At 45.8% G+C, this 57,669-nt stretch overlaps 2 protein-coding genes and 1 long non-coding RNA gene across 4 annotated transcripts; all 3 read left to right on the top strand.

The window, feature by feature from the left end:
- Nucleotides 1–21,312: 21,312 nt before the first annotated feature.
- SLC25A43 (solute carrier family 25 member 43) lies at nt 21,313–38,416 on the top strand. 2 transcript variants are annotated; one of them, XM_083486574.1, is made up of 5 exons: nt 21,348–21,661; nt 22,839–23,080; nt 24,557–24,729; nt 35,477–35,611; nt 36,067–38,416. In XM_083486574.1, exons 1-5 carry the CDS (start codon nt 21,390–21,392, stop codon nt 36,241–36,243), a joined length of 999 nt encoding a protein of 332 aa, XP_083342700.1. In that variant the 5' UTR covers nt 21,348–21,389; the 3' UTR covers nt 36,244–38,416. The 2 variants fall into 2 exon arrangements, 1 of the variants encoding a protein (XP_083342700.1); XR_014521749.1 differs by lacking the exons at nt 35,477–35,611; nt 36,067–38,416 and adding an exon at nt 28,075–30,851 and having other exon boundaries at nt 21,313–21,661; nt 24,557–28,039.
- Nucleotides 27,937–30,851, top strand: LOC310698882. Its single transcript, XR_014521771.1, has 2 exons — nt 27,937–28,079; nt 28,120–30,851. It is a non-coding gene; the product is annotated as an uncharacterized lncRNA (long non-coding RNA).
- A 50-nt stretch (nt 38,417–38,466) lies between the features above and the next one.
- On the top strand, nt 38,467–49,501 carry SLC25A5 (solute carrier family 25 member 5). The gene is made up of 4 exons (XM_083486591.1): nt 38,467–41,152; nt 45,182–45,668; nt 45,792–45,932; nt 49,110–49,501. The coding sequence occupies exons 1-4, from the start codon at nt 41,042–41,044 to the stop codon at nt 49,265–49,267; spliced, it is 897 nt and encodes a 298-aa protein (XP_083342717.1). The 5' UTR covers nt 38,467–41,041; the 3' UTR covers nt 49,268–49,501.
- The last annotated feature ends 8,168 nt before the right edge of the window (nt 49,502–57,669 follow it).

The raw sequence follows: 57,669 nt of genomic DNA on the forward strand, positions 1-57,669 counted from the left end.
CCGCAAGGAAAGGCGCTTGCTCGCAAGTAAACGCAGCGCCATGCAGGTGGTTTGTTTTTGTCGGAGCGTGGAGCATGTTTGTTTTCTCCTGCTCCGGAGGGTAATGACTCGAACCAGCGGATTCAAAGTCACAGGAAAGGAGATTTCGCATCTGAACATCAGGAAGAGCTTTCTGGGGGAAGAGATGTGTTCGACAGTGGAAAGGACTCCCTCGGGAGGAGGTGGCCTCGCCTTCCTTGGAGGTTTTAAACAGAGGCTTGATGGCCATCGGTCAGGGATGGTCTAGTTGAGATTCCTGCAATGCCAGGGGGTTGGCTGGATGACCCTTAGGGGTCCCTTCCAACTCTACAGTTCTCTGGTGCAGGTTTGTGCAGATTCCTGGGGCACAAGGTGGATGCAAGGGGTGCATAGGATTGCAGCCAATCTTATGCACCTTCGGCTTGGGAGTAAGTCCCACGGATCATGATGTAGGCCAGTAGATTGCTGCTATGCAGGCTGATTTACCACCCTGCTTATTTAGAAGCAAGAATAAGTGTTTTCCTTTTCAAATAATACAGAGCATGGTGAAATCACAATAAGAAAAACCTCCCCTTCAGTAGTTTCAAGCACTACTACAGGTTCCACATAATACCTGTACTGTACCACATTGTTTAGTGTGGCAGCACCTGCACTTTGGAACTCCTAGCCTATTGCAATAAAAGAATACCATTTTTTGCAGACATGGGGTGCCTTGTCTTTTTGTTGGTTTCCGTATCCACATACCCTGTCAGTTAACTTGCCTGTCAAAGCTGGGCTGCAGTTTTGTGCCAACCACACATCTCAAATAAATCTATATTTAACGTTCTCCAGTCCCCAGCTATGGCCAATTGTGCTGCGGCCATTGGTTGTGCCATAAGGTCTTTAGAGCATTAACCTGCTGCACACACACACACACACACACACACACACACACACAATACAGGCAGTATTGCTATTTTAGAATCAAGATCCTTGCGTTACGAGTCCCATTTCATGAAAGATTTTATCCCAAAATAGGTATACCTGAGGGATCATCCACCACATGTGAAAAACAGAGGCTGGGTATATACCCCAGGAGGAAAATGTACAGCATAGCTGAAAGACCATCAATGGGCCATGGGCAGGGATATGGTACAGTCGTACCTTGGTTCCGGAACGCCTTGCAACTTGAACATTTCGGCTCCCGAACGCCACAAACCCGGAAGTGCAAATGTTCTTTGGAACCTGAACGTCCAACGCTGCTTACGCAGCTTCTGATTGAGTGCAGGAATCTCCTGCAGCCAACTGGAAGCCGCGTCTTGGTTTTCAGAAGTCGAACAGACTTCCAGAACAGATTCCGTTCCAGAACCAAGGTACAGCTGTATTTGAAAACTAATGTTCCATTTCAATATGCTCCCCCCCCCCCGCTTTTATCTAAGATGTTTCAAATAGATTTTCTCATTACCAGTGGCGTAGCGTGGGGGGTGCGGGGGGGGGGGCCGGCTGCACCGGGCGCAACATCTGGGGGTTAGGGTTAGGGGGCACAAATCCACGGGTTAGGGGGCGCAAATCCACGGGTTAGGGGGCGCAAATTACTTGCCTTGCCCCGGGTGCTGACAACCCACGCTGCGCCACTGCTTATTACACTGTGTGCACTGGTGTGGCAAGAGAGGATGGCATGTGTCGTGGGAAGATTCAAGGACAATCAGAGAAACATTTAAACATTTCAATGTATAAATATAGTGCATATGAGTTTTCTCTCTCTCTCTCTCTCTCTCTCTCTCTCTCTCTGTGTGTGTGTGTGTGTGTGTGTTGCAGAATATGGATAGATATCTTTTCAAAATGAGAGCAAAAGCATCAAGAGATACTGAGGACAATCCTGGTTGTGTTTTCCAATGCATTTCTTACCAATAAAACAGCAACAGTGTGGTGCCAGCATATTTTTATTCTGAAAGTATGGCCCAGAAAAAGAAGTTTGAAACTGCTGCTCTATTCCATTGACGGTGCTGGAGTGCCCTCTGCTGGGCACTTACCGAACTATTTATTGAATGTTTTATGAACTAGACCTGTTGGAGATCCAACCAATTAACAAAAACAGACTAATATACAGTACATAGGAGATATGGATTGGTCAAGAAAAGTAGTGATTATTTGCATGAATGAGTAAAGGTATAAATGCAATTGCTTTAAATGTGAAGGGGTTGGAAAACCTGATAAAATGGACTAAGACAGCAGAATTTCTTTATAAAAGGGATCCACAAATATTTTTCCTGCCAGAAACACACAAAGCCAATTGGAAAAAAATATGTTTTATTCAGTCATGGGTGGGACAAAGGTTCAGAGCAAGAGGTTCAAGCTAAGGAGGAGGTATAGGCATATTAATACGCACATTACTTAATTTCCAAACTACTAAAGCGCTGAGAGATGTAAATGGAAGACTTGTATTTGTTGAAGGGATTTTTAATGGAATGCCTAAGGTAACATTGGCATCTGTCTATGTACCAAATAGTGGTCAGTTTCCTGCAAAATAACTTTGGGTAGAGCTGCTAGGGATTTAATAATTTTGTTTTTGTTGTACTAATTATGTATATTATGCAATAAGAATTGCAGTGCTATCTAGTATACTGTCATCATGTTGCTTGTGTTGTTTGTTGTGTTAGGGATTTAATAATTGACAGTGACCTTAATTGAACATAAAAGGTTTATCATAAGCATTTGGCTGATTCTGCTTAGAAAAAGAAATGTTAAAGCGCACTGGAACTTTAAAAAGGCAGATAGCTGCTGAAGCTCTCAAGACTGCTGCAAGAGTGGGGATTAAGAGACATATGCTGAGAGGCACATGAACCCAGGGGAAACCAGTCACTCACATGTGATTCCAATTTTCTAGATTTAACTTCTGCCTCACTTCTGAATGCAGTGCAAGGGACGCAGACAGGAGACGTTAAAATAGCAGAACATGCACCAGTCTCTGCAAAATTTGACTTTGCTCCAGTGTGGTACTTCAGCCCAAATCAACTGATTAGGGTAAAGTTTACAAAAACACTAGCAAATTTCTTTAAAGAAAATAATCCTGGAGGAATAAGCTCCAGTTTGTTGTGGGGAAACTATGAAGACAGTCATGAGTGGTGCTTCTATTCAGATAAAATTAAACAAATAACACTGAATGGGGAGAGAAAATATCAATTAGAACAGGAAATCTCCTTTTTAGAACAACTACACAGAGGAAGAGGATCAAAGGGTATATTTAAAAAGCTACAAATAAAATGGAAAGAATTAGAAACTATAGAAGCAGAGAAAATGATACAGCTGTCATATTTAAAACAAAAACATACGAATTGGGGGGAAGGAATCAAAACTCTTAGCAAACAGATTATGGAGAAAAAAGAAATAAAACAATCATAACTGGTATAAAAAGCAAAAATAAGAGAAAATGCATTTTCTACCAAAATAATCCGTAAATAATTTAAGGAGCTCTAAATGATTCTTACAACGACTTTGTAAGATAGTCCAGTATTCTTATCCACAAGATGCAGTAGTGGAGCTGGCAAATAGTTGCCTACCAAAGGCTGTCCAATAAGCTCATTAGTGAAGAAAAATACAAAGCACATGCATGTCTTGCCAACAGACCACTCTGCAGCATACAAGCTTTCTCTATATAGAATCTACCTTGCTAGAAATAATAGGGCAGTTCTGAAAGACCTAGCAGCTTTAAAAAAGAATCCAATTTTTAAAAATTGCAGAAATCCAACTACATCCAGATTACTTAATAACCTAACAGCAGCAGATTATAGCTGAAATGGAGGTTCTCAGAGAGCAAACATCTGCATATATAGCAGATATAGCAAAGCATTTCAATAGTGGGGCAGTCAAGCTGTTGGGACTCTGTTCGCCTATGGAGTAAAGACCTAACCATCATCTTTCTTGCTCTCTGCATCATTCTGGCAAACACTTGTCTTTTTTTAAAAAAATAATATTTTATTGATTTCCCAAAAACAAAAGAAAAACAAAACAAACTGACTTCCCTCTAGTCCCTTCTCTGGTTCCATTACAGTGGTACCTCTGGATACGCACACCTCTGGTTGCGTATTCTTCAGGATGCAAAGTGGCAAACCCAGAAGCGCTGTACTGTGCCGCGCACATGCACAGAAGCGGCACCTCTGGTTGCGAATTCCTCAGGATCTGACCAGAGCTCCAGAACAGATCCCGTGCACAACTGGAGGTGCCACTGTATTTGTCAACATGCTGCATATCCATATTTATTTATTACATATTTATATCACCTACATGAATTTAAGGAAGAGTGGAAGATGTTTATTGCATATATACAGAAGCAATGTACGCAGGTTAATACATTAGCAGGGTTTTAAGTTTATTTGTAATTTTACATAAATGGATAATAGGTGAATAGCTGGGAAAGCCAGGAAAATTGCACCAGGCCAGCTGCAGGTGGCACTATTGTTTTAGGAATGCTGCTGAACCAAAATCCAGTTTAATTAAGTTTAAAGAACTTTCCCGGGATTTGGTCTTCCACTCAATCCATAAATAATTACTTGTTGTAATTTAACTTTACCTTTACCTGTTAGTGGGGCTCCAGAACTAGTGCAGTAGTTCATGGGTAGGCAAACTAAGGCCGGATCCGGCCCAATCGCCTTCTAAATCCGGCCCGTGGACGGTCCAGGAATCAGCATGTTTTTACATGAGTAGAATGTGTCTTTTTAATTAAAGTGCATATCTGGGTTGTTTGTGGGGCATAGGAATTGGTTCATTTTTTCCCTTCAAAATATAGTTCAGCCTCCCACAAGGTCTGAGGGACAGTGGACTGGCCCCCTGCTGGAAAAGTTTGCTGACCCCTGCAGTAGTTTGTTGGTGCAGTGCCAAAATTGTTGCCAGTTGCCAGGTCACAGTGACCTTCAAACACTGATCAGGAGATCTGCAGGTGCAAAATAAGGGTACCATGTCTCACACGTACAGCAGATTTTTCCTAACAGCAATTAAAGGAACCTCGACATCTCCTAGCTGCTGCAACAAGCTTTCCTGCCCCCTGGTCACCCAAAACCAAAAGAGGCATGAAAAGGACAAAGTAGAGTTGGTAAAAGCCCTGGAGAGGAGGAGACATAGACAGCTGTGGGGACGCAGGGCCTTTCGGTCTTGACAGCTGATCAAAGAGGCAGAGCTCCTGTGTTCATTAGGCCCAACAGTCCACCAAATCTGTGCTGATTGTGTTCTTGCTAATAAAGGGTTAACTCCAACTTGCATGGCCTGATTTACTGATATGCAGGCACACCAAATTGAGCAGGAATTGCTTAATTGCTACAGCAATGTGGACAGCACAGAAGAGCAATATTATTCTGCAATGTGCTGCTGGAGTTGGAGCAAGGAAGATTCTAACCCATTTTCTTCAACGTTGCTGATCTGTCCTGTTCTCTGGCACTTGCAGGGTCTATTCTCTTTGAGGCCAACTTGTGCCTAATCTGTACCACTTAAGAATGTAGCTGGTGCAGACATTCATCTCACTTAAGCCTCTGGTGCATGTTGAAGTATTACAGTTGTAACTGTGTGTCTTTTTTTTTTTTTTAGTAGCAGAATGTATTTGAGACAATATGGTACAGTGGTTAGAGTGTTGGACTAGGGCCTGGGAGACCAGGGTTCAAATCCCCGCTCAACCGAACAGCTCACTGTGTGACCTTGGGCTAGTCCCTGCCTCTCTGCCTAACCTACCTTGGGGTTGTGGTTGATGAAACAGGGAGGAAGAGAACCATGCACACAACCTTGAGCTCTTTGGAGAGATGGCTTGATCTAAATGTGTGTATAATATATATAATATGTGTCTCTCTCTGGGTGTGTGAGACTACACACACATATTTGTATAGTACACCTATATCAGCACAACCCGATGCCTTCATCAGCCCCAGCTGCATCAAAACATCTCTCCCCATAGGTGCCAACTCCATGGGGCCCTGGGTGCCTGATCACCCACAAAATTCCCCCATGAAGGGACCAGGCACCCACAATTTTTTGTGCTGCATGGCACCCACGGCCCTGGGCACCCATGGTCGTGGGGCCAAGTGGTGCTCCTGTCTCTCCCATATCAGTCTCTACAGCCACAGCAGGTGCTGTAACCCTACGGTTTAACTCCTTCCACAAAGGCACACTCTTCCATTGTCTCCCGAGACAGACGAATGCCAACCAGGATGTGTGTGTATATGTGTATATGTGTAGTGACATTCTTGGTGAATCAGGATCTCCCCTATTTGCTGCCAGACCCCTCTGGCATCAGTGCCACCCACGCAATCCCTTCAGCTCTGTCACGGCTGTGGGCGCTGAACAGGGACGTCTTTACCATTGGGAATAGTGGCGCAGAGAGCCAGGGCACCAAGCAGTGGAGGGCGCCAGGCGGAGAGTCCAGGGAGGGGAGAGCAGGGAGGTAAGCGAGGCGGAGCAGGGGCTTGGTGCCTGCACGCCTCCAGTGCCCTTTGGAGGCAGTAGGACCCTGTTCCGCTCTGCAGCACCCGGGTCATTCCTCATCCCAGGTGCGCCTGATTGATGCTGTGAGAACAATGGACTGAGTCTACCAAAACCTCCTCATTAACTTGTTAACTCTATCATAACCTGGATGATGTCAGAGTGAATGTCAGAGTATTTCCAAAACCTGTCGACTTTAGGAAAAAGCCTCAAAACTTTGGAAATTCATATAAAATCACTAGTTCCACCGATTTGCTTCATTCCAATGCCCTTTAATACCTTTGGCCAAGGACTTCAAACCCCATCAGTTCCCGCCATGATCCCTCAGGTGTGCAGTCACGTACTCAAGCTCTCCTGGGCAGCCCCTTTGCCACTGCAGAGCGCTCCTTCGGTTCACCGGGTCTCGCCTGGTGAATGGGGCTTGGGCTACAGGGCACATACCAAACTTTCTGTGGGTTGGCCGCCCCTGGAGCCCTTTCCAGGGACTGCCACAGGGAAGCCTGTTTATTTATTTCTTGGAGTATTTTAATCAAAGTATCACAGAACTGGATGGTTGGAAGGGATCTCCAAGGGTCCACTAGACCAACCCCTCCAGTGCAGGAATCACAGCACAAGCATCTCTCACAAAACACATTTGCTCCATCTTCCCTGTGAACTGAGGAGATTTCACCCCTCCCATATCCAAGAATCTCCTGATGAGTCTGGTGATGTTCCAGAGAGCAGAGGGGGCTGTGTTCTGCTCTCTACTTATTCCACTCCAGCCTAACATCAAAGAGTCAGTCAGTCAGTGGGGGGGGGGGGAGACTGAGTGTTAGAGATCGTGTGTATAGATAAGATTGCTGCTAAGAGCAGCTGCAGGCACTCAGTGCAGTTCAGCATTCATTTTGCTTAGACCTCATTTAGCTCTGTATATAGTTTGTGTATTATAGTTGCAGATAGAATAATGAAGATATTCTACAGAGCTGCTCTCTGAGTCATTTATGCTCTGCCATACTCTGCTGTACTCTGCTGTGCGACGACTGTCTTCTTGTGGAAGTGAATCTGGTGCTCACAACTCTAGGCTGTGAGTCCACAGCACTTTGACCTGTTCATGTGCAGAAGGTGGTCTCTGGAAGTGCTACCCAGCTCGCCTAGCCCAGTCGGGGCTGAAGTGGATGAGTCCAGTTGGTGGCACTGGCTCAAGGGCGATGCTGACATGAACAGCCCTTCAGTTACAACAGAATAACAGAACCATTCACAGAGTTGGAAGGGAACCACCAGGGTCATCTAGTCCAACCCTCCTGCAATGCAGGAATCTTTTGCCCAACATGGGGCTTGAAACCACAACCCTGAGATTAAGAGTCTCGTGCTTTACTGACAGAGGTATATATAAGTTCAGCATTTTTTCCCTCAGTTTGGTGCCAGGTTAAGCTATGCCATTTTGCACCACAAAAATCACGGATCCACGGCTTCCTGGCCACTCCATGGCCCAAAAACGTGGTTCCGAAGCACAGATCCTCATGGATCCTCATGCTTTTTGCATTGGGCCAACCCAAACTCACTGTCAAATCACACGTCATAGCCAGGAGCAGAGCCTGCACCATAAAAATTATGGATCCACGGCTTCCTGGCAACGCCATGGCCCAAAAATGTAGTTTTGAAGCACGGATCCTCAAGGATCCCCACTCTTTTTGCATTGGGGCTCCCCAAACTCACCATCAAATCACACATCATAGCCACGGGCACAGCCTGCACCACAAAAATCATGAGTTGCACTACAAAAATCACAAAAATCCCCTTACCTGCACTGTTAATGTCACCACTGCAATATTATTATTAGAGCCGATAGGAGAATATATGACTACCATATTTTTTGCTCTATAGGACACACTTTTTACCCTCCAAAAATTAAGGGGAAATGTGTGTGCATCCTATGGAGCGAATGCAGCCTCCTTGGCTTCAGCGATAGCAACACGAAGCCTCCGAAGCGCAGAGGGAGCGCTCCCTCCACGCTCCAGAGGCTACACGTTGCTTTCGCTGAAGCCTGGAGAGCGAGAGGGGTCGGTGCGCACCAACCCCTCTCGCTGTCCAGGCTTCAGGGATAGCCGCCTGAAGCCTTTGGAGCACAGCGCAAGTTCCTGCTGATCTCCGAAGGCTTGTGGTAAGCCGCCTGAAGCCTGGAGAACGAGAGGGGTCGGTGCACACCGATCCCTCTTGCTCTCCAGGCTTTGCTTCGCTGGAGAGGCACTGCACAATGTTTCCTCTCTGCGCAGCGCCCCTTCAGTGAAGCTGGAGGAGAAATGGAAGGGGCTCCGTTTCTCATCCCGCTTCGCTGAAGGGGCGCTGAGCGGAGAGGGGGAGAATTTTTTTCTCCCTGTTCTCCCCCTCCTATGGTCCGGTGCGTCCTATAGAGTGAAAAATATGGTATATATTGTACCAAGATGTGGTTCATCTTCAAGAACAGATCAAATACATGCCAAAGTATTAAAGAGGAGAAAAAATATGAAACTGCTTACATACTGTCAACTAATATCCAGATTCAAGAAAGACTGTATGGCAAACATTTAAATCAGTGAAAAGATAGAATCTGAGTCCATCATAACAGAGTTCTACCTTCTGGGTAAAATTTATAAACTATTACTCAAATATGACACCAAGCCTGAACAAGCAAAACCTTATATGACAAAATGGATGCAAAATTTTTAAGAGCAGTTCACAGTAGAACAGTGAGAACAATTATGAATAAAGGAATAAAATTTACTGCAAATTAAGCCCTAAAACAAAATTGGTACAGTGGAACCTCGGGTTGCAGACATAACCCGTGACTGAGGCACGTCCGCAACCCACAGCATTCGCATCCTGAAGCGCCACGTCTGCACAGGCACTGGTGCAATTTGGTGCTTCTGAGCATATGAAAGACCCAGTTCTCTGAGTGCATGTTCTGGAAGCTGGGCAATAGGGGCAGTACAGGATTCCTATTGGTGTACTGACCTCCCCGCTGCACCAAGGATTCCCTGCCCGAGCTGCTTCAGGTCATCGTGGATGTTCTCCTGGAGATACCTAGTTTGGTTGTCCTAGGGGATTTTAACATCCATGCCAACATGACCTTACAAGGGGCTGCTTGGGACTTCGTGGAAAGCATGGCCTCCATGGGGCTGTCCCTGAATAAGTTTGGCCCAACTCATAGTCACGGACATGCCTTAGACCTAGTGTTCACCTCTAGTGACATGGGTGATATGACACTAGGTAAAAGTGAAACAAAAGAAGTGCCATGGTCAGATCACTTCCTGGTGCAACTGGACTTCTCCGTGACCCTTCTCCTCTGCAGGGAGGTGGGACCAATGCGGATGGTCCGCCCCCGCCACTTAATGAATCCAAATGGTTTCCAGAGAGTGGTAGGGCATGCTTTATCCCATGTTGATAGCCTTTCAGCTGATTCCCTGGTGGCCCGCTGGAATGTGGAGTTGACCAGGGTTATCGACTGTCTGGCTCTGAAGTGCCCTCTCTGACTGCATGGAGCCCTGACAGCCCCGTGGTTTTCTTTGGAGCTGCGGGTAAGGAAACAATCGCTGAGACGGCTAGAGTGCCAGTGGCAGAAAACTCATTCTGAATTGGACCGGACACAGATTAGAGCTCAATGTCGAGCCTACCAAGTGGCGATAGCAACGGCGAAGAAGACTTTCTTCACCGCCTCTATTGCATCTACAGAAAATAGTAGCAGGAGACTCTTTCATGTGGTTTGCAATTTAACGGAACCACCTTTACCACCGGGGCCTTGTAAAGACCCCAAGACCTCCTGCAACGATTTTTCAAATTTTTATGCAGATAAAGTTGCTCATATTCGGAAGGAGGTAGACACCACCGTGGGAGCAGGGTTGGGGCGAGAGAGTGCTAGAGCCCTGTCTGGTCAAGTTGCATGGAATCAATTTCAATCCGTTACCCCCGAGAATGTGGACAGGCTGCTTGGATGCGTGAAACCGACCACCTGTCTCCTTGATCCTTGCCCATCCTGGCTAATAAAAGCAAGCCGGGAAGGGCTGGGCGATGGGCTCTGCGGGGTGGTGAATGCTTCCCTCTGTGAGGGGGCATTCCCAAACCAGCTGAAAGAGGCGGTCATTAAACCGCTTCTTAAAAAAACATCTTTAGACCCGGCCAGTATGGCCAACTATCGCCCAGCCTCAAATCTTCCATTCTTGGGCAAGGTGATTGAGCGGGTGGTTGCTGAACAACTCCAGGCATGCCTGGAGGCTGCAGACCATTTGGATCCCTTCCAATTGGGATTCAGGTCTCATCATGGGACTGAAACTGCCTTGGTCGCGACAATCGATCATAACATCCTTCTGGACCGTCTAGAGGAGCTGGGAGCTGAGGGCACTGTTATACAGTGGTTCTGCTCCTTCCTCCTGGACTGTGTCCAGAAAGTTGTGGTGGGGGATGAGTGTTCAGACTTACTTGTGGGGTGCCTCGGGGTTCCGTCCTCCCCTCCATGCTTTTTAACATCTACAGGAAGCTGCTGGGAGAGATCATCAGGGGGTTTGGGCTTGGTGTCCATCAATATGTGGATGATACCCAGCTCTACCTCTCTTTCAACTCAGAACCAGTGAAGGTGGTGAAGGTCCTGTGTGAGTGCTTGAAGGCGGTTGGAGGATGGATGGCAGCTAGTGGATTGAGGTTGAATCCTGACAATAATGAAGTTCTGTTCTTGGGGGACAGGGGATGGGCTGGTGTGAAGGACTCCCTGGTCCAGAATGGGGTAACTGTGCCCCTGAAGGACCAGGTGCACAGCCTGGGAGTCATTTTGGACTCACAGCTGTCCATGGACGCACAGGTCAATTCTGTATCCAGGGCAGCTGTCTACCAGCTCCATCTGGTACGCAGGCTGAGACCCTACCTGCCCGGAGACTGCCTCACTAGAGTGGTGCATGCTCTTGTTATCTCCCGCTTGGACTACTGCAATGTGCTCTACGTGGGGCTACCTTTGAAGGTGACCCAGAAACTACAACTAATCCAGAACGCAGCAGCTAGTCTGGTGACTGGGAGTGGCCACCAAGACCATATAACGCATGTCCTGAAAGACTTACATTGGCTCCCAGTACATTTCTGAGCACAATTCAAAGTGTTGGCGCTGACCTTTAAAGCCCTAAACGGCCTCGATGCAGTATACCTGAAGGAGCATCTCCACGCCCATCATTCTGCCCAGACACTGATGTCCAGCACCAAGGGCCTTCTGGTGGTTCCCTCACTGTGAGAAGCAAAGTGACAAGGAACCAGGCAGAGGGCCTTCTTGGTTGTGGCGCCGGCCCTGTGGAATGTCCTCCCATTAGATGTCAAAGAGATAAACAACTACCTGACATTTAGAAGACATCTGATGGCAGCCCTGTTTAGGGACGTTTTTAATGTGTGACTTTTTAATGTATTTTTATTTCATTTTTTGGGAAGCCACCCAGAGTGGCTGGGGAAACCCAGCCAGATGGGCAGGGTACAAATATATTAGTAGTAGTAGTAGTAGTAGTAGTAGTAGTAGTAGTAGTACTTTGTAGGATTTGATAATCTTTATAGGTCTTTTAAATTTCTAATCTATCTATCTATCTATCTATCTATCTATCTATCTATCCCCTCCCCTGTTTCCCTTTCTGTACTTCCCTATCCTTATAAAATTGAATATATATATATTTTTAAAATTTACGGCTCCACAGTTTTCTGGCTCGCCCCATATTCATTACCCAACCACCTATGTCCAGATCACTTTGGGGCACTGCCATGCTGTAAAAAGATTCTCATGAAGCACAGATCCCCATGGATCTTTAGGTTTTTTTATGTTTGGTCACCCTGAAATCACTATCAAATCACACATGATGTATATGACCACAGAACGAACCACAAAAACCACAGAGCACAGCCAAGGAACAAACACTATATTAAATACTTTAATCCTCATGGATCGGCATGATTGTTAAATGGACTCCACCAAATTATATTGTAAGATCACACCAATGTCCATGGAATGACCGAAATACAAACGCTATCTGAAATGGTTCTGCATTAGCAAGAACATTGAAATAAAATGACATTCATATTCATAGCTTCCACTGTGAAGAACTGCAACTAGAAATTTTTGACACTGCTAAACCTCAAGAATGTCCAAGGCAGAGATTGTGGTGATCTTACCTGTGAATGTAAATTATCAAACCAACTAGATGGAGACCACCAAAGTAACCATGAAAAACAATCACCTGTCTTGCGTCAATTCAGCTACAAATGGTTTTGGGACAAAAGTTGGTTGCTTTGCAGGGGTAGTAATTATAAATGGAGGTTTAACTGCAAGTTTTCTTGAGAACAGATTTTGTCAGTGCAAACTTTGAAATAGGGGGTTTCCAACGTGGTGCCCATGGGAATCATGTTGCCTGCTGACAGCTTTCCTGGAGTCCACCATGTGTTTTTAGAAAAAGAACAGGATTAGTGGTGAATTGTGCCCAGCATGACTTTAGATTGTTCATAGTACATTTGATTGACTACAGGGGCATATGAAGGGGCAGCGGGGTGATGGTGCCCCAGGGTGCCATGCTGGGGGGAGAGTGACAGTAAGGTCGCTGTACTGGCTGCCGCTCTTGCGGCAACTGTACAGGCAGCCCCTCTCGCAGCGACCGTATGGGCCATACGGGCAGCTGCTCTCGCGGCGACTGTACAGGCTGCTGCTCGCATAGCGTCCGTACAGGCAGCTCCTCTCATGGCGGCCGTACAGGCTGTATGGGCAGCCGCTCTCCTGGCGACCATATGGGCAGCCATGCATGCACAGTCCGTACAGGACATCATCCAGGACTTGTTACCATATTATAGCAGCCACAAAATCTATCGGCATGCCACCAGAACCAGGGAAGCCTTGCCAGTTGCAGCTCACACAGTTGAAGTGAAATAAAAGACAGAAGAGTAGATCGGGAAGAAAGTTCCCCAGACTGCAGGAAAAGATAACAGTAGCTCCAGCATCTGATTCAGTGCAGGCTGCTGAGGGGTTTGACTCCTTAAGATCACCAACTGACTATGAGACACCTGGAAAGCACTCAGCCTCAGATGACCTCCACTCCAAAAGGTGGGAAAGAGGATTTGACAGTGACCAATATTGATTATTTTGATAGCAGCCCCATATTCTCAACACAAAGTGAGAAGTGTTTGGACAAATCACTGATTTGTACATCAGTTCCCCCATGGCACAACTGTACCTTCCCCACACTCAGTCTACAAACCATGGGACTTTGGTTCAGTTGGCAACATCTGTGTGTATGACTATGACATAAACACACTGAAAGGATCAAACTGGATAAATGATCGCATAATAGATGCCTTTCTTGCCTCCAGGGTGATCATGGCCAAAGAGCTAGGTCACAATGGAACAATTTTCCCACTTACCGTACTTGCCACTTCATGCAGATATGTCAAAGATTGCCAGTGCAAGCTCTGAAGAACTGTTTGAGATTTGGAGTGCTAAAGAAAGATGTTTTGATTATTCCAGTAAATGACAGAGAAGTCCACTGGAAACTGATAGTAATCATTTTTAAAAGGAAGACCATGCTCTATCTAGATTCCAAACATGGATTGAACCACTCTGTGATTGATGCAATAACATCCTTCTTAGCATGTCTGTATGAGATGGATTCAAAATATCCCTATAGTTTTGCGGCTGATCATTTTTTGCACCAACTGATATACCCAGGCAAGGTACCGTAATTCCAGTGACTACAGTCCTTTCACATGTACCATTGCCCATCTGATTGCTTCTGCTGCCCAATTACAGTTCATACAAAAGGATATGGCTGCCATTAGACCCTGGATTGCAAAAGGAATAATACAGTACTGTGAGGAAACCTATTTTGAAGGACAAGACAAATATTTTCAAGTGGAAATTGATGCTGTTCCTCCCAAGAAGAGACAAATCTTGAACGAGAGTTACATTACTGTGTCTCGATCATGCCCAGAGGGATGGAAGGATACACTAACCTATTGCTCAGATATCATTGTTTGAAGGCTGCTGGTCACTATGTTTCTTGAAGGAAGGGTGCAGGAGGCCCAGTGGTGACCTAACTATGGCTTACTGTGAAGGAAACTGCAAGGACTGGTACCACTGCTTTCGCATAGGCATTGATTCAAAAGATCTTCCAGAGGTTTTTGTGTGTCCAGACTGTCAATCCACTGTGGCCAAATAGATTTTGAAACTGCGAACTGTCATATTCCACAGGTTGGTATAATACAGCAAAATCCAAACATATAGTTTTCATCATCATGGCAGGGATGGTCCTTTTCCGTAGAATTCTTTTTTATGGAGTTAGTTTTTATATCCTGCTTTTCTCTACTTGAAGGAGTCTCAAAGTGGCTAAAAATCTCCTTTCCCTTCCACCCCCACAACAGACACCTTGTGAGGTAGGTGGGGCTGAGAGAGTTCAGAGAGAAGTGTGACTGGCCCAAGGTCACCCAGCATCTGCATGTGGAGAAGCGGGGAAGCGAACCCAGCTCACCAGATTAGAGTCCACCGCTCTTAACTACTACACCACAGAAACGTATCTCTTAAAACTCTGGAGCAAGCTGTTCAGTTCAGCCTCATAGTGATACTGATTTGTGGAGGGAAGGTTGGTGATGAGCAAGATCTGTTCCCATTTCCCAACACAGAGACCATAGAGCAGTTTCTTTTGGGGGCTGAACCTGCAGAGTGTTTCTGTTCAGAATTTCCGTGGCAGAAATTGGCTAAGTGCCTTTATAAACATTCAGCTTCTCAAATCGAACCCCATCATGAAACTTTTAGGTGTAGCTGTTGGAGGTGGAGGGCAGAGAAGGTGCTAGTCCTTACCTCCCTCCTCCCTGCCCCATGATCCGTTGCCCAATGGGCTGAATTTCAGGGCTTTTGCATGTAAAGGGCAAGCTTGTTCTTTACTTGTTTAGACTCTTTAAACTTGGAAACAGATATTTGGCTCCATGACCAAAATGACCAAAAGGGTCAGCTTCTAGAGGACTGGAAAGATCATAATTGTACTTCCCCTACCCTCAGCCCTAACTCCGTTGAGTATTTTTTGTTATGAGACTGAGTGTTTGCGGCTGATGCTGTAGCATTCTTGTCTGGGGGCTTGATGGAAAAACAGAAAAGTGACCCTCACCTAACTCTCCAATGCCCTTCAACAAGAATGCTGTAGGAAATATTGCTAAGCCCAAAGGGAGGCAAGAATTTGCTTCAGCTCACCTTGTTAATGGCAGAGCAAAAGCTATGCGTGTGTCATTCTCAATCAGTCTACTTTCAGGACTGATTTTAGAACCCTCTTATATCAGGCCACATGGTCACTGGAGGTGGCCCCATCATGCAAACATGACTATCCACACAGGGACCATCTATTTTTGTTTTTTTTTCTGATACTGGATTTTAAGTTACAGTTACATCTTTTAAAACAGCTATCACATCACACTGTATTCCACTTGCCTTCCAAAGGAACACGTGGCTCTCCCCACATAGCGGGTTAGGTTGAGACTGCTGATCCAAAGTGATCAGTAATTTTTACGGTAATTACAATCCTGCTTTCCCTTGTACCAGCTTACCTTGACTTCAGTAAGGCCTTTGAAAAGGTCCCCCATGATATTATTGCAAAACAACTAGTAAAATGTGGGCTAGACAAAGCTACTGTTAGGTGGATTTGTAATTGGTTGATGGGCTGAACCCAAAGAGTGCTCATCAGTGGCTCACCTTCATCCTGGAAAAAAATGACTACTGGGGTTCCACAAGGTTCTGTCCTGGGCCTGGTGCTATTCAATATTTTTATAAATGATTTGGATGATGGAATAGAGGGTGTGCTAATCAAATTTGCAAATGACTGCAAACTGGGAGGGGTTGCTAATACACCAGAGGATAGGGTCAGAATTCAAAATGACCTGAATAGCCTAGAGAGCTGGGCCAAAACCAACAATATGGAGTTCAACAGGGAGAAATGTAAGGTACTGCACCTGGATAGAAAAAATGAAATGCACAGGTGGGGAACACTTGGCTTGACAACAGTACCTGTGAAAGGGATCTGGGAGTCTTAGTCGACCACAAGCTGAATATGAGTCAACAGTGTGATGTGGCAGCTAAGAACGCCAATGCGATTCTGGGCTGCATCAATAGGAGTATAGTGTCTAGATGAAGTGAAGGACTGCTACCACACTATTCTGGTTGGTTGGTTGGTCAGACCACACCTGAAATACTGTGTCCAGTTGAAGAAGGATATTGTCAAGTTGGAGTATGTCCAGAGGAGGGTGACCAAAATGTAAAAGGTCTGGAATTCAAGTCCTATGAGGAGAGACTTAGGGAGCTGGATTTGTTTAATCTAGAGAAGAGAAGATTAAGGAGTGACATGATAGCCATGTTTAAATATTTGAAGGGATGTCATGTTGAAGAGGGAGCAAGCTTGTTTTCTGCTGTTCTAGAGACTAGGATGCAGAATAATGGATTCAAACTATGGGAAAAGAGATTCCACCTGGGCGTGGTAATCCAGTCAGGGAAAATGGGAGGCATACTATGTTTAGGGCACCGTTTCCAGCCCCTTCCCCTTTTCGGGGTGAGCATAGTGGATCCTAAAAAGGGCTGCTCAGTCATGGATACAGCTGCTGAGCTGCTCAACGGCCTCATTCCTTGAGTCAGAACGACTGACCGCCCATGTGTCGGTTCATGACTAGGGGCTTCACATTCCTGCCACAGTAGCCATTTAGTGATGGCCATGGGGGAGGGTTTGGGGAGGTTGGGTTTGGTTTTTGGAAGATGCCTGTGCGTGAATTTGTTTTATGTGTGTAGATTAGTGCACGCTGACCAACGCACATTCTTCGCAGTAGGGCTCTGTTCTGATGGCATGAGTAGTCACGACCAACTGGTGGATCCTATCTGCTGCAGCCTTCATCCGCCTTCAGAGACGTGGTAACACACTGCTTGTTATCACCCGCCTGTTCTGCCGTTGAGGACTTCTTGGATCATTCTTTGTCTAACTCCTTCCCTGTTATGTACTAAGCTTGGATCCTAGAACAATAGGCAAGTAGGATCCTAGAATGCAAGAACTGATTGGCTTGCAGGAAAAGACCAATCAGGCTCCAGGAGGGAAGCAGAATCAGCTAGTCAGACGGGACTCATTGTGTAAATAATATATATAAAAGCCTGAGGTTTGGGGGGAAATTCAATCACTGTTTTACAAGCTGCAATAAAGAGCATGAAATCACTACAGGACTCTGAGCATATTTAATTTTCTTTGACCTTACCACCTTGGGTGACCCTGCTGGGAGTACAAGATTCCCAATGGCTTCACTCACAAGGGTCATAGGAATGTGCAAGCCCACTCACCATGACAAGTGAGAGAACTGAGATAGATTGCACTGAGCCCTGGTTCTCATTAGACAAAGCGTTCCACCAAAAAGGCTCTGGCTCAGGTTGAGGACAGCTGGATATGTTTTGGGCCAGGGACCACCAGTAGGTTGCTGTTAGATGAGCGTCACACTCATGAGGGGTGTATTGGAAGATAATTCCCACAGATAAGAAAGGTCACAGACTGTTTAGGGCTTTAAAGATTAGCACCAAAACATTGAACCTGATTCGATACTCCACCTGGAGCCAATCCAGCTGATGAACAACCAACTGAATGTGGGCTCTCCACAAAGTCCAAGTAAGAACTCATGCATCTGCATTTTAGACCATTTGGAGTTTCTGGAGCAGTCTCAAGGGTAGCCCTGCATATCTCTCTCTCTCACTCTCTCTCTCTCTATCACATTTATACCCTGCACTCCCCGGCTCAGGTGTACAGCTAGTTAAAGTAGTCTAGTCTGCAGGTGACTACTGCATGGATCACCATGGCTAGGTTGGAAAGGGACAGGTACGGTACCGATCTCCTAACCTGACATAGATTCAAAAATTCCAGTTTGGCTACATTTGTGACCAATGCCTCCATAGAGACAGAAGCATCGAGGATCACACTGGGACTCCTGATGGCAGCTACAGGTGACTATTGTGCCCCATGAAGAGCTGGGAGCTGGCAAACCAAACTGAAATTATTCTGGCCCAGCCATTGGACACCCATCTTTAATGGATAGAGATTCAGCCGGCTCAGTTTCCTCCATCCCAGCACACCCACCTAAAAATTGGCCAATATATCCAGGGTAGCATCTGGCAGTAGATCCATGATGTTTGTGGTGAGATCTGTGGTTATGTACAAGATATTTGAATAAAGGGTGAATTTGGGGTTCCCCAATGCTAAAAGTGTGATGATCCATGAGGATCCGTGCTTCAAAACCACGTTTCTGAGCCATGGAGTGGCCAGGAAGCTGTGGATCCGTGTTTTTGTGGTGCAGGCTGTGCCCATGGCCATGATGTGTGATTTGACGGTGAGTTTGGGTTGGCCAATGGAAAATGCGTGAGGATCCATAAGGATCCATGCTTTGAAACCACATTTTTGGGCCACGGTATGGCCAGGAACCCATGGATCCGAGTTTTTTGTGGTGCAAGCTGTGTCCCATGGCATGAAGTGTGATTTGACAGTGATTTAGGGGTGGCCCAGTGCAAAAAGTGTGAGGATCCACGAGGATCTGTGCTTCAAAACTACATTTTTGGGCTACGGTGTCGCCAGGAAGCCATGGATCCGTGATTTTTGTGGTACAGGTTGTGCCCCTGGCCATGATGTGTGATTTGATGGTGAGTTTGGGCTGATATAGTGCAAAAAGCGTGAGAATCCATGAGGATCCGTGCTTCAAAACCATGTTTTTGGTCCACGGTGTTGCCAGGAAGCCGTGGATCCGAGTTTTTTGTTGTGCAGGCTGTGCCCCTTGGTATGATATGTGATTTGACAGTGAGTTTGGGTTGGCCCAATGCAAAAAGCATGAGGATCCATGAGGATCCGTGCTTCAAAACCACATTTTTGGGCCATGGTGTTGCCAGGAAGCCGTGGATCTCAGTTTTTGTGGTGCAGGCTGCGCCCCTGGCCATGGTGTGTGATTTGACGGTGAATTTGGGCTGATCTAGTGCAAAAAGCATGAGGATCCATGAGGATCCGTGGTTCAAAACCATGTTTTTGGGCCACGGTATGACCAGGCAGGTGTGGATCCGTGATTTTTGTTGTGGATTCTGTGCCCCAGGCCATGATGTTTGATCTGATGGTGATTTTGGGCTGGTCTTGTGCAAAAATCAACAGGATCCATGAGTATCCATGCTTCGGAACCACGTTTTTGGGCCACAGTATGGCCAGGCAGGCGTGGATCCGAGTTTTTTGTGGTGTAGGCTGTGCCCCTTGGCATGATATGTGATTTGACAGTGGGTTTGGGTTGGCCCAATGCAAAAAGCGTGAGGATCCATGAGGATCCGTGCTTCAAAACCAAGTTTTTGGGCAGTGTTATGACCAGGAAGCTGTGGATCCTAGATTTCTTTGGTGCAAGTTGTATCCCTGGACATGATGTGTGATTTGACAGTGAGTTTGGGTTGGCCCAATGCAAAAAGTGTGAGGATCCATGAGGATCTGTGCTTCAAAACCACGTTTTTGGGTCATGCCGTTGCCAGATAACCGTGGATCTGAGTTTTCTGTGGTGCAGGCTGTGCCCCTGGCTATGAAGTGTGATTTGACAGTGAGTTTGGGGTGGCCCAATGCAAAAAGCGTGAAGATCCATGAGGATCCGTGCTTCGGAACCACGTTTTTGGGCCATGGAGTGGCCAGGAAGCTGTGGATCCGAGTTTTTTGTGGTGCAAGTTGTGCCCCTGGACATGATGTGTGATTTGACGGTGAGTTTGGGTTGGCCCAATGCAAAAAGCGTGAGGATCCATGAGGATCCGTGCTTCAAAACCACGTTTTTGGGCCATGGAGTGGCCAGGAAGCTGTGGATCCGAGTTTTTTGTGGTGCAGGCTGTGCCCCTGGGAATGATGTGTGATTTGACGGTGAGTTTGGGGTGGCCCGATGCAAAAAGCGTGAGGATTCATGAGGATCCGTGCTTCGGAACCACGTTTTTGGGCCACAGTATGGCCATGCAGGTGTGGATCCGAGTTTTTTGTGGTGTAGGCTGTGCCCCTGGCTATGATATGTGATTTGACGGTGAGTTTGGGTTGGCCCGATGCAGAAAGCATGTGGATCCATGGAGATCCGTTCTTGAAAACCACGGTTTTGGGCCACGGTTTCGCCAGGAAGCCGTGGATCTGTGATTTTTGTGGTGGATGCTGTGCCCATGGCCATGATCTTTGATCTGATGGTGACTTTGGGCTTATCTAGTGGAAAAATCATGAGGATCCATGAGGATCCGTGTTTTTTAACCATGTTTTTGCGCCCCTGCGCCCCCCCGAAACAGTAGGTGCGTGATTTTTTTGATGCTTTCTACAGAGTAAGACATGGTCTACAGTATCATGGTGGTTTTATTTAATTTGAATGAAAAAATCATATGAATTCACAAGGATCCGTGTAGATCCGCCTTTTACCTTTTTCCATAAGGGGGTATATAGGTGCATAGTTAATAAATGAGCAACTAAAAAAAAAAAGGTTATGTTTCCTGTTTTCTTTTCCCAAGCAGAGATAATGTGTAAGCGTGGTGTCAGCTCCCTAAAAAAAGGTCAGCAACTTTGGGGTCTCCCCCCCCCCTAGAAAATGTCGACAACTCTGGGAAAGGGGGGGGCGCAGGAGGGATCTTTGCACCACAGCGCCGGATATGCTTAAGACAGCCCTGGCGCTAGAACTAAACTCCCCGAGCCACGCGCGCTCCGGGCTCCTGGGCACGGACAATCGGGCATCAGTCACCTGCATCGACCCCTCTCCAGCCTCAGAGGGTCAGCTCTCCCTCCCCTTCCCGTCTCCAGACCAAGTTGGCACCGCCCCGCGACGGCCTTGCGTAGCGCACACAGGGGCTGGACTGCCGGGTATGCGTCGCTATGCGTCCTCCTCGCTAGTTGCCCGGCCCGCAGCGGGCATGGTGCAGCCGCCGCCCGGGCGGCATGGCGACCTGGAAGCGGGACAGTCGGCTCACCGCTCTGCAGCGGCTCAGCTGCGCCGGGCTGGCCGGGGCGCTGAGCCACAGCCTTACGGCGCCTCTGGAAGTTTTCACCGTCCTGGCCCAAGTTGGCACTCACCACTCGCGGCGAGGGCTCTGGGAGACGGGGCGCAGCTTATGCAAGGCCGAAGGCATTGGGGCCCTCTGGAAGGGCAACCTCACCGCCTGTTTGCGCCTCTTTCCCTACAGCGCCCTACAACTGGCCTCTTACCGCAGGTAAGCCGGGCTGAAAACCACCCTCGGCTTTCGGACCCAACCAGTTGATACCAAAGCAATGGTGTGGTGCGGGGACACGGCTCTCCAAGGGTTAATAATTCCTGCAGTTCGTTGTGGCTGCCCAGCATTTTTCCATTTCTACAGGCTCATGGAAGGGGAGGGGACTCCAGTAAACTTGAGTCTTGTTTTCACCTAACTGCAACTAAGCTCTGTTGAACACAGTGAGACTTCCGCGTAAAGGTGCACGGAGGTCCGAGTAAGAATGACTTCAAAAATGGGAAGGAAAAAAAATCTTTATAGTATTAACCAATCAGAGGGGTGGACTGAAGAGACAGAGGAATACCGGTAGTTAAAGGGCGCTCTGAACAGTCCAGCTGATGTCCAATTTCCTCCCAGTCTCTAGGAAGGTGTGTGGAACAGTGTAGCTTTCTGGGGGTGTTTGTTTTTTAACTGTCTAACTCTGAAACCTAAAAGATAAAGTATGATTAACTGTCCACAAAATGTATTTTCCATGCAGAAAGTGCGTTCCAAAACTAGTTCTTGCCCTGTGCAACATACAGACTTTCATTATAAGCTGCATTCTGTGCCCAAAAACAGAACTTATTTCCCCCCTTTGGTTTTGAATCAGATAATAGGATGAAGGTTTTCTATATTTCCCCCAGTGGTGGGAGCTAGATGTAGTTTCCGGGGTGTGGTGCTGAAGAGAGAGCTGTAAATCAAGTCTGATTTCTTTTAAAAGAAAGACAGAAATAAATCAAACCTGTTTTAGATAATCTTAGGCAGCTGAGGAGGTTTTTTTTTGCCTTCTATTAGCCAGACTTCACACATGCGTAGTAGGCCTGCCACTTTTGTGTTGGAAGATAAGTTCTCCTTATTTCAGACTTAAGCTAATCAGGAATTCGTCAGAACTGAAACTTGCATTGAATGGAAAGTTTGCAGAAGGCCTTTTTGATTATTGTCTGGGGTGGGGTGGCCAAACTACAAAGGTACAAGGCAAGAGCCACTGAAAAAATGAAACAAATGGGGGGAGGGGGAGCCATGGTTTCTTTGGTTAACTCATGGTTTGTCAAGCAGTGGCTTAAACAAACCATGATTTAGTGTTACAAATGAATCACTGACTTTATCTATGTTGTGTAACTGACTTGTGATATCCCCACCCCCATATATATCATACTAGGTTTGTCTTCCTGTTTGTGGATGATTTGGGCCACATCTCCCAGTGGGGTTCGATCATGGCTGGAAGTTTGGCTGGCATGGTGGCTGCTGTTGCAACATACCCAACCGAAGTCATCAAAACCCGTCTCATTGTACAGAACCGGTTGGAGCCCTCCTACAAAGGAATTCTGCATGCTTTGTACATGATTCATCATCAAGAAGGTGTCGCTGCACTTTATCGTGGTGTTTCACTATCAGTATTAGGTATTGTGAGACTGCATTCTTTTTCCTATAACATTGGGGTTGGAATAGTGACTGAAAGTCAGTGCTTTTTAGTTACAGTCATACCTCGGGTTGAATGTGCTTCAGGTTGAGCGCTTTTGGGTTGTGCTTCATGGCAACCCAGAAGTAATGGAGCACGTTACTTCCAGGTTTCGCCACTCGTGCATGTGCAGACGCTAAAAATTATGTGACACACAGACGCACCGTTGCATCTTACATTCCATTCAGAATGCGAACGGGGCTCTGGAACGGATCCTGTTCGCATCCCGAGGTACCACTGTATTTTACTTACAGTTTTTTCTGTGCCACCTGTTTTCTGGGCAGCTTCTAACAAAAAGACGTTAAAATACAGCTGTCAGTTCAATCAATAAAACAATAAAAGGCAGCATTAAATTTTGAAATGCAATAAGACAAGCCCCCTTTTTTAAAAACCGCTTGTGTCAGATCTCAGTCTATTGCCTGCAAAACTGGTGTATCGGCAATGTGCTGTTAACTGCGTTCTCAGTCATTCATCCTCCCCAAAACGATGTGAGGAGATCCAATTCTTCTGATTTTGCAGATGGGGGATCATGATTGAGAGGCATAAATTTTCCCATGACCAAATGTAGCAAGGAAAAAAGAGGCAATGCACACAATCTGCAATACAGATTCTGATTGGACCCAACAGCAGATACTATACAGTGGTACCTCTGGTTGTGGACGGGATCCGTTCTGGAAGTCCGGACGGATCCTGAGGTTTCCACTACCTGAGGACCGCTTCTGCGCATGCGTGCGTGGCAAAACCCAATCAAATACTTTGGGGTTTGCCGCTTTCGCATCCTGAAGTTTACGTAACCAGAGGATTACTTAACCGGAGGTACTACTGTATGTGGTTTTTAAAAGACCCATTCAATTGCCAGTGATGACCTTGGTGCCTCACCTACTTTGGCTTTTATAGTCCAAATGTTTTAGAAAACCAAATATATCCCAAAAAAATATTTGCACCTTACATTGTGTGAAGTTCTGTAGTACAATGCTTTTCTGTTTTACCCTTAACAGAAATGCAATCAGACTTTGGAGTTAATGACATTTCCAGGACAGTAAGCACATGTTAATCAGCAACTTCTGCTACAAAAGAGCATCAAAAGAATCCTGCTGCATCAAACCAAAGTCTTATGTAGTCTAGCATTTTGTTCTCACTGTGGCCAACCAAATGACTGTGGGAAGCCCCAAAAGCAGCCCCTGGGTGCAAACACACTTCTTATGTTTCCATTTTCTGGAAGCAGAAATTATTGCAGGAGAAAGATATTCCCATCACACCCTGCGTTGCAAACTTCTCAGAGGCATCTGATTGGCCAGCGTTATCAGATGGGATGTTGAGCTAGGTGGTTTCTTGATCTGAACCGGCATAGCAATTTGTATCAGTAAGCACCTAACAACTTCCACAAGTCTCATTTGCTTGCTTGCTTTTCATGACAGGTGCTATCCCGTTTTCCATCGGCTCTTTCCTCGTTTACACACATCTGGATAAAATCTGGGGTCAGCCCAGCATCCGCTTCACTCCTGTGCAGAACTTTGTGAATGGCTGCCTGGCAGCTGGGGTTGCACAGACACTTTCTTTCCCTTTTGAAACAGTCAAGAGGAAAATGCAGGTATGGAATTTAGGGCTAGTATATTCCTCTTGCTCAGTGGTTGCCAACCTTTGGTGGGGGACTGTAGGCCCATTTGCAAAAGCTCTTGTGGGCACCACACCCCCACAACCAAGCACATGTTGCAACCTGTTCTGATGACTACAGCAGAACGCTTCTTTCACACCTAATTTCATTGGAGGGAGAGGATCCTGCTGGCATCAGGGAAGGTCAGCGGGCACCACATTGGCAACCTCCGCTCTAGTGGCATAGGCAGCGGAAAGTTGTCGCATATTGGGAGCAAGAGGGCCCATAGATGAGGCGATCACACCTCTTCTGGGCTGCACTGTTGTCTGCTTAAAGGACGGGAGGGAAAATCATACCTGGGACTGTGTGCATATGTTTAGCACTATGTGCTAGATTCTGGAACTAGAAGGTAGATGTATTGGTAGACCTTTGAGTTGTTTACAGGGGATCATCCAGGTTTTCTGATTTGACTGATCCAACCAGCAGGTTTTATCTTGGAGTCACAGGATTTCCTAGCTGTAAAATGGGGCTCTATTTATTTAACAATTTCTTTACCACTTGATTAGAACAAAAGCTCTGAGTGGTTTACAAGGAAAAATATCAATAAAAACAGTTAAAATCAAGTAGCTAAAATGCAATTAAAACCAGCTGTAAACTTAACAAGAGTTTAAAGCACATCAACATGTATGTGTTTGGATAGGCTTGCCTTAAGAAAAATGTTTGAATCAGACTGTATAGTTCATAACTTGCTGTGCCTTCAATTTGCAAGTGCAAACACCCCTCACATGCCACTGTCGTGTCTTGCCTTGAGTCAATCACTTATCTCTCATCCTTAACGTTCCTTGCCTATAAATAACATGAGTATTAACTGGCCGGCCCTTAGACTAATTTTAGAGCTTTGTGATAGAATCCCTAGTCTGTAATAAGTCAGAAGTAGTTTTGTATTTGTATATGCAGTTTATCCAGGTGTATGGCTCATGGAGGGGACGCGGGTGGCACTGTGGGTTAAACCACAGAGCCTAGGATTTACTGATCAGAAGGTCAGCAATTCGAATCCCCGTGACGGGTGAGCTCCCATTGCTCGGTCCCTGCTCCTGCCCACCTAGCAGTTCAAAAGCACGTCAAAGTGCAAGCAGATAAATAGGTACTGCTCCGGTGGGAAGGTAAACGGCGTTTCCGTGCACTGCTTTGGTTCGCCAGAAGCGGCTTAGTCATGCTGGCGACATGACCCAGAAGCTGTACGCCAGCTCCCTCGGCCAATAAAGCGAGATGAGCACCGCAACCCCAGAGTCGGCCACGACTGGACCTAATGGCCAGGGGTCCCTTTACCTTTACCTTTATGGCTCATGGACAACAGAGAGTTGGCACCACCATTTTGCATCTGTAGCCCAGCTGTTGAGCCTTGGGGTTCTAGTAATGAGCAAAGCAGACTGCCACCAATGCACTAGATGGTACCAGTCCTTACATTTGCCATGTGGCATCCTTTGCCACAAAGGAATTGTTGCTTTAGAGCAAGGTTGGAGAACCTGTAGCCCACCGGCTGTTGTTGGACTGCGGCTCCCATCATCCCCTACCATTGGCCATTCTTCCTGGGGCTGATGGGAGCTGGAGTCCAGCAACATCTGGAAGGCTGCAGTTTGCTTGCCCCTGAGTAATTGTACCTGTGTTTCATGCATCCAATGAAAAACAGCCTGGGAAGCAGGGCTTGTGGGAGACACTGCAATGGAGGGGAGGATCAAGCACACCCTGTTCCATCCACCAGTTTTCCCCTGCAGATGCTCTCTAAATGCACATTAATGTATAGATTTGGAAGCTTGTTATAGGAAAGCAGGGAGGTTCTTAATACTGCCTTTGACGCATCTAGCTCAATATTGTCCTCATGGATTGGCAGTGCCTCTTGTACCTGGGGATGCCAGGTATTTAGTCTGAAACTTTCTGCATGCAAAGCAGATGCTCCACTCCCAAGTTATGGCCCTTCCTTGTCTACTGCATTTGCCTTGTAACATGTAGTTCTGCCCTTAGCTATACAGCTGGCAGAGGAGAAGTGTTAGGTCATTTTGAGCCACTAGATGGTGATGTTACTCCACCATACACTTCCAACTCAGGCTGATTCGTGCAGCCTCCAACATTTCCTCTCTGGTCTTTCTGCCTGGATTTACCAGGCAGAAACATTTTTCATTATTATTAAGTTAGGATATTGCACACACTTAACTTGGAGTAAGACCTGTTGAAGTAACTGGGACCTAATTCTCGCTAAATATGCATAGAACTGAGATATGTGTTAAGTGGCTTCTCTCTTCATTTTAAAAGCATCCTTACAAAAATGTAAATTTGCAGCATCTTTGTTGTTCACCCTAACTGTATCCCTTTGTTTCCCTCTTTCCCTTTGCTCCTGGTTGACCTATTAGCGAACTGAAAGGTATAGTATGCATGTTTGGGCATGCAGTTGCTGGGTAGGTTTCTTTTTGCTAAAATGCTGCTAAATTTTAGAAAGAAAGGGGAGGGAAACAAGAGAGGACTAAAGCATAAGTCAACAATGACTTTTCACAACATTTTCCATTTTTAGCAAATGTGAAAGGCTTAGAATTTTCTACATAAGAGCAACATTCGCAAGATCCTTTTACAGACCCTTAGATCCTTCTGTTGCACTGTGACCAAACAAACCAAGAAGCCTTCAATTAACCATAGTTGCCCAGTTTGTCCAGACTGGGAAACTGTGGTTTCCCAAGGCCATGGCCCAATGGTAAGGGATCTGCATTCTATGCACAAGGTCCCAGGCATCTTCAGCTGGTTCCTGGAGAGACTTCTGCCTGAAACCGTGGAGAGCTGCTGCCGGTCAGTGTTGACAGAACTGGGCTAGATGGACCAGTGCTATGACTCGGTACAAGGCAGCTTCCCCTGTTCCATATAATTGCTGGCTTTGGATCAAGCCTAGATCTTAAATTGTGGCTTGAAGTTGGTTTCTTATGTGCTGAAGCTGCTAAATATAGATTCTTGGTTCAGATAAAAGCTATGCTTAATTAAAGGTTTCATGTTTTAATTGCATTTTGAGTGAAGGGAGATGCAGAGGGGCTTCATGCATTGGGGAAAGACTTGCTTTATTAAGCAGATATACGATTGAAGCAAATGCACAATGGGTCAGCGCATCTTGCTGCTAACCAGACGTTTGGTGGTTCAAGTCCACCCAGGGATATCTGTGGGCAGGATTCCTGCACTGCAGGGGGTTGGACTCAGTGACCCTTGAGGTACCTTCCAACACTACTATTCTATGATTCTATGAAACATATGATTGTCTGAAGCAGCTGGAGTACTGTTAAGCAAATATATGATTGACTGAAGCAGCTGGAGTACTGTTAAGCAAATATATGATTGACTGAAGCAGCTAAGTACTTCTCATTTATTTATTATATCCACCCCTCCATCCCTTCTCAAATGAGCGAAGGGCAGCATGCAAGACTCCTCCCCATTCCGACCCCCCCATTTTATCAGCATAACAACCTTGTGTGGTAGGCTAGACTGAAAGAAAAATAGCAACTGGTCCAAGGTGACCTTAAACTGTTTATAATTGTTGCAATTTAAATGTAAAGAAAGGGTAATCTATTCATTTATTTAGAAGATTTATATGCTACTCTTCATAATATCTGTCCCAGAGTAGTTCGCAAAATAGGTCAATAAAATAATAATAATAATAATAATAATAATAATAATAATAATAATAATAATCTACAATAACAGAAGTAGGCAATCCCTGGCACCCAAACATGTGGAAAGAATCCTTTAAATCAGGGGTGGAGAATTTGTGCCCTTCAGATGTAGTTTTGGGATTACAGCTACCCTAATCTCGAACTATTGATTATGCTTGTCTGTAGTTGAATGGAACTGGAATCTGCGTGTGTGTAGAAAATAGCCTAGTGTACCAAGTTTAAAGTCACGCTTGTTGCTCCACCTACATTTGCCTATGGCCCCGCCCACTATTGGCATGTGGCCCTTGGGGAGTTATATAGAAGGGAATGTGGCCCTTAGCTGGAAAAGGTTCCCACCTATGCCTTGTATCATCCATTTTTGATGCACCTAGAACCTGAGAGGATATATCAGAACACACACTTCTCTTTTACAGAAGCTTTCTGGACTGGTTGCCTCGATACAAATCTTATTTACCCAATGGGACTGGCTTGGTGGTAGATTAATGACAGACAAAAGAAAGCTGTTGCTTGCACAATGCATACTTTTATGGAGTCAGCCGCAGTGAAAGCCACTTGCCTTACAGAGATTTCAGAGGGTGATCAACAGGTTCATGGAGATCAGCAACTGTTAGCCCTGACAAGAGGGTCCTGTAACAAAATGCTGCAGTGTGGAGTGCTTGGCTTCACTATGGAAGTCAGCCAGCCATGTCTTTCTCCACAACACTTCATACCATTCTCCCTTCCACCCCACTTTTCTCCTCCTTTGCAAATTCTACAACCACTGAGTTCATAGGCCTGGTTTATTTTGGGAACAGGGGTGTCGGCTCCTCAACAAACTGTACACTCGTACAGTTATCACATGTAATATTCAGCGAGTGCTGTGTTCCCCCCCAGAGGTACTCAAGGGTACGTAGTACCAGCACCTCTTTTTCTAGAAGAAAGGCACTAGCTAAAAGTGTTGCACTTACTGTAAGAACTTCATGGTGAGTACCGGCACCTTTTTCCCTAGAAGGAAAGCACTGAACAAGTGTATAGTTTGTGTGCCTGGGTACCCAACGTTCAAGCTGTACATGTGCACAGTTACTTAGCCACATTGAAATTCGTGGGCTCACTGCTAGGCAGATGCTTATAGCATTGCACTACATGTCATTTACTTTTCTATTCCCTTATTTCTGTTTCTGTTTCCATAAAGCTCAGAGTCAGGATCCCAGAAAGGAACTGATTTGTGATAGGCTTAGGGGAGTCAGAAGGAATCTCAGGCTAGGCCAGAGAAAGTATAACTTGTGGAATTGTTTGGCAGAGCTCCTGCACCTTTAGAAGCTGAGTAGAAGAGGGAAGCAACACCTGCTGAAATCCCCCGTCATGCACAGCTGCTAATATGCTGATATTTCAGAGCTGAAATTCGGGGTCAGACTAGATGACCGCCGGCTCCCTTTTTGCCCTGAATATGCTGAAATTCGGGGTCAGGCTAGATGACCCCTGGATCCCTTTTTGCCCTGAATATGCTGAACTTCGGTGTCAGGCTAGATGACCGCTGGCTCCCTTTTTGCCCTGAATATGCTGAAATTCGGGGTCAGGCTAGATGACCGCTGGCTCCCTTTTTGCCCTGAATACGGAGATATGCCCACTTTGGCATCTGGTCCTCCTACAATGGAATTCGCCACCTCAAGATCTGGCACTGGCCATTAGCTCCAGTGACTTTCATAGCACCGTCCTATAGATGTCTACTCAGAAGCAAGCCCCACTGTGTTCTCCCTGGTAAGTGTTTATAGGAATGATTTCTTGGGAGCAGTACAACTCTACCAGCTGGCTGTGATAGCTAAAAACAGATATCCTCAGAAGAAGGATTGGAACCTCAGAACAGAATCCTGAAACATTAGATCAGATTCTGATATCTGGCAACAACCCCAGACCTTGTTCTCACCTTGGGTAGCCTGGTGCAAAAGAAGACAGGTGCTCTTACACCTTTATGTAGGAAACATCATTTTACCAGCTGCACAAAATCCCTCTCTTTTGCAGTGCTATTAAAAGCCCCGTTCTTTCTGGACACCCCAGTATTAACCAGCAAAGGAAGTAGTATCAACTTTTGATGTATGTATTGTGAACAAACCCCCACTGGATGCCTGAATTAATCCACCAGCAGCAGAGAGTTCTATTGTCCCAACCTAGTCCAATGCAGAAACCGTGCCTGATTCCAAAACTGTTTCCCTCTAGGGATATAACTGTGTCAGTTTCCCAGGCCCTTCCTTTGGGCAAAAGGAATAAGCATGTCCCCAGACAAACAGAATCTCAAGTGCTTCATTGAAGCTTCGACTGAGGGTTGCAAGATTTGAGGTTGGGCTTCATTCAGCCTGGAAGTATTTAGATATCCCCAATCGTCCGTGTTAACCTAGCCCTTGAAAGGATTCTGTGTTCTTATTTTAGATTTCAGATTAAGTGAAATAAACGCCCCGAGTACTTCTGCGCCACTTCTTTTCCTAATCCCTTATTAGCAAGGCTGGCACATACCACACTCCTAGGCTTTCTCACTGAAAATATAATTTCAAAGAATTATTGCAGGGCAACTTTTTGTACCCTGGAAAGATCCATAAAAACCTGTGTCTTTATTTCTTAATTCATTTCTATATCTCTTGGGTTTGGGCTTATATATATATATATATATAATTAATGCATGTATTAGTTGCATTATTGTTTTATTTACTTATGGGATATTAGTGGGGGGTGTTTTAACCTTGCTTTGGAAGTAAAGGGACTTATATTGAGGCCATGGTGAAGGGGATTTAAAAAAAATAATTCAATCCGTTAATCAATTAATAAGCAGATAGTAAATCCAATCAAAACTCTTCTGTCCAGTTGAAGAGTGCTTCTCTGTAGCGGAAACATGTCCTGGAGGGTTCATCTTTCAGTAAACAAAGTGAAGCAGCCAAGAACTTAAAATATGAGAGTGGGAGCATCTCATGTATCATCACAAGGCATCCCTCCGACAGAGAGGATCACTTTAGGCTTATCACTGTTAAGAAGCTGTCTGAGGTCTGATTTAACACAGAACATGGGGCACAGAGAATGCTTTCCCCTTGTGAACCCTCCAGATATGTCTGGGTAATTAAATCTCTGGTGTGCTAGTGTTAACATGTGAATTTAAACGTAACCTAGGTAGGCTGCAAGCATTCCTGCACAGAAATCTGCAGGACTGAGGCTTGGTCTGCAGATGCAACAGAAGGAAATGGTAATGAGGCAGGGGTTTGAATTGCTTGTACACTTAGGTTGCAAGTTGAAGATACTACTTTTGAATGCTGTCATTTTGTTGTTTTAAGGCCCTGCAAGCAGAAATGTAAGACATCTGTGAATTTCATCTGCAGTTCTGGTATTCTGTTTGCAAGAAGTTTTTATCCTGCAGTCCAAAGTGGTGTGATTTATCCTGTTGACTCATTTTTCTTGAGTTTAAACCAGTCCTAATTCATTGTAAGAAAATGAACTTGTTTCCTCTATGGTGAAAGACAGTTTCCGAGCTGAACCTGCAGCACTAGTGTCTCTTTGTACTTTCAAAGTTTCTTGCAAATTCTCTCTAATGCTGAAGAATGAGAAAAGGAAATGAGTTCTGCCCTTATGGCTTAACTTGTAGGTCTTGGCGGATATCTCACACAGTGCCTTGCAGACATCGCTTAGCATAACATTTATCTGGGAACTAAGCCAGAGAGAGAGAGAGATGCAGAATTCCCTTGCTGTAAGCACAGAACTTGTTGTCATTTCCCTTCACTGTGGCTGGAGCAGTGATTTCCAAACCGGAGCCAGGGCACAGACATATGTCCCAAGAGTGTCCCACCAGTGTGGTATAAGCAAGCAATTAATTAAATAACTAAAGCAGAAGTGGCTAACCTATGACCCTCCAAATGTTGATGGACTACAACTCCCATCATCCCTTGCTCTTGGCCATGCTGGCTGGGGTTGATAGAATTGGACTGGAGTTGCAGTCCAATTCTACTTAAACACATATACACACACACAGAGAAAGACTCTTTGCTGTTAGGAAAGTTATGGGGAAATGCATTTAAGAGTGTGTGAAAGAACGGAAGACATGTAAAGACCCTCCAAACAAAACAGAACAAGTGCTTATTGCTCTAGAACCCATCCCATAAATAAATCGGAGCAAGTGCTCAATGAAGACTGGACCTAGCCTGACCACTGGATAAATTTTGTGCAAGCAAATTGGGATGAATGCTGAATAAATAGGTCATCTGGAGGATCCCTGACCAGACATGTATCAGATTGCGCTGTAGGCCTGCAATGCTTCCTAACACGTTTTCCCCATTGAAATCAGTGAGACTTGAAAGCAAACATGTCTTGAATTACTCCATGATAATGTAGCTGTTCAATGTAGAATACTAGCAGGAATGAATGAATGACAAAAGTTTGTTGTTGTTGTTGTTTAGTCATTTAGTCGTGTCTGACTCTTCGTGACCCCGTGGACTAGAGCACGCCAGGCACTCCTGTCTTTCACTGCCTCCCGCAGTTTGGTCAAACTCATGTTGGTAGCTTTGAGAACACTGTCCAACCATCTTGTCCTCTGTTGTCCCCTTCTCCTTGTGCCCTCAATCTTTCCCAGCATCAGGGTCTTTTCCAGGGAGTCTTCTCTTCTCATGAGGTGGCCAGAGTATTGGAGCCTCAGCTTCAGGATCTGTCCTTCCAGTGAGCACTCAGGGCTGATTTCTTTAAGAATGGATAGGTTTGATCTTCTTGCAGTCCATGGGACTCTCAAGAGTCTCCTCCAGCACCATAATTCAAAAGCGTCAATTCTTTGGCGATCAGCCTTCTTTATGGTCCAGCTCTCACTTCCACATATCACCACTGGGAAAACCATAGCTTGAACTATACGGACCTTTGTCGGCAAGGTGTATACAAAAAGGTATACTTTTTGTGTCTACAAAAGGTGTGTACAATATTATACTTTAGGTTAAAAGCACACTTAGCAGATGAGTTTATAAGTGAATAGTATGGAATTGCTTGGCATTGTATTTTTCATGTGTCTGTGTGATTTAGACCAAGGGTGGGAACCTGTGGTCCTCCAAACATTGGACTCCAGCTCCCATCATCTGCAGCCAATACAGCCCATGAAGGGCTATATCTCAGTGACAGAGCATATGCTTTGCACATTTAGGGACCCATGTTAAATCTCTGGGTAGAGCTGGGAATGCCAGTTGGTTCAGAGACAGAGAACCAAAAGTCCCCCAGATGCTGATGGACTCAAGCTCCCCTCAGCCCTAGCCAGCAGGTCTAATGGCCAGAGATGCTGGGAGTTGTAGTCCAACAACATCTGGAGGACACCAGTTTCCCACCTCTGGTGTAGACAAGACTGAAATACTTGGACCAGTGGTTTGATACAGCAGCTTCCTATGATCTGTAATAATTGGAGTCCAGTAACATTTGGAGAAGGGACGTGGGTGGTGCTGTGGTCTAAACCACAGAGCCTAGGGCTTGCCAATCGGAAGGTCGGTGGTTCGAATCCCCGTGATGGGGTGAGCTCCCATTGCTCGGTCCAAGCTCCTGCCAACCTAGCAGTTCAAAAGCACCCCAAAAAAGTGCAAGTAAGATAAATAGGTAACACTGTGGTGTGAAGGTAAATGGCATTTCCGTGCGTTGCTCTGGTTCACCAGAAGCAGCTTAGTCATACTGGCCACATGACCTGGAAGCTGTCTGCGGACAAACACTGGCTCCCTCGGCCAGTAAAGCGAGATGAACGCTGCAACCCCAGAGTCGTCCGCAACTGGACTTAACGGTCAGGGGTCCCTTTACCTTTTTAACGTTTGGAGAGCTGCGGGTTTGCCACCCATGGTTTAGACAAATAGGATCAGGTAAACTGCTGTGCAGAATGGAACACACACACCCCACTATCTCCTCTCCTTGTCTTTGTATTGGTGCAAGTCTGAAATTCAAAAGCCTGGATATTATGTTTATTACAATAAAGTAAGGCAGCAGCAATACTAAGACTGCAATCTCCTCTGTGCACTTAATGCGGAAGTGTAAGGCCCATTTAATTCAATGGGACTTCTGTGCAGATATTCTGTATAGATATATACCGTATTTTTCGCCCCATAGGACGCACCGGCCCATAGGACGCATCAAGTTTTTTGGGGGGGAAATAAAGAAAAAAAATTATTCCCCCCCGCCCAGGCGCTTGTGGGGCAGGCAGCGGGGAGAAGCGCTCTTCTCCCCGTTGCCCGCCTTGAGATCAGGTCCCCGGAGTTTGTGGGGCAGGCAGCGGGGAGAAGCGCTCTTCTCCCTGCCGCCCGCCTTCAGATCAGGTCCAGGGACAGCGGGGAGACGCGCTGTGCCTCTCCACTGTCCCCGAAGCTTGCGGGGCTGGCGGCGGGGTCTCTTGAAGCCTGGAGAGCGAGAGGGGTCGGTACGCACCGACCCCTCTCGCTCTCCAGGCTTCAGTGAAAGCCTGCATTCGCCCCATAGGACACACACACATTTCCCCTTCATTTTTGGAAGGGAAAAAGTGCGTCCTATAGGGCGAAAAATACGGTATTTGGTGCTAGGCTGCATTCTTACGTGCACTTAAGTAAGAGTAAGCCCCATGGAAAACAGCACAACTTGCTTCTGAGTAGACATGCATCAGAGTGCAGTGTTGGTGACTTAAGGGCACTTGAAAACCATCGCTGTTTTGGGGTGGGATTCAGTCACATACCAGCAAATGCAGCTTGTGCGACTGCAGCCATACTGGTGCTCTTGCACAGCAAAACCACTTCCCTTTTTGCAACAAAGGAAGTGATGATAAAATGTGGGATAAGACTTGCTTTGCTCTGCTCAAACAAATCAGAACAAATGTTCAATCCATTGCATAACCTCCCTGCAAACTTTGTGCAATCAAATTCGGACTAATGCTCAAGAGGTAGGGCACCCAGAAGTGACCTTAGGCTGCAACCATAACCCCACTTCCCCACTAACCTTACTACGTCTTACTTTAAAGCAGACATGGATAGGCTTCTGCTAAAAGGGTTTCAGAACAACAGGGACTTCATTTCCTCCTTTAAAGTAGTGATGTGTTCTCTCCCGAGCAGGCTCAGAGTCCTTGCCTCCCACACCACGGAGGGGTTGATGTCCATTTTGCAGGCATGGTGGACTGTTTTAAGCAAACGGTGAAGACAAAAGGTGTGCTCGCCCTTTGGAATGGACTCACTGCTAACTTACTCAGGGTACGTACTAAAGCACCTGTTGTTCAATACCACTGGAGGTCTGATTTATTGTGCTCCTAATTAGAAATTTATTCTTCTTTCCTCCTTCCAGAATTTAACCATGAGGTGTTGATGGAAGTTGAGGATTGCATGCAGTTTTTTAAAGCTGCCATTCTTTGCAGATCCATCTTTATATAACCTCAGAGTGGTTATCAGGGTTCTCTCCTTCCCTGTTTTATATTCCTGATTCCTAGATCAGGTTCGGCTGATCTAAGATGACTGGCCTGCAGTCACCCAGTGAGTGGGGATTTGAACCCAGGTCTCCCAGTTCCAATGGTCCACCATTCTAACCACTGCACCACACTGCCTCTCGATTAACAAACATGCTCAGGTATTCCCCCAATAGTAGGCTTGAAGCCTGGATAATGAAAATACGTGACTATTTATGTTTTTTCGTTTGCTTGCTTTCTAAACAGATTGTTCCTTATTTTGGAGTCATGTTCAGCACTTTTGAATTCTGTCGTCGCGTCTGCCTGTATCGAAATGGTTACATTGATTCCCCTCTGACCTACAAGCTAACTCCAGGTGTGGACCAGAGTTTAAAGCCTAAAGAACTGCAAGAATTTAAACTACTTGGAAGAAGAAGCTTTTAAGCCTCAGGATGCATTTTCTGCAAAGCAATACTAGGTCAATGCTGCAAAATAAGACACTGTGGTTTACTACCAGCTAACTAGCCCTCAGTTTAACAGCATGTGACTTTTTCCTTAAAATGCCTCTTATTGATAAAACTAGGCCCGAACTACTGAATAGGCCACTAAGCCAATGGAGCGCACCTGATATTGATTGTGGTCTGCCGTGCAGTAGAGAACCTCCAGCCTGTGGCCACAAGTGGCATCAAGTGTGGAGCGGACGACTGCCCACTTGTCAATCACAGGATGCCACAGTGGCATCAGGTGCAAGGTGCTTTGAAGTCCCAAAGTCAGGACTTCAAAGCACCTTGCAAGGCACTGCTAAAACAGAGGTTTCCTGAATCAGGAAGGGGTTTGCATGGAATCCTGCCAAACTGAGCAGGATTTAACCCTGTTCATCAACTGATGAGTGGCAGTTAAATCCTGCTCCGTTTGGCTGCACACCGGTTCAGGGTTTAACCCCGCCCTCCTGACTATCAGCTATCAGCTGACGTCTGCTGATGGACGGGTGGGCACAGTTTTGGGGGAAGTGGCCTTGCAGATGGTTGTTGCCTACCCCTGCTCCAAACAGACTTCAAAGAGGCTCCCTGATCATTAGTTACAGCAAACTGTTATGGAGGCACATCTTCAAAGGAGGCTGCTGTTAATTACCAATCAGCTGTAACAACAGAGGGATGAGGAATTAGGGATCCAGCCTGCTGGTTCTGAGCAAGCCTGTTGTCTCAAACTATACGTGCAGCAGAATGAGATGACAGAATGGACTATAACACTCAAGGCTGAAAGTGGGGGTGTATGCTTTTTTTATTATTATTGCTCTCCCATAGTTCACTCCACCGCAACATAACACAGCAAGGAGAAAAGTTCTATTCCAGACCCCTCCTTGCTGTTCTATTTTTTTTCTGACTCCAAATAGCTTTTTGATATAAGGGAGCACTGGCATTTGTGGTCCCACCACCCCCTTTGAAATGATAGCCCTTTCTGTTCATTTTACCACCTTATTCTGCTATGTATGTAGACCTCAGAGGCCCCTGCTGTATGTAGAGGCCCCAGAGAGGCTGCAAAAACAAGTCTATTGAACCTTTGCATGCCATCATATATGGAAGGTGGGCTGCATTCAGCACATTGAATCTCAGGTTGTACATGCACAGCCTATACTGATGATGTGACTGGAATCCTAGCAGGGGTGCAAAGTCTTATCGGCAGGGAGGAGAAAGAACCACTTCAACATCTTTTGGGAGGAAGAATGCCAAAGTGAGAAATCAGATGTTTTTACTTGCATGCACTGAAAATACTGAACTCTTTTTGAAAAGTAAAAAAAGCACATGCAAAGGATAATCAAAAACCACACAAAATTGACATTTGGTGCTGCATGTCTTTGGGGAAATACATTAGGTGGTTCACAGGTGGGGTTGCCCTGCCCACCTGTCAAAGCTGACCTATAGGGGGCCACCAGGCCAAAAAGATTCCCTGTTTATGATGTATGTGATAAGTATGTATGGATAAGTTAAGTATGGAGGTGTTGATGGAGAGTAGTGAGATGACATGATGGGAGTGCTTCTCCACATCAGAATTCCCTACTCATAAGAAACCAGCACAGGGAGATTAGATTGGGAGCCTGTCTGAGAAATGCAAGGTTTCCACAGGTACAAAGTTTATTTTGGGAGGGTGAATATTTACATAACACAATGCTGGGTGCCACTTGAATTCTGAAGTGGCACTTCACAAAGCAAACTTTGCTACATTATGCTTCTGGCTACGGGGACTGCAGAATTTTCTGGTGGACTGTGACCTCAATGCAATGCAGGGAAAACCCACTGCTGGGTCTCTCTGTGACTCCTAGAAAACCTCACAAAACCAGTGACTGTGCACTTTATAAACGGCAAACCAAAATGTATGACAAACCATTCTGGCTCTCAGGCACATGGAATGCAGGTGTACTAACAAAAGTGAGTCTCTGGGGAGGGTGTGTGGGTGTATGTGGGTGTGTGTGGAATTGTGGCTCTGTGTACCCTTGTTGTCATTTTAGTTGTGAGCACATGCACACTGCTGTCAACAATTGCTGTTGAAACCCTTGCAATAACAGTCCTTGTTTCACTTTGCCAAGGTGTATTTGATATTAAACTTACCTTTTTCCAGGGGGGAAAAGTGCAAAATGGTGATGTGGTTAAAGAGTTGCAATGCTGCTTTGTCCCAGTTCTCTCTCATATTCATATGTGCAAAGAAGAGGGAATTATGTCATACAAGGATAGGAGAAGCCAGCTTTGCCAAAATCCCCACTTCTACATATATACTAAAGAGGAACAGGAATGCTGCAAATGTATTTTGCATCTGTGCAGAACAGAAGGATCAATTTTATTGGAAGTCTCACTATTACTGAAATGGGTTCTTGTAGGCAGGCCAGACCCTAGCAAGGTGCAGGGAACTTCCTTCACACCAAGGGTGCCCCAGTCCTTTCTGGGCAACATTCCTAGGGTAACATGCCAGGTATGGGAAGGTCCATAGGCAAAGCAATGAATGTAAATGTTACCTAGTTTCTAGACACACAGACACACAAATGTCCTTCTATCCATCCATGCAAGCAAGCAAGCAGAAGGCATCATCAGAGTGCATTGGTGGCTGCCTGACACCCATTGGGGCTGGTAGGGCAGAAGACAGGATACCCCACAGCAAATGGAGCTGGAGCAGATGACAGGCAGATCCAATTAATTCTACTTCTGTTTATTCTCTCTCTGCTCAGTTCTACAAGCATGCCGGTCACACAAGCATGCTGGTCAAAGATGGATTTAACTCTTTATTAGAAAAAAACACAATCTTCACATACTTGATTTGAGTGTCAGGCCAACAAGCACAGCAGCTCATTGCCCGTACTCATACTCCATGAAACTCAGTTGCCAAGACTGAAAGTCCCTGCTTCCCACAGTCAGGGCTTTTCCCAGGCAATCAGACTCTGCTTACATGTAGTCAACCTCTACTCCACCCTTTTCGTGCCTCTTTTGGTTCTGGGAGACAAGGGGGGAAGGGAGCATGTTGCATCAGGAGAGGGAGACACCCTTGCTTTTTCACCAGCCCGACTCATGTCTGCCTCTTGGCGTCCCCACTTCCACCCTCCTGCTTCTGCGTCTGCCACTGATTCTGGGCTTCTCTCTGCCACAGGCTCTCCCCGCTCACTAAGCCCTGTTACCCAGTCTTCTCCCTCTTCTCCCCTGACCACTGATCATCATCCCATCACCACTCACCAGGCTCTGAGCCTTCTTCCCTTGGGGGTTCCCCAGCTGGATCCTCCCACCAGTCCATGACAGTAACACTGACACTATGGAGGAGGAAGCTGGCAAGCAATGCCATCCTCTGCTGGTTGTAAGGAATGAGGCAGGCAGGTGGGGACTGGCTGAGGGTGGAATGTGTTTGGTGGGACAGTGTGCCACGTGCTAATTCACCAACCTCCACTGTCAAGAGTACACACCCTGAGGCATCATGCCTCTACCTGTTGCTTGGAATTGCAGGTGGGGAGGGTGCTGTTGCACCTTCAGGTCCTGCTTGTGGACGTCCCGTAGCCATGGGGCTGACCAGTGCAACAACAGGATGCTGAACTAAGTGGTCTATTGGCCTGATCCAGTTGTTGGTATCTGCCTCGAGAGACAATGGAGCTCACACAATGGGAATGAAGTCAAACCCGCTGAAGAACCACAGCGCCTGCTGTGGCTGCAGAGAGTGGTAGCTCATAACCGCTGTCTCCTGTGTTGTTTTTTGCTGAGTTAGCAAGCCTGGGCAGCATAGGAGGCAACTCCTGTGGGCTGAAGTCTCTTCGGCCCTCCCAGTGAAATTCCCCCCCCCCCATGTTGAGGGATATTTCAAGTGGTGTGTGTGCACCACATCATGTGATCAATTATGCAGGATGGGGCTTGCCTGCTCCCCCCCCCCCAGGTTGGCACCCCTGCTGGACAGCGTGTCTGGAGGTCCTGGGCTGCCCAGATGACAAGACCCTCCTCTGAGCCTCCCTGATGTGGTCCAAGGGAAGGCAGAGCAATATGTTTGGCACCAGCAGGGCTGCAGGAGTTGCCTTCTCCTACTTTCCCAGGTCCATTTGTCCCTGTCCCAGTAGGGCTGTTCTTATTGAAGGACACCGATTCCACCTTGCTGCTGTCAGCCAGAAAATGCATTTAAGGACACACAGCCTGTTCCTTCCTGAGGTTGCCTGGGGAACACCCCGTCTGTGTCATCGCACGTCACCCAGGTGCAAACCCACCCCACATCGTTCCGTAAGCGAAGCCCTGCCCCCTCCTTCCAAGGTTATAGCCGATCTCCATCGCGCGCTTCTCCCAATGCGCCCCATCCTCTGCAAGCCTTGGCAACTTAGGATCGGGGCTTCCTTGTATTAAGGCATCATAGGCAGCCGAGGCTCACCCCCTCCCTGGCTGCCAGGGGTCCCTCAAAAGGAAGGAGCACAGAACTCCCCCACCCTCACACATTGCCACCGCAGTTCTCTCTGCGGTTCCTCCCTCCAGCTCGGGTCCAATCAGGGCACTGGGAAGCGGCTGTACGTAGATGCCCGCGTTTCCCCTCCCTCCCTCTGTTCCCACGTTAAAGCCTGCGCGGTATAAAAACCGGCCATTTAATTTGCTCGGTCTCAGTGAGCCGGCAGCCTGCTTTCCATCTCCGTGTGTGCAGCCATCTCCCCTCCCTACGTCTTCTTTTCCGATCGGATCTTAAAGCAGTTTTTGTTTCACTTTTTCCCCGAGCGCTCAACCTTCTTGCCACCGGCATCATGACTGACGCGGCTATTTCTTTCATGAAAGATTTCTTGGCGGGCGGCGTGGCAGCCGCGATCTCCAAGACAGCGGTCGCCCCCATCGAGAGAGTCAAGTTGCTTCTTCAGGTACCACGGGGTGGGTGGGTGGCTGGGTGGAACCGCGCGCCTTTCGATGGAGAACGGTGGAAACGATTTGGAGAGGGTGGAGGGAAGAAAGAAGGGGATCTTTTAAGCAGTGGCTCTCACTGGCTTTGAAGTCTGCTGGGGACGAAGAGGGGGCCGGGCAGGGATTCCTCAAAAGAGGTCATAGGCGGGTCGACTGAGTTGAAAGGCCTCTTTTGTCCAGACTGCGCTGGGACGTTCCGTGCGCTATGGCGCGACAGGCTGATCCTGCGCTCTGCCTTTGTCTGAAGCGCTGCGGCCTCGTGGCTTATCCCAGCTCCTCGGAGATGCGAGGGAGTTTTTTTAAAAAGCCGCGGTTCTCTTCCCTACCTTCCCCACCAAGGTCGCGCCAAGGAGATGCAGGCCGGAGCATCCTTTGTTCCCTGCCTTTGAACCCAAGAGAGCAACAAAATTAGATTTCCAGCCTCAGTTCTGCGCCAGCCCTGCCGCCTGCCCAGGAAAAAGGCTCTTGCTGACCCTGGTAGAGAGTGTGGGCCGCAGCTTTCTCTGGCATCAAAGTTCAGCCCTAAAATTCTATGCTAGGCTTGTGATCGGGGTTTCGTATGGCCCAGGCCTTGGTGATGGTCCGAGGCAAGCGGTCGACCTCTGCCCGCCCCCGTACCAAAAGGAACACGCAGTTCTTTTCTTCCCTTTAAACGTGCCGGTCGAAGGGGAGGAAACCCCACACTCGTTGGCAGTTTGCGTCGGAGCTGCTGCTGGCGAAAACTAGTTCCGCTTATGCAAATCCCCGCCTGGCGTTGGATTAGTTGCGGGGGAAGGAGAGGCTGGCAAGGAAGGGCAACGCGAGTAAATCGCGGCCTGTCCCCGCAGAGAGCCTGGGTTGCCTTTCTCTCTGCTACCGTTGCGGGCAACCTGCCACTTGGCAACGTGGCTGCATCCAAGCAGCATCGCCTCGGAATTGGAGGAGGCACGAAGGTGGCACTTCATCCCCTCCAACGTGCCATTGCTTTTGGGCAAAGCCCAAGGTCTTTGAAGTGGAGACCCTTTGGAGCTTGGGAGTAACCTGGCTGTGTAAATGAGAAGGAGGCATATAGCACATGGTGCTAAAACCTGTGATAAAAACTCAAAACTCCATAAAAATCTTACTGAGGGTTTTATTTCAAAGAATCAACCCCAAAGTTTGGGCAGGTGACCTTGAAGGCAAATCTCTAATGGACACCAAGTTGAAACTGTCTTGCTACATAAATGGGCCACCTGACAGGTCTTTGTATTATTGTTGCTTCATCAACAGATTGGCTCCCTGCATATGGGAAAGTAAAACGTCAAAATTTAATTAAACTTGCCTTCCAAAAACTAGGGTGTTGTAGCAAGAGAAGGTCTGTCAAGGTCATGTGGGTGGATTGAAAGTACTGATCATAACCTATGGTAGGGGTCTGCAACTAGAGGCAGGAGGGCCAGATCAGGCTCCTTATGGAGTACTCGCAAGAGCTGCCAGTTGCCAGAGATGGTAGATGGGAAATTGAGATGTGTTGGCCATTTTATTTGGGACACAGGTTTGTCGTGTCACCTTCCAGTCCCTCCTGTGGATTTAGAACACTGAGCTGTGGACACCTTGGGGCCTTTATGAGATCTGGAACACCTTGATGATCTGGGCACAACCCCTTGTAAAAGAGGTCACCTTGCAATGAAGTTATCATTGGCTGGATTACAGGCATTGTCTGGCTATCTTGCCAGAGGCTAAATAGAATGGAGCCTGAATACAGATTTGAGAGATGACCTATCAGGTTCAGCAAGGATACAGGATTCTCTTATCAGACTGAGATTCTATTCTATTCTTCTTTTTTTAAGCCTACCTCTCTCTTGTCTTGTTAAGCTAAAGTTTAATCTCTGCCTGAAGGCCTGGTGTTTTCCTGAAGCTTACTTTGAGTCCATGGTGATCACTCTTGCTTTCATGCCTCAGAGGCAAAAAACTGCACTTAAACTTTATGTTAACATAGGTCTGAAAATGATGGTTTGTGATTAGGCCTGGGTCAAGTGTGCCTAGAAAGGACAAAAGGGGCATTCAGGTTCTTTCTCCTATTGTAATAGGCCAGAAAGAAGAAACTGAAACTTAATTCTTTGTCATCAGTGTATACAGTGGTACCTTGTGGTTGTTGAACAGCTTGGCTCCCAAACACCGCAAACCTGGAAGTAAGTGTTCCGGTTTGCGAACGTTTTTTGGAAGCCGAACGTCTGACATGGCTTCCAGTTAAGTGCAGGAAGCTCCTGCAGCCAATCAGAAACCACACCTTGGTTTTCGAACGGTTCCGGGAGTTGAATGGACTCCCGGAATGGATTAAATTTGACAACCAAGGTACCACTGTAGTTCTAAATGGTGGAAGAAAAATGCACAGTCCCTGCTTGCTGTATTTGTGAGTCAGAAAGAATGATTCAGGCCCTGTAACATGATACTTCTAACTTGAGCCTTGCTGTGCGCTACTTGGTTTCCCCAATAACCTCCCTTTATTCGGTTACAGCAGGCACCGGGAACCTATGGCCTTCTAGATGTTATTGGACTTCAATTCCCATCAGCCTCCCCCAGCCCAACAGTTGGGAATGAGGGGTGTTGGAGTTCAAGTGGCAGCCAGTAGTCTTCTTCTGGAAAGAAATGTTGCCACAACATCTGTTATATTAATCTTCATTATCATATGGGTGACGTGCCTGTATTTGAGTATTTAAACTATAACTTCCAGTGTCTCTGGACAGTTCAGTTGGTTAGAGCATGGTGCTGATAATGCTAAGGTTGCAGGTTTGATTCCTGTATTGGACATCTGCATATTTTTGCATTGCAGGGGGTTCAACTAGATTATTGTCAGGGTGCCTTCCAACTCTGATTCTGTGTGTAAAGAATGATGTACTATGTTTTCTCACATAGCTTGATACTGATTGTTCTATTGTTTAAAATATATGTTTAAGTTGTTTAAGTATATTTCTAGAGGGGATGCAGGTGGTGCTGTGGGTTAAACCACAGAGCCTAGGACTTGCTGATCAGAAGGTCGGCGGTTCGAATCCCCACGATGGGATGAGCTCCCGTTGCTCAGTCCCTGCTCCTGCCAACCTAGCAGTTCAAAAGCACATCAAAGTGCAAGTAGATAAATAGGTACCGCTCCGGCGGGAAGGTAAACAGCGTTTCCGTGCACTGCTTTGGTTCGCCAGAAGCGGCTTAGTCATGCTGGCTACAGGACCCAGAAGCTGTACGCCGGCTCCCTCGGCCAATAAAGCAAGATGAGCGCCGCAACCCCAGAGTCAGTCACAGTCCCTTTAGCTTTATACATCTAGAAGGGCCACAGGACCTCCCCCCCCCCCCGGGCTAAGTTAGAGCTTTGGTCCATGTTCTGGAGAAAAATGAGCAACTATGCTAGATTTCTTAAGCTTGGGAAGAGCCACATTGCCAGTGAACATTGAGGCATTGACAGTGAAAGGGTTTTTAGGATAGTATTTAGGAGCCTAAGGAGAAGACTACAGAGAGATAAATCCAGTTGTGGCATAGCAAGTCATGGTTAAAATGATAGTCTTGAAGACACCTCAGTTTTAACCATGGTTTATGAACCATGGTATGGGACACGGGTGGTGCTGTGGTCTAAACCACAGAGCCTAGGACTTGCCGAACAGAAGGTTGGCGGTTCGAATCCCCGCGATGGGGTGAGCTCCCGTTGCTCGGTCCCAGCTCCTGCCAACCTAGCAGTTCAAAAGCACGTCAAAGTGCAAGTAGATAAATAGGTACCGCTCCGGCAGGAAGGTAAACGGCGTTTCTATGCACTGCTCTGGTTTGCCAGAAGCGGCTTAGTCTTGCGGACAAACGCCGGCTCCCTTGGCCTATAGAGCGAGATGAGCGTGCAACCCCAGAGTCGTCCGCAACTGGACCTAATGGTCAGGGTTACCTTTACCTTTTATGAACCATGGTTAACATCAGCTATGGTTTGCTATGGCTTAGCCATGAATTACGTCACTGACTATGCAGCCAGACTTAATGTCCACTTTCCATTTTGGCAGGTGCAACATGCGAGTATGCAGATCACAGCAGACAAGCAATACAAGGGCATCATGGACTGTGTGGTCCGGATCCCTCGAGAGCAAGGTTTCCTGTCCTTCTGGCGTGGTAACTTGGCCAACGTTATCAGATACTTCCCCACACAGGCCCTCAACTTTGCTTTCAAAGACAAATACAAGCAGATCTTCCTGGGTGGCGTCGACAAAAGAACCCAGTTCTGGCGTTACTTTGCTGGAAACTTGGCATCTGGTGGTGCTGCTGGTGCTACCTCTCTGTGCTTTGTCTACCCTCTCGACTTCGCCCGAACCCGTCTGGCGGCTGATGTGGGAAAAGCTGGGGCTGAGCGTGAATTCAAGGGGCTTGGAGACTGCCTGGTCAAAATCTTCAAGTCGGACGGCCTTCGGGGACTGTACCAAGGCTTTAACGTCTCTGTCCAAGGCATCATTATCTACAGAGCTGCTTATTTTGGTATCTACGATACTGCAAAAGGTAATTTTCTTGGGCTTTTGCTGGGGCCTTTTGGTAGTTTTATATGGCTTCCCATTCAAAGTTCGGAAGTATGGATGCTCAAGAACAGCATTTCCCCTTATTTCTGATTTCTTCACTTCGCAGGGATGCTTCCTGATCCAAAGAACACACACATCTTGATCAGCTGGATGATTGCTCAGTCGGTTACTGCTGTTGCTGGCCTGACCTCTTATCCCTTTGATACAGTTCGGCGGCGTATGATGATGCAATCTGGTCGCAGAGGTGGTAAGTATCAAAGCCGCTGCAGGGGCAAAGAAAGCACAGCTGGTTTTGCTAGATCTTTTTGCCACCTCTGTGATGTCTGCACAGTCCCACATATGTGGGACCTGTGGCTGTATACCTAGCAGGGACATGGGTGGTGCTGTGGTCTAAACTACTGAGCCTCTTGGCCTTGCTGATCGGAAGGCTGGCAGTTCGAATCCCCACGACTGAGTGAGCTCCTGTTGCTCTGTCCCAGCCCCTGCCAACCTGGTTCAAAAGCATGCCAGTGCAAGTAGATAAATAGGTGTTTCTGTGCGTGTGGTGTTTCTGTGCGCTCTGGCTTCCATCACGGTGTTCTGTTGCGCCATAAACAGTTTAGTCATGCGGGCCACATGACCTGGAAGTCTGCCTTTCCACAAACACCAGCTCCCTTAGCCTGAAAGTGAGATGAGCACCGCAACCCCATAGTCGCCTTTGACTGGACTTAACTGTCCAGGGGTCCTTTACGTTTACCTAGCAGGCATGTTTTGGGGGCACAATGCATTGTCTACTTTACCAGACTGAAAGTGTGTCCCTTCTAGCTATGTGTTGTTGGTTCTTGCTGATGATAATATCTTAAGTTCAAGCTTGGCTCTACTACCTGCTTTTCCTTGGTGGAAATCATAGCTAGAGCTTGTTTCAAACAAAAGCATGCAACTCTTGTAGATGACCAACTTTGTTCTGAAACTTCACACAGGTAAATGGAGTGTTGTGGAAGGGATGTTTCTTGCTAAAGGACAGAGGGACTGGTTTATAAAAGAAAAAAGAGCCACACTGCCTTCTGGAGTGTCTCTAAATTTTATTAGAATAGATTGAGCATAGGCATAAAATGGACTGCTTCTTGGCTGATGGGTCTGTTATGTTAGCTGCAAGTGTACCAATTCTACTTCAAAATAAAAAATCCTATAGGAGAAATGCAAGACCTAAAAATTTGAGGAAGATGCTAGACTTCTGGAAGCCAGGGTAAAGCTGTCTCTTTGGTCTGACTTTTGCTCCTTTAGTAATCTCTGCAGCAATAGAGAGCCAGGGGAGTTTCTGTTGTGTGAGAGCAGGTGGGCTAAATGTCCTTTAGATACATTCTGTGTATATGATCTCTCCCAGTCTTAAACAGTGAATATTTGTTAAATACATAACTGGAAATTACCCAAAGGTCATCCAGCTCACCTGCTGCATGACCAAGTCAAGTAAACTCATGCATCTCAGTTTCACCATTTAATACAAGCTCCTAGCATCTGTCCATTTCTCCCTTCAAAAGCTTCCAGAATAATTAGAGGGTTGGATAGTTTAAGAGGGAAAGCATTCTTTACCACTACAGGGTACTTTTGATAAGTACTTCCAATTTGTACAGACCACAAGCACTGCAATCTATACAAATTCCAAACATGTGGCCATTAACTAAAGGAAAACACATTTTATCATGCTGGGCAAGATGAGTGGCTCGAAAGGCTGTAGCTCTGCGGAAGAATGCCTACTTTGCATGCATTTGATCCCTGGGATCGCCAGGTAGTGCTGGAAAAGATTCCTGACTGAAACCCTAGAGAACTAAGGACAGCCAGTGTGGACAGCACTGAGCTAGGTGAACCAGTGATCTGATTTGGTACAAGGCAACTTCCTATGTAAGGGATGCGGTTGGTGCTGTGGGTTAAACCACAGAGCCTAGGACTTGCCAATCAGAAGGTTGGCGGTTTGAATCCCCGCGATGGGGTGAGCTCCTGTTGCTCGGTTCTTGCTCCTGCCAACCTAGCAGTTCGAAAGCACGTCAAAGTGCAAGTAGATAAATAGGTACCGCTCTGGCGGGAAGGTAAACGGTGTTTCCGTGCGCTGCTCTGGTTCACCAGAAGCGGCTTAGTCATGCTGGCCACATGACCTGGAAGCTGTACGCCGGCTCCCTCGGCTAATAAAGTGAGATGAGCGCCGCAACCCCAGAGTCTGTCACGACTGGACCTAATGGTCAGGGGTCCCTTTACCTTTACTAACTTCTTATGTTCCTAGGCACCCTTTTCCCTTTAAATATGTGCTACAGTATTAGATCCTTATTTCTGTTTGGCTACATGTGGTAATAAGTGGCCTTGAATGGCTAGCACACTCGGCCAATGGGAGAATTTTGTTCCACTTCCTACTCCCCTGGTGAACAGCTGCAGATTATCCCAGAAGTAGGTTTGTTGGACAGGGACAGATCTACCATAAAACTAATGAAGCTTAAACTTCGGGGCCCCTAATCCCAGAAGAGTCCCAGAAGTTACTTTAGTCCACGTTGCTTAAAATTTTTGGGTCTAGTAGATCTATTTTGAGTTCCACACCTGGAAAACTATAAGGCATAGGAAAAAAATTGTTCACACCAGTGACTTTGATATGTGAGATAATCCAGTGCAGTGGTACCTCGGGTTACAGATGCTTCAGGTTACAGACACTTCAGCTTACAGACTCTGCTAACCCAGAAATAGTACCTCGGGTTAAGAACTTTGCTTCAGGATGAGAACAGAAATCGTTCTCTGGTGGCAGCGGGAGGGAGGCCCCATTAGCTAAAGTGGTACCTCAGGTTAAGAGCAGTTTCAGTTTAAGAACGGACCTCCAGAACAAATTACGTTCTTAACCCAAGGTACCACTATACAGAAATTGTAACCAAAATCTGAGATGCAGTAGTTAATAAAATAAAAATAAAAATTGTTATCTGTTGTGGAACAACCCAATTGAAGAAGGTAACAGTAGCTACCCAGGCCTCATTGCTGTTTGTTACAGGGGGCCCATAACAGTTCAAGCTTCAGGGGCCCCCTAATGTAGGCCTGCCACTGGTGTTAGGTATTTTTACCCTGAACACAAAGTAAACATGGTAGATAGTGGGATGTAAGAGTACTATGTCTTCACCATTCTTGCCTTTGGCTCAGCCCTCTAGTTCCCTTGTCCTGCTAATGACTTAGTCCATAACTAAGCCTATTCCTTCTTTATCTCGCCCCTGATTCCACTTTACTCCATTCCTGTCCCCCCCACCCATGTTGAATGGTAGACTTCTCGGGGCTTCTTCCTAAACTCATGTTTTGCATGCATTCATGCTGCACAAATCAATATGTGTGTGGAAGCCAAACAGAACAGCAGGATTGCAGTATGCATCAAAAGAATCACTTGCTCTTCCATGCCAAGTTTTCTTTTTCTTTTCTTCTTTAGCTGACATCATGTACTCTGGTACAATTGATTGCTGGAAGAAGATTGCCCGTGACGAAGGAGGCAAGGCTTTCTTCAAGGGTGCTTGGTCCAACGTCCTCAGAGGAATGGGTGGTGCTTTTGTCCTAGTCTTGTACGACGAAATCAAGAAATACACATAAGCTACTCCCCTCCCGGATGGCACTTACTATGTTATGTTCATGGACTGCGTCAAAACTATTTATCAGTTCCTACTGAGGTTTCTACTGGTTGGCAGAGGGCCACCGTTCTACTTGCCTGATCCATTTATCAAGTTGTTCCCCTGACAATGGGACTCAAACTTTATTTTTGTTCAGTCACTTCTGTTAAAATAAGTTTGAGATAAATAAAATTTAAATTTAAAAACAGAAACAAAAGTGCTTTGATTCTGTCATTAATAACTTGAATTATCCACAGCTTTGAGTCGTACCGTTAAATCGATGAGCATTTTGCCAATGGTGCCAGTATTATGTGGATTGCATCTGGGAAGACTTAATAAGGGTGGTGGTTTTATTTTTGCAGTATATTTTGAAGCATGGAGCTTTAGTGCTTGCTATGGGGCTTTCGGGGGGGGGGGCTTGAGTAAAATGACCTTGATTGGTCCTTCTCCTAATGAACCCGCCTCCTTGCCCTGGCCACCTCTACCAATTTACATAGCTTTGTCCTCTGGGCCCTACTGGCATAACCACCCAGAGGGAGAGTGTGAGCCAAATCTGCTCTCCAAGCACACAAGCAGTGACAGGAGCAAGCAGGAGGAGGCACTGATTGGCCACTTGGAAGCAGGTGGGCCTTAGCAAGGTCTCCAGCAATACTGATGCTGGCTTCAGCAAGAAGGGTAATGAGTGGTATTTTCTGAACAGCTAATTGTCCAGGAATTTATAATTTTACTTCTTAGTTCTGCAAAAACTAATATAAAACAATAGCCCAAGTAACTGTTTAGAATTACTCACGTACTGCATTGGGAAGTTAAGGTTACGATATCCAGGAGAAAATATAAAAGCCATCTTCATTCATCCCAAATCACCTTTCTGTTAATACCTGCGAGTCACAGGTTGGTTATAATTATGTTCACCTCTAGCAGCAATAGATGATGGAGCTACTCCAGGTGGCATGAAAATCATTCATAGATCTCTCCCTATACACATTGAACTGATCTTTTTGTTTTTACTTCTCCACAAGTTTTATTCTCCATCCATCTTGATACCATGATTCCAGCGTTTGGGGGACATAGTTCTTTCCAGGCTAGCTGCTGTCAATAAGAATGCTACCTTTCCCCTTTTTTATGGTATGATTGATTTTAAATTAGGGAGTTACTTAACATTGTATAGGCTTGGCCAAGTGTGTCCTTGTATCCTGCTACCCTTCCCTTTCCCATCTTTTATGGCTCAATATAATATACAACATCTCAGATTTGGGGTGGTTTTGGGCCCTGTTGGACAAAATGTGCAATGACAACATTGCACTGACTTCTACACCAGATTATAGTGTCTACTCTGTTAAGAGCCCAGTTTATAAGTAAAGCGAATCCATTGACCTGTTACAGAGGTTTTTAAAAAACAAAAATAAAGCTTTAAGATGTCAACAGAAGAAAATAAACATGGGGCTTTTATCTTTAAATTTCACAGGTAAGATTTAACTTTATGCCTAGTATGCAAACATAAAACATACTGGCAGGACTTAATTTCACTTATAGATTCTATTCTATACCAATAGAGTAAATGCAGATGCTGGGAGGATTATATTATAGCTAAAACAGGGCCACAGAGAAACAACAAGGAAGAATTGGCAAGTTAGGGAAAACCCAAGGCTTGTAGAAGAATGAGTTGTTTTAATTCCCCACTAGGGGGGAAAAGATTGCAAATGTTCCATTGAGGACTGATCATACTGAGTGGATACAGAATGCTAAATCTCTGCTGTGGTAGCAGTGAGAAATCTGCCTGAGAGTCCTGGGAGAAGATGTGGCTATTTTACTGCTGAGCCCCATAAGTCTACCAAGAAACACACATGAATGCGCTCAGTATACACTTTCCCAAAGTAACCGCTAGGACCAATATTTGCAAATACATAATTGCAGCAAAACACATTTGATGTCTAAGACTACCCCAAACTTCGCAGCTTGGGGGAATGGGAATGAAATACTTCTACCATGCTCTAGGGAAACCACTTTCCATTTTCTTTCCTGCTTCACCAGTCTGAGTGACAGAAAATTTCATTGTGTAGTACTTGGCTACACATGGAGACCGTAATTGTTAAAAGGCATTAACTGGAACACAGAGTTCAGTTCCAAAGACCGGCTTGGCAAGTGCACTGACCAGGAATCAACACCATAGCTATGGCTCCCTCACTGTACAGCCACCACCTCCTCTTCTCTGCAACTGTGTTATGAGTGATATGCAGCAGTTTCATCATGCTTACATGGCTGACTGAAGTCCCCTGGTTGCCCGTTCCAAAAAGGCCCAGATTCCTTTGCCATGTGTTGCAGCTTGGATTGGAAAGAAGCCATTGGGATTGGGATTTCCAGTTCGGCAAGTTCACTACCTTCCTACTAGAGGTTGAAATTAATCCTTCATGTTAAATGTACAATAGGAAGTGCCTTTCTTCTTTTTTCAAAATAAAGTGAAGAAAGAAAAAGTGCATAAAAAAATAAAAAGGGCAATAAAGAGGGTATAATTATAGCACACTAAATGTAATCAATTTCACTTCCACACATTATTATATATATGCTAATGCATATAGAACTATTACTAACATAATATATTCCTTACTTTTTTCTTTCAAGGGGAAAACCCAGTAAGGTCCCTTGCAATGCTATTTTGGGATGCACTCCAGGTAACATTAAGCATCCAGCTGATGGGGACTTAAAGGTGTAGTTGTACATAATTTTGTGCAAGTAGGATTTGCAACAAACCTTGGAGGTGTGGAGCGTGTCTGTTCCAATCAGTCAGCCATGATCTCTTCAGTACTTCATTCTGTTCCCTACCTGGTTTTCTTGTCTCTTCTTTTTTCCCCCTGATCAGCCAGCCAGCAGTGAACACATTCAGTCCTCAACAGATTGTTGTTGAGTTTTCCCCTCCTTAGGGTTTCTCTCCGTAAATATATTTTGTACTTCTGCAAACTTCAGGTTTCCTACTGCTGGCGCCCCCCTTGGTGGTGCCACTTGGGCTTACAGAAACAGCAACACTTATGCTCCAACATCAGAAGCAGAAAGAATAGTAGTGTCTTTTTGTTGCTCAAATGCTTGGCTGAGCATGTGTTGTCTAGTAATTCTTACAACAGTCTGTATAACAGGCCACTTTTAGCTCTATATGGCTGATGTGGGAGGCTGGCAGAGTGGACAGCCCAAGGGTATTTAGTGCTATCACAGGAGAGGTGAAATTTTAACGAGGGATCTCATTGCGTCTGCTCTTAGCAGCTATGCCACGTCACTTGATTGCAATATCGTGGAGAGCTGGGCCACGTGTTGGCTAGTCATCAATAGAACTGCAAGATTTCATCAATAAACCAGTTAGATTATTTTTTAAAAACCCACAATGGCTAAGAAGGTACCATGGTTAATCAAGCAGCATGTTTGTTTATATGTAATATTTTTATTATAAATACTTACAAAAGCTGCAGATGGGAAGAACCATTTTAAGAGAGGTATCCCCTATTCCCTCACACTTGGTAAACAGTGCCTCTTCTAAGATTGCCTGCTACGACCCAGCAGTTAGAATATAAGAAGCTGGTGGATCAGGCCAAATACCCAGCTTGCTATTCTCACATTGGCACACAAGATGCCTCAATGGGAAGCCCAATGGCAGGACCTGAATCCCATAGCACTATCGCAGCTGGTGATTCCCAGCAATTGACATACCTAAGCATATTGCCTCCCAACAGCATAGGTAGAGAAAAGCCATTGTGTCTAGTAACAGTTAATAGCATCATCCTCTGCGAAATATAAATTGGGTAGGAGCATTTTTCAGCCCAAGGGCTGCATTTTCTTCTAGCCAATCTGCCAGGAGTGGGTATGCCCAGGAGCAAAAGTGAGTGGGTCAGTTAATTTTATCTTTGAACGGTAGAACAGGTGCATTCACACACTCAAGTCTCTCTCCCGGGCAAGTAAGGAGAGTGATCATAGTTCAAAAACACATGCCAGTCAGACTAAAACACTCAAGAAAGCTGCAAAGGAAGATATGGAGCAAAAATCTGATTCAGTTGGCATTTAAATGTGAACTTCTCGCCAAGATGGCATCGAGAAAGGTTGTTATTGGCAGAGCTCTGCACTTAAAAGTGAACCTGCCCAATTTGCCGTTTCAGAAATAATATGCAGACTGCAGAAATCTACGGAAATCCAGTTCTCCAGCCGATTAATGTGTACAAAAATGCATATGCTTGGCTAAAATGCATATATTAGTGAAAATAACAAAACAAAAAGAATTACATTAGAGAAAATTGCTTCACAGAAATATGTATACTAGGAAAAATACCTAAATGTGTACATTGGGATAAATTTGCATTAAAATGCTTAATAATTTTCATGAGGACTTAAAAATAAATAAATCTCAAGCTGATGTGGAAATGTGGAGCACTGAACTTAAGGTGGAAACAAATGAGAAGCTGTGGGAAACCAAAATTGATAAATTCACTCATCCCTCTTAGCAATCAAGGTGTGTCCACTTAGGCTATGAATTGCTTAATAAATAGCACCAACATATCCCCTTATGAGTCAGATATGTTGAAATCAGATGAGCAACACAGCAGCTTTCTCCTCTAGGCACCTGCTGCTTCTTCCCTTTCCCCCGGCCCAATTTATCACTTGCCAAATTGGGTTATGTAACAGTTTCTTTTCCTGGAGAAACAGTGGTGTTGGGAAAATAGTGAGCTATTTTACACCTAACTCACCACCCCTAACAATCGAGGGAAATCAAACTAGTGAAAGTCATTTTGGTTTGCCCTCTTCTTGACACCCATCGCAGAGATTTCCTATTGACTTCCTTACAGCTCAAATTTATCAATGTACAAAGAGCCTGTAAGCCAGTATTTGTTGATACCCCCGAAACTACCAAGATTGTTTCAGGGGTGCTTAGCCAAGATCTTTAAAGCTAAATCTATAGTTGCCTGATTTATTCAATGGTGGCTATCTAGTCTTTTATATATTGTATGTGTTTGGATTTTCAATGTATTTGGATGACTTTGTAAAAAGATAGTACTACTAGTAGTAGTAGTAGGTCCCTGTGTGCATCAGTAGTAGTAGTGTGCTCACTTGCTCACTCTACTACTTCTGGTAGTGAAAACGTTCAAGTGAGTAATCTTTGACTTCCCCAAGATTACCTGGTGAGTAACAACCCTCCAGCAGAAGTACAGGGGCAACTCCCTCCCTGCCCCAATTCTCCCTGCCCACTTTCCTCAGATGCTAACTAACTATTGTGCAATTATAGTTGGCAGTGGAAGTCCCCAAAGTGGGACAGTATGCTTGATCAGGCAACAGGAGCCTCCAGCCCTTCAGGCTGCCTCCTCTTATCAGGGCCTCATGACTCTTCCCAAACATGCCCCTCTGCAAGACCACACCTCCTCATCAGCCCTGATCCTTGTACTCCCCAGGTGCTTTTGCCTGCCTGCAATGTGTCCATGTGTCCTTGAGCTGTGGCAAGGTTTCTTGGTTGCGAGGAAAGAGGTGTGCATGGGGTGTGTGTATGTTGTAGAAACCTTTGACTTCTGCATGGCTGGAGTGTAATAAACAGTGGTGCAAAGGTAAAGAGTCACATCCATGCTCTTTTCCTCACTTTTGATGCTGGCACCAACCGCCCCTGGTATAAGGTTCCCAGAAGGTTGCCCAGGAAGGGATAGTACGTCATAGGAGCTTGGGAAGTTGTATATAGTCGATTTATGACCTAAAAGTGAGCTTCTTTCACATTCATTACTTGTTATTTACAGAGTGCTTTAATTGAAATAGTTACTTACAATCTTTCATTGACAAGAAGTTGTGTTAGATACTAGGTCATTTGTTGGGAAAGTCATCTGCACAAGCTCTGAAGTGAATGGAAACTGTGCCAGAGGCCTGCCATTCATTTCGGCTGGGCTTGTACAGGAGGAGAAGGGATAGTTCAGCTGATCAGAGCAGGAGACATTTAATCTCAGGGTTGTGGGTTTGAGCCCCACACTGGGTGAAAGATTCCTGTGTTTTACTAGGTGATCGTCGTGGTCCATTCCAACTCTTCAGTTCTGTGATAAGACATTCATCTTGGAGCCCAAAAGCATTCACACAACTAATGTATTGCACAGTTTCCTTTTAGATAATAGCAAGTTAATTACCTGGCTTCCAGCTCTCATGTTAGCTGTTTTAATAAGGAAAACAGTTTGTGGCTAAAGTTTGACCACTGCACTGCCACCAACAAGAGTCAACCATTGTATACTGTGTGGAAGTTTAAGCTGGCACAAACCTCATTGACAAATCAGTGGGCCCCATGATACCAGCATTCCAGTGTTGGCATTGCCTTCCTATAGATTTATGGGTGCAAAGGGACCCATTGGGGGAATTTTCCCCAAAACAAACTCTAGGATCAAAGGAGGGATTCTCCTTGGGACTGCAGTGGGAGAGGACAATATTAACCCCCCTCCCCTCCATGCCAGTTCTGATCCCTTAATTAGCAGTGATTTGCGTGTTAAATCGTCACAGTAATTTGGTCCTAATAGGATCTGAAGAATGTCCAACATGCTGGTTTCTCTTGCTGCTTCGTGCTTGAGGCCTCCTGCGGACTGCTTTAGTGACCGTGTGTTTGTGCTGAGCAGGAATTTTACACGATGTGAAGAATGCATCTCTATGCTCTGTAGGGGAGGGCAAGCAGCCGGCTGAAAAGTTATTGCCAGAGAAGTACTTTGACCTCAAGAGCATGGCCCGGTAAAAAGACAGAGGGAGGAGCACATGGATAAATAATTGCCAGTTCATGGCAAAAGCCAGCACTTCTAGGAACTATATGTTGATCAAACAGATGTCACCATGCCCTATCACAGACATAGCTAGTTCAGGGAGCTTTTAAGCTGGATACATGTAAAAAAAAAATCAGTAAATAATACCAGCAGGTACTGTGCACAAGATCCAGAAGACTAATGGTACAATCCTGTACCCCCATGAATTGGATTTCACTGTAAGAGTGAAAAAAGAAAAGTATGTTCAGAAATAGAATGTGGTACAGCTCCTTCTGGACTGTACCACCTCAGGCTATAGGCTGAGATATTTGTTTAATATGTTTACATGCCCTCTGATCACTTCAAATAAAGCATCCAAGGCAGCAAACATATTTTTTCAAAGACCCTAAAAACAATTTAAAATACAGAATGGATGAAAGCCAACAATCTAGGAAATGCCTGGCAGAGTACATTTTTAGAATATGGTTAGGTCAAAATACTGATGCAGCAAGAAGCTTTACAGCTGCATTGGAACATAAAGAAGCAAAAGGTGAAATGAACCAGGGAGTTCCAGTGCTTGGGCAACAGAGAACAGATGTTGTCCCATAGAATAAGAAAGCATACCTTCCCGTAGAGGTATATGAGAAAAATCTCCCTGACATAATAGCTTTCCGAAAGCAAACAAACGCTAAAGACAATCTGTTCTGATCTATGCTACAAAAAAATAAAATCTTGTTAAAACATGTGTTCATGTCAGCTGTGCAGTTTGGTTTAGGCCAAACCAAACCAGATGTAGAAACTTTCCTCTATCTCCAAAGCTGTTTACCTGTCAAACAAGTTGCTCAGCAGGTTCAGGCTAACCGTCAAGTATGCTGTTTCCTTCAGAAAGTGTGAGTCCTACCTACACTTTATTCATCCTCCTGCCTGCAAGATTTTGTAGACAATATGATTTTCAGATATCTGGCAGAGCACAGAACCTTTCCTTCTTTGAGAACAGTAAAACGCTGCAGGTAACTTTTAATTTAAAATTTTGGTGCTCTAAATTTTGATAAATAAACCACAAAAATCATTTAAAAAAATAAAATGAAATAAATGTTGAGAATTTCAGCTTCCTCCAGCATTAGAAATCATTTCTGGTAGGGAAGGACCTTAAAACACACACACAAAAGAACACATGGAGTTATGAAAGTGTCACTGCTTTATTAATGTTCTGCCTTTCTTCCACAATTCCAAAGACAAAAGAAGTTGCCTTTTGCTGAGGAAGACCACTGGTCCATCGAGCTCAGTCCTTGCTAACCTGGAACATTCCAGAAGTTTTGGACTATGAGCTGCAGTTCAAAACATCTGGAAGGAATCCGAGTAGAAAAGGTGGACTCAGTCACTGGATCATCACCTTGTCGTGGTGAGTGGGCTTGCACGTTCCTATGACCCTTGTGAGCGAAGCCGTTGGGAGTCTCATACTCCCAGCTGGGTCACCCAAGGCGGTAAGGTCAAAAGGGAGGAGCTAGACCAAGAATGATCCAAGAAGTCCTCAACAGCAGAACAGGTGGAAGATAACAAGCGGTATGTTACAACGGCTGTGCAGGCGGATGAAGGCTGCAGCAGATAATAATCTACTGGTCGTCGTGATATTCATGCCATCGGAATAGAGCCTTGCTGC

Source organism: Podarcis liolepis (genome assembly GCF_965112155.1).
Source record: "Podarcis liolepis genome assembly, chromosome: Z".
NCBI lineage: Eukaryota > Metazoa > Chordata > Lepidosauria > Squamata > Lacertidae > Podarcis > Podarcis liolepis.

Bases quoted from the DNA above. Each gene is read 5' to 3' on its own strand.
- SLC25A43 (XM_083486574.1), top strand. From the start codon at position 21,390: ATGGCGACCTGGAAGCGGGACAGTCGGCTCACCGCTCTGCAGCGGCTC. The intron at 21,662-22,838 runs GTAAGCCGGGCT...ATATCATACTAG, and splicing joins CAACTGGCCTCTTACCGCAG to GTTTGTCTTCCTGTTTGTGG. The intron at 24,730-35,476 runs GTATGGAATTTA...TCTCCCGAGCAG, and splicing joins CAGTCAAGAGGAAAATGCAG to GCTCAGAGTCCTTGCCTCCC.
- SLC25A5 (XM_083486591.1), top strand. From the start codon at position 41,042: ATGACTGACGCGGCTATTTCTTTCATGAAAGATTTCTTGGCGGGCGGC. The intron at 41,153-45,181 runs GTACCACGGGGT...CCATTTTGGCAG, and splicing joins GAGTCAAGTTGCTTCTTCAG to GTGCAACATGCGAGTATGCA. The intron at 45,933-49,109 runs GTAAGTATCAAA...TTTCTTCTTTAG, and splicing joins GCAATCTGGTCGCAGAGGTG to CTGACATCATGTACTCTGGT.